Below are 51,247 nucleotides of genomic sequence, written 5' to 3' on the forward strand. Positions count from 1 at the left end.
AGGGTGCGCAGCATGGCCGGGCCCCGCCGGCCGCATGCCCCCCGCACGATCGTGAATAAAGGCCGAGTCCCTTCCGTCCGTCGTTTTGTTTCTGGTCTTGGCCTCAGTGTGGTTATTGAAACGGGGATAACAGGAGTTCTGTCGAGTGGGAAAGGCAGCAGTGTTGGAACTGGCCTGAATAGTTTCAGTACTTGCTGCTGGTATTAGTAAATGTAGGCAAGTAGAAATGAAGAATGAAAACCTAGCACGTGGTCACAGAGAATGTTTTTCCCTTTCAAGTACTAGGTGCTTCATTTTGGTTGGTAAGAGGAAACCGACAGCCTCGCTTATAAGATGCGTGATGGTCTCCCGTGTACAAAGGCATTACCTTTCAGGCCCTTCAGCAGAGTGTATCATGTTGGAACTCAAATAATACCTTTACTTAAAAGCTTTTATGACTTCTGAATTTAGATTTTATTGTTTTTAGTATGGTAACACTTGTGTACATCCTTTTAAATTTTCAGACCTTTTAAAGGATTGACTGTGAAATAGTACTATTGAAATGGAACTGGTAATCTTCACTTTTGCAGAGATGAGATCTAATACTCAAGCTTAGTTATTTTCTTGAGGATAGATCTGAGTCTAGTCAATGAATAGGAAAAATATTAGAATTCCAGAGAAGATACAACAGGGGTTACATATGTCCACATGGTAGGTTGCAGAGATAAATTTTTAGCAGGAAGAAAACCAAACCAATTGTCAGTTCAGATGCAAGCTGCCTTTCATCTGAAGACCACATTAATTACATGAGTGAGGTGCTGAGTCTGAGTAAACACACACTGCTTTTCAGCGGATGCCATAATAAAATAATTTCCTTTGCCTCTGGCTTGCTTCTGGCTGTGACAGGGTAAACTTGCATCATCCTGAAATTAGTTGTGTAGATAGTTGGAGGAACTCTCTTCCCTTTTATGTGTCAACACTGACCAACTCCCAGGTAGGGCCTTTTTGCATTGTAAAAACTAGTTTAAATGTTAGACCTGCTCAGCTTTCTCTAAAAGCTAGCTTGGCCTTTAGAAGAGGTGATATCACTAGTTCCGTTGAATCAGAGGGAAGGTAAGAAATTGTCAAAATATTTTGTTTTGGCAGTTTTGTGCTTATGGAGCTTGGAAGCTAAACCTGAAGTGATAGGTAGGCTTTCTGGTTTTAGAATTAAGAGGAGTGCACACTGGTCTTTTTCACCCCTTTGTTTTCTTCTTGTTCCTTTCTGCAGCTGCACTGTGTATTTGAAATATATCAGTGTGTTTCTCTTCCCAGTAACCTATCTAACCTGAGTTTGTTGTATCTTTCCTAGTAGCTAATATCTTCTACATTGCTGGTCACTTGTTATTCGCCAGTGCATCCTTCTAAACTGGTATGTATCTTTCTAGAGACAAGGTGCGTAACAAACGCAACAGTACTCTAATGCAGTCTTTTAATATTGACTGGTGGAAGGACAACATGGTATATTTTAAGGCCTTGCTCTTGTCTTTGAATATTGTCCTAGTTTCAGCTGGGATAGAGTTAGTTTTCTTCCTAGTAGCTGGTATAGTGCTGTTTTTTGAATTTAGGATGAGAACAATGTTGATAACACACTGATTGTTTCAGAGCAGTGCTTACACTAAGTCAAGGACTTTCCAGATTCTCATGCTGCCCTGCCAGAGAATAGGCTGGGGGTGCACAAGAAGCTGGGAGGGGACACAGCCAGGACAGATGACCCAAACTGGCCAAAGGGATATTGCATACCATCTGATATCATATATAAACTGGGGAGAGTTGGCCAGGAGGCTGCAATTGCTGCTTAGGACTGGCAGGGTGTTGGTTGGCAGGTGATGAGCAGTTGCACTGTGCATCACTTGTTTTGTATATTCTTTTATAATTATTATTATTTCTTTGCTGTCCTATTAAACTGTCTTTATCTCAACTCGCAAGTTTTCTCACTTCTGTTCTTCCCATTCTCCTCCCCATCCCACCAGGGAGGGGGGAGTATGAGAGCAGCTGGGTGGTCCTTCATTGCTGGGTGGGGTTAAACCACAACACGTGCATTCAAATATTTCTAAAACATGGACAGAAACATTTATATCTCTATCAACCACTCCTTTCTTTGAAACTGCTGAACTGAGTTGCTTAGTGAGTCTGTGTTTGGAAACTGGATTCTGATTAATTTATTCAAGAAATGTGAAGGCATTGTTCTTAGCTGCTGCTCTAAGGGGGAATGATTTGTCCTGTCCTTGAAAGATGAAGGAAGAGTCAAGGGGATCTCTGAAAGTCCTCTCTAACATTTCTTTCAAGAAATCTATTATTTGTGGTGAGTTGACCCTGGCCAGCAGCCAAACACCCACCTAGACTCTCACTCACTTCCTCCTATTGTGAGACGAGGAGAAAATAGGAGATGTGTAACAGTTGCTTGGGAAGACATACACCAGAAGTACAGATGCCCTCCCCCCCGGCCCTTGCTTCTCCTTTCCCTGAGTTTTCATTGCTAAGCATGACATCATATGGTATAGAGCTCTGTTACCTCTGAAGCATGAATATAAATAAAATGCTTGATTAAGTAGTTTATCTGCTGTGCTAAATACTTGTGATACTTATTCAATGGCTTTTAATTGTTAAGTAGGAGAATATTGACTAACGTGCATATTTCGTAGCTTACAGTACAATTTATCCAAAACACATTTTAAGAAATTTTTACAAACGTTCTAAGACAACATGACTACATTTCTAGAAGTGCAACCATTTAAAAATTCCACAACTGGAAAAAATCCTGCTTTAACTTCCTCATATTACTAGAGATATAATGGAGTTATTTTCCTTTTCATTATATCAGCCAAGAATAGTAACATTATGCCTTAGTTATTGTTCTCCTCCCTATTTTCTCATGGAATAAGCACACGTTTCTGATGTTTACAAGCTTGGTGAAAAGATGGTTAGGGGTCTTCTTGCTGTAGGAAACCATAGAGCTGTCTCTCTCAAAGTGTCTTGCCAACAGATATCGCCAACACTGTAGGCAGGCAGCCCAGGAAGGGTGGGCAGCAGCTGTTAAGTCTTGATTCTAGTTTGCACGTATTGTAATATTACAGGAATACATCTCTACTTTGTTTTCTTAGTTCTACTTGTAAACTGTAATAATAATAAATTATCAATTAGGAAGCTGCCATTTGCTGGTGGTCAAATACCTGATGTGCTGTTTGAAGTGCCTGTGTGGCATGTGAGTTCTGAAGAGAGCTCACAAGGGACTCTTGTATCTAATAATACTACTTGATGGGAGTATGTGTCTATTCAATGGTTGAGTGTTGTTTAAATGTGTTTTTAATTATTTTTTTTTCTTCTTGGTAGAAGGGACTACCTGGAAAGGAAATATGCATGTTTTCAGGCTACATGGGTGTATTTAAAAAGGTGCTCCTTGCATTTTTTCATAAGTTTTTAAGCTAAGATTTTGGCTATTTTTTTTGTTCCCTACATCATTCCAATGTTAAAGAACAGATTAGAACCCTTTATATTTAAGCCAAATCGAAAGTGGACAGTTGTCTGCCTTGGGACAGCTTCTGGCATTTCTGTTACAAGCTTGTGTTTCTTTACGACTGTTTGCTGGGGAGGACATAGTGTTGCCTCTGGGCAGCAGGAGGAAGGTCTGAAGAGGGGGGCACCCTAGGAGGCTGGGGTGGTTTGGACTGTGATTTCAACTCCTCCTTGGCTGGAAAAGCTTGTCATGATAGGTTGATTTCTGGGCATCTGTGTGCATCTTCCCTGCACTTCACTGTTTGACCACCTTATGAGCTCCATCCTGAATGCAGCTCTGTTTGCTTTTCTGAAAGGCAAGACAAACTTTCACTTTTTTAACCCCCGAGCTGGACTGAAGCTTCAGTGTACCGTGACAGGTATCTTGTAAGAGAGGACTGCTAGACCGAGAGAGATTTGTTCGTGTGGACACACCTTTGGAAAATTATTTAAATAAGTGGATGGAGACTTTTTGGAGGAATGTTTGAAAGACTGAGAGTTAGCACAGTGCTAACAAATAAATAATGGAAGATATTGGTCGAATACCTGCTGTGAACAGTATGACTTAGGTGTCTCTAGTTGTAGTAACTGGATACACAGGTTGCTATTTTGTACTTTCAGGTATGCACCTGTAAAATAAATGTCTCATTTTGGTCCTACTCATTTTATGCTGCTGAAACAGCCGAAGGTGAAGTATAATTGCTTTCCTCCTGCTAGTCCCTCTTCCCTTGAAGAGTCCTTTGGTGTTTTCTTCTGTCTACCAAACATAAGAAACATTTCTCAAAAGCAAAAAAAAAGCAGAACCCGATCTTAGTTGTATACCGATCTCATGAGGCAAGTGTAATTTATCTTGTCTCTTGAAAGCTAATTATTCAGTTAACTTTACTTGCTTCCTGAGCTTTGGATATCCCAACAGTAAGCTTCTATTATATGCATTGGTATTTCAGTTAATTAAAGATATTTTGTATTATCCAAAAGTGACTTTCTTATTAGGGCTTTATTATTAAAAAAAGTTAATAAAAATAAGTAAAGTAATATTTTTGCCCTACCAAAGCAGAGGTCCAGTTTATTAACTTCAGTGGTATTAATCTGAGTCATTATCTCTTCTGCTTACAGGATGTTACTAATTCCAAAAAGGTGTTTGGATTTTTACCATATGTCATAGTTTCTATGTCCAGGCCTAGCTGTATGTTTTCCGTGAGAGAGGTACCTAACTGCACACTGAAGCTGATATTATTCTTGATAATTCCTCATATTAAACTGTCTTGGTTGCATAACGGTGCTTGCACAGGTTTTTGGAGGTACTATTTAACAAATATTTCTGGAAGAGCTATAATGTGATGATTTTTACCTCTTGCACAATTATGTTACACTTAAATGCTTCTTGTAGAATGCCATTAGCTATATCTTTGCAAGAACATTTTCCAATATGATTGTTTTCCAATATGATTATTTTCTGGTTCTTGCTTTTCTTTTTGGGTTGCTGAAGGATTTTGACATGTGGATGCATCCATTCTTTCATGTAGTGTAAGGTCAGTTCACCCTCCCAGATCAATTTCACTAATATTTTGAAGTGAAGTGTTATGGGAGACCAACCCAAAGGTTTGACTTGATCTGTGCAGAATGTTATTTTTAAAGCAGACTACACACAGCAGAGAAATACAGATTCTTCTTATTCTTGCCTTCCCATTAGAGCTCAGAAGAAAGACAAAAGCTTTTATTCATAGAATCATAGAATGGTTTGGGTTGGAAAGGACCTTAAATATAATATAGTTCCAACCCCCCTGCCATGGGCAGGGACACCTCCCACTAGACCAAGGCTGCTCAAAGCCTCATCCAGCCTGGCCTTGAACACCTCCAGGGATGAGGCATCCACAGCTTCCCTGGGCAACCTGTTCCAGTGTCTCACCACCCTCACTGTGAAATATTTCTTCCTAATATCTAATCTAAATCTACCCTCTTTCAGCTTATACCCGTTACCCCTTGTCCTCTCACTACACTCCCTGATAAAGAGTGCCTCCCCATCTCTCCTGTAGCCCCCTTCAGGTACTGGAAGGCTGCTCTAAGGTCTCCCTGGACCCTTCTTTTCTCCAGGCTGAACACCCCCTACTCTCTCAGCCTGTCCTCATAGGGGAGGTGCTACAGCCCTCTGACTATCTTTGTGGCCCTCCTCTGGACCTGTTTCAACAGGTCCATGTCCTTCCTGTGCTGAGGACTCCAGAGCTGGATGCAGTACTGAAGGTGGGATCTCACGAGAGCAGAGTAGAGGGGGAGAATCACCTCCATCGACACACTGGTCACACTTGTTTTGATGTAGCCCAGGACACAGTTGGCTTTCTAGGCTACAAGCGCAAATTGCAGGGTCATGTTGAGCTTCTCACCAGCCAATGCCTCTAATTCCTTCTCAGGGCTGCACTCAAGCCATTCTCCTCCCAGCCTGTATTTGTGCTTAGGATTGCCCTGACCCACATGCAGGACCTTGCATTTTTCCTTTTTTTTTTTTTTTTGGTTTTCTGCTACAGTAAGCCTATTACGCTTGCTGATTATTACTTGTACAAATTTTCATTCTCAGGTAGTTGCCTGGTTGTACCTCTGTGCAGTAACCTCAAGTTGTTTGTTCCATTAAAATTTTATTGTGTCTCTTTAGCAACTCTTGTAAGCAATCCTTTTACCTCCTGAAGCCAACCTGCAAAGAACCTAGCAGTGCCATCTCTGTGGCCAATAGTTAACATTGGAGGCTTTATCCTTGTATGTTCTTGTACATTAAAACTTGGTCTGCTGTTCACTACAGGAACGTGTTATGGAGCCTTTCATACTACCATCTGAGCATGTGCTCTATCATGGTCTTATCATAGCAGTTATGCAATTATGCATTATTACAGCATTTATTTTTGCTGGAGTGCATCCCGCAGCCTCTCAGCCATCCTGGATGAGATGTAGCATGTTACTTAGCTGTCATCCTTAGCTCAAAGGTTTTTTCTTTCTCTCACTTATCTGATGTTTTTCATCCTTACTTTTCTTCCTTTGGACACATCTATATTTACCTTCCCTAAAAATTCTTTAGTGGCAAACTTTTCTGGAATGAAGATGAACTGCCTGGGGTTGTTTTCAACTTTTGCTGATGGCAGGTGTGAAAGAGAGAGACATAGGGAGCCCCTTGTTAAGGGGGCTCTCAACAACAACACCTGCATCTTGTATTAGTGGCTCATGCATAGTGTGTAAATGGACATATGTGTTATGTGTATTGAAGTTGGAGATTTGATTATAGTTTGCCTCTTGCTGCAGGGAATCAAAAAGTTAAGGTGATTGGGTGTAAAAAAGCAGATATTTCTGTTACCCAACAGTTGAACTTCCTATATTCTTGGAAAAGAAAGATGATTTATTCTGAAAAGGTTTTTTTTTTTTTTGGTTTGGTGTTTTTTTTTTGGGGGGGGGGGGGGGGTTTTTTTTGTTTTTTTTTTTGTCTCCTAAACCACCATTTTATTACACCTAGGCTTGGTAATGATCCCAAAGCACATCTAAAATGGACACATTATTGGGCCAAGCCACATGTTTGGCATCACACCAAAACAGTACTGGGCGTAATCGCAGGAAACGCCTCTCCAGCTGACACTGGCAGGAGCAGTGTTAGGCAGCTGGTGTTTAATCCCATGTGCATGGCTAAGATTGTGGAGAGATAATTTGGAAAGGGTTAATATTCTATTGAATGCGTGGCTTGCAATTCCATTATTTGTTTTTTAGGGTCTTTTTGGTTTAGTCATTTATATAATTCAGATCCTGAAATTGTCTCTTACATCAATGATGGCGCACACAGGCACTGTTATTCCTCCTCATTATACTGAAGCATTTGTTTGAATTCTGGTACTCACTGAGATGAATACCATGTATCAAGCAGCCACTATTTCTTCCTGAGTACATATTCCTTAGTCTTGACATCTCCCTTTCAGAGATTGACCTGGTCTTGACTGGAGATCAGCAATATTCGACCCAGACAACCTGAGAGAATTTCAGTGTAATGTCTGAGCCTTTTGCAGAAAATTAGGTGTCTGAAAGCATACAGTTGTTACTACATCATATAGCACTGCTTATAAAGGTGCAAAATGTGAAGCTGGAAAATATTAATATTGTAGTAACTTGCTTTGGCCTGCTGTTTTTGATTAATGTCCCAGACATTATTAAACCACTGTTATCCCTGACTGTCAGCTTTGATGCGAGGTGCTGTATTTGTACGTGCTTGGATAAGTTGTTTAAGTTAATCTAATACAAATATCCCTATTGTTGTAAAATGGCTTTTTCATCTAATGCTTTTATTTATTTCTTTAAAATGACAGTGAGAAATAAACACCAAATAGAATGTGGGGGGTTTTAAGTATTGAGACCAAGTTGTAAATAAAATGTTAAGTTTACCATTGTGTTAATGAAGCTGATGAGGTTCATTGTAGCAATTATGTGTTAATGTCACTAAAATTTAATGCTTCAGGATTTATTTATTTTTATTCCTCTTGCATAGTAGTATAAAGAGGTAAAATATTCTGTGTGGATATATTTAAAATATCTTAATGTGTCCTCATGTCTCGCTGCTTTTGTGTTTGATTGAGATAATCCTGTGCTAACATTTGTTTTAATGTCTTTTAAATGTCTTTAAAGTGCAAAAAATGTTACTGCATTGGCCTATTTTTTTTTTTGTATTATATTGTCTTATGGCTGGGATGTAGTTTGCCTTTTTGGTTTCCTTTTCTTTTGAAATGATTCCACCTTGAAAAGTGAAAGTACAAATGCTATTTGACCCAGGTACTATGTGGTCAGTAGCAACCTCCTATTAACTGCCAATGTCTAAAGCCTTTTTTTTTTAATAACATTCACTCGTTAGATTAGTAATCAACAATAACTTCAGGTTTTATTAGTGAGAAGTTTGCACAGTCAGTTTAAAGTGTTAGAGGCAAAACCTGGCTTACATGGCTTAATGTTTCTTAAATAGTTTGAAGAAAATGACTGCTGTGAGGTTTTAACTACAAGCCAAATACTAGAGGCTACAGAAACTGGTACTTTGGCGCAACTGCAGATTTTCCGTGGAATTCTGTTAATGCTACGTTATTCCCTCAAGGTACCACCTTTGAGCTATCCCCTTCTCTTAGCCCTACTAGGCAGCTGGCTTGTTTTGTTAAAGAGTATAGGGACAAAAATAAACAAAATTAAAACAAAACAACAACCAAAAAAGAAAAAACCCTCTTTGACCAGTATCTCTGTAACATTTCAGTGGAGAACAGAAAGAAATGGTTCTGTTATATGGGTATAGAGAGGCCAGGAGTGGTAGTAAAACTTCAGTACTTGGTGAAAATATAAAGTGGAAAACTTCTCCAGTGATGTTAGTTACCTTTGTAATATTGACAGCAATTTTTTAGATTTAATATTTTGATAGGAAAAAAAAAAAAAGACCTGCTGAGGTTATGATCCATGTTTACTGTTAGGTTTACTTTCAAATTATAAAATTTGAATGGGTTCATACCTGAATTCTGAGTATAATCGGCTTTTATGCTTTACTTTTCTCTCATAAAAAAGTTTCAACATGAAAATCACACTTGTTTTTAAAAGAAGTAAAATAGGCTTTTAAGGATATTGCCTGTCATCTTCACAAAGCTTTAGAAAGGTGGCTATTGCTCTTCTTGCTTTACAAACAGTTTAGTGGAAGGGTAAGGTTTTTTTTTGAAAGAGGCAAGAAATCTCAGATAGTGCTAGGAATCTTCAAGCTTCAGTTCACTTTCCTAAAAAACTAGCAGAATGCACCCCAATTGTGCTTATTTCATTGGTGAAGAAGAAAAAAAACCATATATTTTTACTGTGCAAAGTTTTACTGATCTGAAGGTTAAATTCCCATACCACTTGTCCCTCTACAAACATGAAATAACCCAATGGTACCTATGCTCACACATTTTTCTCGAGGGGGATTGGGTAGAAGAATGGCAAATGTTCGTCTTGCATCTCTCTATATGGAATATCATAAATAGTATTTAATTGCTGCTGCTGTTACCTGAAATAGAAAATAACTCCCGAAACACACAGTATGTTTAGACAAGGGACATTACTTTATTCTGCGCAGGGTGCAATGTGGAAAATTTCCACAAATCAAGCACGCTAAGTTACAAAGAAGTTTGCTTTTTATACATTATCTTGTCAGTACCGTCTAGCCCATGGGACAGTCCCATCTAGCTGATTTATGTTTTGCTTAAAACATACATTTTTAGTCAAAAACTAATTGTACAAAATTAAAGATAAGTTAGGATACATTGATACATATGACTTACATAGTTGTCCAGGATGTCCTAAATCTTTCAGGAACTTCGAGATGTTCTAAATCTTCAAGGACCCCTGTGCTTTGATTAGAAATTCATCAACTAATAATTTTCAACACTTGTGAGAAAGTATTCTCAAGGTTAGCTATCTGTCTGAATACACATGAAATGGTTGAATGCAAGTCCCTGTGTCTAAAGTTCAGCTAACAGGCCTACTTAGCTTCAGTGCTAACAAGGCTGGCTAAGATTTTAACTATAAGACGACAGAAAACTAGCCTACATTTTAACTGTAAGACAACACTGCCTTTTAGGTCCTTGTTCCAAACCCAGCAGACTTTAGCAGGATCTTTTGGTAGTACAGATGCTTCAGATCAAGCTGTGGACAAACAGGAGTATCTCTGTCAAATCAGAAGGAACTGGTTACCCTTCTGGTGGCTGTGGGAAGAAAAGCAGTAGCTGGTCCACTCTGAAGGCAGTGTGATGCAGGCAGGTATCTACATCAGCAGGCTTTATGGGAAAGCAGGTAATTTTTTTTTTAAACAAATATAAGTTTATGCTGCATCTTCTAGGGCCACAACATTTTTGACCTGGCATTTACAGCTGGCTCTAGTATGTTGTAGAGTAATAGTATAAGTTCCTCATCTTTACTTTGGTTTTCACGTTAACACTAGAGTAAATGCACGTGTCCCCTGCCTTGTAATTGATGGCTCTTTCTGTTTTCTTGTGGTGCCCCAGTGAGGACAGACATCATGGACCAGAAGTGGAGCAGCATTTATTAATATGTGCTTAATTGTAGGTCTTTGAGGCTGGATTTGGCTCTTTGGCCAAGCCTGCTGTCACGGAGGTGTGTCCTTACTTGTCCTTTGGGGTTCCAGGTTTTTTGTTTCAGAAAGTTTGAATAACTGGATTAATAAAGGAGGAAACACGCCTTTAAAACTAAACTTCCTAATAAATGGGCGTGCTGGAGGTGCTTTAAAATCTCCTAAAAGTGTGTGTGAAAAGTGAACTTCTTAAAAGTGGGTTTGAACTCTAATAGATTACTGTGCAAGTTATTTCAGGAAGGACAATTGAGATAATATTACAATTATGTTGTTATATGTTATTGTAAAGTACCATAATTGTATAGGAAAAGGTACTCAAGTGTAGGTATAATATAAATAGGCAATATTGAGTGATCTTTAACAACTAATGGCAGCGCTGTCATTGGAGCAGTATGAGAGTGGTTTACCTTTTTTTTGTTGGATTCAAACAGAAAAGGTCAAGTTAGATTCCCTCAAATTTTGGATATGTTACTTCTCTTCTGTGATGGTGGCTATAATGATCACAGTTGGTTTTCACTGGGAGCTACACTGGTATGAATTACGTGTTATATGTCAACTGAACATCTCAAAAGCTGCAGTGTTACTTGGCTCTGTCTGCTTCTAGGCTTGAATTTGAACACGTCCTCTCTATCCCCTTCACAGTTAAACATTTTTTTATTTCCACATTTGGTAGCTTCATCATTATAATATTTGTCTCCAAAATACCAACTGTAGTGATAGCTTTTATCAAAAAGCATCTTAATGCAAGGTAGGAAAACAAACAGACCTGAGAAGTCAGTGACATTTCTCTGTCTGTGACTGGAACGCTGCATCTGGGTTTGCTTTTGTGCTTCACTGAAAAGTTGATAGCTAAAATACAAATGTGGTCATTAAATGAAGAAAAATGTTAAGGATAATTGGATTAAAACAGGGACTTCTGTATGGTGTATGAATATGGGGGTAAAAAAAAGTCATTTTATTAACTCTGTTTTAAGTTATTTAAATTCTGGATTGTCGATGGTCTTCAGGCATGCTAAGAATGACACAGATCATTAGGTTTGTAATGGCATCATTAATTGTTTCAAAAATAATCTAAATCTGTATCTATCTGCTGCCATCAGAAATTGTAACTGTACATTAAAGTTCATTAAACAGTTGAGCTGTGGGCACCCTTTGAAATTAAAGAACTTTGAGAATAGTTTCAGTAAAAGGCTTGGAACAAGTACAAGTTCAAATGGAGAACAGCTGTGTTTGCTGTATAGATATGAGCCTGTTTCACAGAAGAAATAAGAACACACAGAACTAAACTGTAGTCCTGGAGAGAGCCCTGCACGGGGCGGGTGTGTATATGCTTTTATTCAGTTTTCTGGTAGCCCTTTTATTCATAAAATCATAGAATCATAGAATGATTTGGGTTGGAAAGGACCTTAAATACCCTCTGGTTCCAACCCCCCTGCCATGGGCAGGGACACCCTCCACTAGCCCAGGTTGCTCAAAGCCTCATCCAGCCTGGCCTTGAACACCTCCAGGGATGGGGCATCCACAGCTTCCCTGGGCAACCTGTTCCAGTGTCTCACCACCCTCACAGTGAAAAATTTCTTCCTAATGTCTAGTCTAAATCTGCCCTCTTTCAGCTTATACCCGTTACCCCTTGTCCTATCACTACACTCCCTGATAAAGAGTGCCTCCCCATCTCTCCTGTAGGCCCCCTTCAGGTACTGGAAGGCTGCTATTATGTCTCCTCGGAGCCTTCTTTTCTCCAGGCTGAACAACCCCAACTCTTTCAGCCTGTCCTCATAGGGGAGGTGCTCCAGCCCTCTGACCAGTTTTGTGGCTCTCTTTCCTTTTATTCTTATAATAGTTTAGCGCTACGTGTTTATTATTATCTTTTTCTCCTGTCATAATTTTCTTTGCTGTTTTGCTGGTTAAAAATGGCTAAGGAGCTGTCAAGAAGGATACCCCTGCATCAGTGCCGAAGGCTGCAATGACCTGAAAGCTCCTCGTGTGGGCTGCTTCAGAGAAAACCTTCTCATAGGTTGTAATCACTTACTGCTGCTGGGAGCTAAAGTTCAGTTACATAGATTTCACTATAATACACTTGTGCTAGTGGTGTTAAAGGAATAATTGCCACTTTGCTTCATTGCTGGTAACTTTTCTTCAGGGAGGAGAGATAAGAAGAACCTGCTGAATGACCTCTGCTTGTTACCATGTCTTGCCTACTGTCTGTGCCTTTAACCTCCTTTTTGTTGAATCCTGATATTCAGCAGTTTGAGAGGGATTTTTTTTAACTTGTTGAATTGAAGCACCAGCCAAGTTCTGCTTTCTCAAAAAGGTCTTTCAAGTTTGTGATGCAAATTTGTATTTATAGCATTAACAAAGCCATGTTATTTGTTTTGTTGTCATCTAGGTGCTTGAACTGGGATTTAATTTCTCATCCTATGGATCACTGATTGAGTAACAGATGGCCTTGCCTCGTCTTACAGGTGCTTTACGCTCCTTTTCAAATGTCACTAAACATGAGGATTACAGTGAAGAATTAGCTGACTTAACGGTAAAGATTTTTTCTTTTCCAAAGCATAATTGTAAAGTTTTAGTGTGTATATAGTAAGAACTGTTTGCTTTCTTAATTTGCATTGCTCTTTTATAACAGTAGGCAAGCAAGACTGGGCAGAGTGTGTGTAGTTTCTTGTGCATTCCTTCATAGTGTCCTCACTCAATGTCAAATTTACTGTAGGTTTGTGATTTATGCTAAGCGCTTACATTCATGATGTGCTGTATGGATAGGGTCGCTCAGCTGTGTTAGTACAGCCCTGTTATTTCATCTTTCAGGAAGTTATTTAAGTTGGACTGGGCTAGTATGTTTTTAGTTCCAAGCTTATGCAGAACTAGAGAGCTGAGCGTTTCCCTTTGAGTACTGAGTTCACCTCAGACTCTTGTTGGGGGATGTTTAGAATAAATCTAGTGATACTGAATTTAAGTACTTTTTTCCCCCCCAAGAAATAATGCATTAAAAATGCATTGTGGGAACCTATAATGTGAAATGACTTTGGAATCTTGGGAGTGAAGCAGTGTAAAGTAGTGAGTGAGTGTGTGTGTGTGTATCCTCCTTCTTCCTTACACACAGGAAAGAGAAAAGTAATAAGGAAACTGCTTACCATTGTTACTACATGCTGACTGAATGCAACTGGAAAGTGATATTTTTTTTTTTTTTAGTATGGAAGGAAACTCCATATATTAATTTGAAAAACCCAAATATTTTGCATTTTCAGACTAAAAGATCAAAACTGCATGAACAGCTGCTGAAGTCTGATCTTACTTGGAAGAAGATAATAAAGTTTGTTGATGACAATTTGGACAAAAAAGAACACCAAACTGTAAATGGTGATTTAAAAACTATATTACAAGCTGCAAAACAAATAGGTATGTTTTCATTCTCTAGTAGTCTCATAATAGACTGTTTTGTTGGGGTTTTTTTTTTTCGAGCTGCTTTCTGCCTGCCTGCTTTGCATACTGATACAATTTTAGTTCTACCTTGACTTCAGGGTTGCCCTGAAATGTCTTTGAAACTCCAGTTAATCTGATATGTGTATGCACAATTTGATCTCCTGTTTTATTTTAAAATATGCCTCTATTGTTATGTGGATATTCTTGCTTTTTGATAGTATGGTTGTGCAGTATGTGGTATGGTTTGCGGTGAACCTTTAGCAAGCAAAACCATCACCTTCTTTTAGAATGGCAGTACCCTGAGAAAAGAACAGTCTTTGCATTGTCGGCTTTAATTCCGTATGATTGGTATAATGAAAAATTCGATAGGCAGATAAAAATGTAAAGAAATGTTTTCTGCTTAAAGTGTTGGGAGAGAAATAAATAATACATTTCACTCATATGGAATTAGGCTTGTAAAATTGAATCTAGATTATGGCATAGAAGGTCTGAAAACTTACTTTCCATCTTTAGATATAAAACCAGGTTTCCAATCAAAACTAATTCAGCTTGTGCTGATGAATTGAACTTCATCAGCTCATAAACAAAGCACATGGCTCAAGCTCTTGCTGTCACATATTTAAGAATTTTTAATTTCAGTCTAATAGGTATATTTTTTCCTTTTCAAGTTGTGTTTCAAAGATCTTGGACAGAACCCTATGTAAAAAGACTGAGATAATTAATATTAAATAAACATATTTGCTTTTTTTTTTTGGCATTATAGACCAGAGTGTGTTTTATCAGAACCTGAGTGTTAACCTGTGTTTCTGTTTCTCAACAGTTCTTTTGGAAATGACTAGCAAATTTAAAAAGAAATGAACATCTAAACACAGACTTTCAAAAAAAAAAAGCTAGACAAGTTATTCATGTCCAGCATGTAGCAATTGGTCGTGCTGTACAATCCCAGAGAAGATGTCTGTTAAAGCTCTGAATGGTTGTAGTGTTTATTGCTTTAGTGAGTCATTGGAAGAAAAATGTCAAGTATTTCTCAAATCACTGACAAAAATATTTTAAATTAATCTGAAGATACTCATGTTCTACACTGTGCTATGTGTTTTTTTTCTTTCCATGTTTGTGACCTAACTCTGTTATTTTTACAAATTCGATCCTAATTGGTTTTAATCCTATTTTTCTAATACAAGGACTAGAGCTTGTGCTGTTAGTAGACTTGAATCTCTTCAGGCCAGAAGTTAAGCATGTGGCTGCCTGTCTTTCTGAGACAGAGGCACCTCTAGGAAGTGCCACCTCTTTGCCCCAACTCGGGTACCTCTGTTTCAGTGCACGGATTTCAGCTGGTAGTTCTGATACGCAAGGTTTGGGGGAAAGTCATGAGGTGCAGAGTGAGTTTGCATCAACAGTCAATGCCTAAAGTTAATACAGAAAAGGTGCAGTCTGTATTGATAACTGATCAAAGAAATAAATGTTGTCTTTTTAACCTTTTGTTTGAGATTGCCCACACAATTTGTACTCTCTTATTATTTCTTTAGAGATGTTTATTGCTGTGCTGCAATAGTAAAGGCAGCTTTCAGACACAGCTGTGATGGGAAAGGGTATGCTAATGGTATTGATATAGTTAGTTAAAAAAAAATAGTTTAAAAAAAATCCTGTTTGGTACGCATGGACTAGAAATGTCTGTATGAACAACACATTCAGGAATATAGAAAGGCTAGTGACGTTTCCTGCAGCACTCCATTTTAATAACATACTATGATCAGAACAACAGGTTGGTTTATTCTCCTGCTGCAGCTTGTGTTGATCAAGTGCATGGCTGCCTGACAATTAACCCTGGACTGTCCAAATGACAACATTTGCTTAGTTTATATTCCCCTTTTCTCATTTCTTGGCACTCCTTCTTGCTGCCGTTTTGCCTCTCAAATAAACAATCCATCTGTAATTACTTGTTTCCCTGGCTGCTTCCCAGTTTTGCTACATATTTACCCATCTGTTTTGCCAATTGACAGGGTTAGCACAAAGGACACAGGCACCAAATTAAAGAAGTTAGCTTATTTTTACTTATGTTTAAAGTGAGAAAATAATAAGGGAAATAATACAGTGAAAATAAATTAAAGCAAGATAAGGTAAAGCAGCATAATAATGAGCAAACTACTACAGCAAGCATAAAATAAGGTAATGCACCTAATCATTACTACACAGAGTTAGCAATAGTGATTAAGAAGATACATCACCAGATGCCCTATTAATACACTACCATCATCCAGATCCGCAGTCGCTGTTGCAGCGAGGATTTGGAGAACCCTTCCTTGCAATTGGGAAATCTCTGTACAGTGCATCCACGGTATAGATGAGGCTTCCAAATTTCCCTGCAAACATTTCCCACTTTTATACAGTTAAATAAACAACTTTATGTGTCCAACTGTGAGAAACATCTGGTTTGGTTTTCCCCTTGTCATCTTTCATCTCGAGTCTGGCCAAGACCTCGAGAGGGAAGTGAAAAAAAAAAAAAAGGGTAAACATATCTGGTAATCCTGATTATGTGTTTCCCAACAAAGCCTGTCATGGGCCTCCACATGCTTTTAGCACACATCCTTTTACTTCTGTGCTTCGGGAGTCGTATCTGTCTTTTGGTTGCAACAGGCATGTCTATTTTTGACAAATGAGGCTACTGTTACACATTAGCATTTACCTGCTGACTTACACAGCAATTGTTACAGCAATGCTCTGTAAGTGTTACAACAAAGCTTTTATAAATTGGCATATATTCATAAGATAATATATTGCGTGTATGATCAATATTGTACATATTAGAAATATTGTAAGGTTCATCTAGAGGTCAACTTTGGTTCAGGGCCCCATGGCTCAGGCCCTAGTATTTCACGATCCTAACAGCATCCTCACAAGTTGAAAGGGAAGACTTTTTTGATGACGGCCAAAAATAAGACCTTTTCCAATGATAAAAAAATAATTTTAGTATAAATTTTCACAGAAATGCATAAAAGCCTTTAAGACCATTGTTGGAATTACTAATTATGAAAAATGCTATATTTTTGTGAATCTGAACTTAAAAGTTCATTTCCTTTCAGGTGGTTCAGACAGCTCTGCTGTAGTGGCTTTTGTTTCTCAGCCAGTAGAATACATGGTTACTTCCCATAGTCGTACTCCTTTTCCATATTATAGTAATTTTTTGTAAGCAATGTAAGCAAAAAACTCAGTATGTGTTTTTGAGGACAAACTGCTCATGTAGAAATCACTGCAAGCTATATTTTGTACCTAAGCATCAGACTCACCTGGGAGAGGAAAACTGATTTTTAAATAAGGACCCGTTTCAAGTACCAGTCAGGCACAGCGAACTATGTAAATTAGAGCTGCAGAGAACTATGGCAGCGTCATTTTCCTTTAATCTGAATATTTATGTCCATAACAAGCAGCTTGGAATAAGTGGAGAAGATCTACATAGTTGTTTTAAATATCCACTGGGTATAGTTTAATCATAATAGGTGCTGGAGTAAAACGTTGACTAAGTTAGGGTTGACAAATATACGATGACTGTGAAGTTTGCAAAATAAAAGATAAGACTGTATGTAATATAGCAAGTAGGACAAAATGTCTGATACTGGAAAAAAAGGTTATAAGAAAAATAAATATTTGCCATTCCTAGCTGCAAATTTTTTCTGGGAAAATAATTTGGCAGATTTGTTGTTTTGGTATTAATGACAGAAACTAGTCTTAGCTATGTAATTTTTAAATTATTGTTATTGTTTCCACCTTTTGCCAAAGATGGCTGCAAAAAACATTTTTTGTTTTCTTTTTTTTTACCCCCAAAAGCAGGCCCAGTGTAGTGGGTAGGCAGAGCAAAGTGAAAACCTGAAAGTAATAGTGATAAATTTTTGTTTGATGTAGTGAAGAGGACAAAACAAATGAAAACAAATACATGATTGCTTAGTTAGAACAAGTTAGAAAGAAACCATCAGCTTTGATGATTCTGAATAAAGATGTGTAATGTTATGAAGACACAGACCAGTACGGATGACAGTGAGGCACAAACTGAACTGACAGTTCCAACCATCATCATCAGAAATGTAGAGTAGGGAAATATGCCTTTTTAGCTTAATTTCAAGGAAATGGAATCTCAGCCTAGACATCAAATGCTGTAATATTGATTTACTTGACAGGGAAAATGTCACCTACTGAAATGATCTGATTGGCTTAAAAACAAAAAGGAAGGAGTAGCTTCAAGTAGTGGATCTCTTGCCATCTTGGCTGGCTCATTATATTCAGAGAGGAGGGGTAGTATTTTTTTCAAGAGATGTTTCCATGAACAGGGGTTGTTGATAATAAAGGAGAACTAGCACATAGTAAACCTAAGAGACTTTTCTCAAATTCTTCAGTACAATTGCTCTTTTAGTTTCATAACATGTACTTGTTCTGACACAAGCGACCGTAAGTAATTATGTTTATTTGTATGTTAGGAATGTAAGAATGAGGTTCATGCAGTCAAACATAGGCCTATGAGTTTTCAGATGTTGAGGTTTTTTTGCTGTGATTTCTATATAGCTAATGCTGAGAGGGAGGCTGAACCACCTTTTTTCTTTGAGATATATTTACATATATGTTGTATATGTGTGTATCTTTATGCCGTGTATATTCCCTATATCTAATTATCCTGTAAATATCACGTCTCGTTCCCTTCAGGAACTTTTCAGCTTTTCAAAGTGTGCCATAAGGAAATTCAAGAGAAATATTGAATTTTTAGGCACTTCCATTTACGTTATATTTCTAGTTACTCAGCCTTGTTCCATCTGCTTATGCTGGATTTCTTTTGCTCTTGTTTTGGAGAAAGAAACCCTTACTTTTGCTGGGGTTGAACTTAACCTAAGTTGAATTAAGCCACAAGTAGCAATGTCGGAGTAATTATAAAATCTTCCCACTGATTTCAGTGAGGTTTTTAACAGGTAGAAAATGGGTACAGAGTTGATACATAGGCCCATAACTGAATAGTAGAGGTATACAGAGGCAAGCACAAGACAGTTTTGATTTCTGAAAAGAGGATAGTCACTTTTGCTATGTCAGAACTGCCTTTTTGGTGTTTTAATAAATCAATAATATTGTTCCTTCTAAGATACATAGTTTAATAGTTCTTTTGAATTAGCCATGATGGGGGTTAATCACCAGTGTTATCACTTAAATCATACGGTTCTCTTCTGGAGCTATGCTCGTCAGTCCTGATATAACTAAAGAATTGGCCAGATAAAGACATCTTGATGACAGCAGCTTGTAAATCTTAACAATAAGCTTTGAAGAAGTTTTAAAAATTATGCAATCTTGCTAGGAATGCTGATTCTACTAAAAATATTGGAGTAACATACCCAACCTTTTAGAACACATTTTTGAAACTTAAAGAAAAATAAATCTGCATGTTATCCTCATATACAGCAAACAAAAACCCCCAGTCTGTTGGCTGGTTTTGTTTATTTTACGCTTGATGGATTCAAAATCTTGCTTAGTAGTGACATTTTGGTTCATCTCATGGTGGTTTTGTTTGTTTTCCTTGACTACCTTTGCAGATATTTGTGTAAGAGGTAAATTCACGTTTCTCTCTAATAATATATTTTTAATTTGCATAATATGGTGTTTTGTAGATATAGAATCATAGAATGGTTTGCATTGGAAAGGACCTTAAAGACCCACTAGCCCAGGTTGCTCAAAGCCTCATCCAGCCTGGCCTTGAACACCTCCAGGGATGGGGCATCCACAGCTTCTCTGGGCAACCTGTTCCAGTGTCTCCCCACCCTCACAGTGAAAATTTTCTTTCTAATGTCTAGTCGAAATCTACCCTGTTTTAGCTTATACCTGTTACCCCTTGTCCTGTCACTACCCCCCCCGATAGAGAGTACCTCCCCATCTCTCCTGTAGCCCCCTTCAGGTACTGGAAGGCTGCTATAAAGTCTCCTTGGAGCCTTCTCTTCTCCAGGCTGAACAACCCCAACTCTTTCAACCTGTCCTCATAGGGGAGGTGCTCCAGCCCTCTAATTAATTTCGTGGTTCTCCTCTGGACTCTCTTCAACAGGTCCATGTCTTTTTTTATGTTGGGGGCCCCACATCTCAACACAGTACTCCAGGTGGGGTCTTACGAGAGCAGAGTAGAGGGGGAGAATCTCTTCCTTCGACCTGCTGCTAATGCTTCTTTTGATGCAGCCCAGGACACGGTTCGCTTTCTGGGCTGCAAGCGCACACTGCCGTATATAAACCTAAATTCATGCATTTATTTGCTTTAATTTATTTGGGCAAATTTTCTAACACACATTCTGTAGTAATTCTACTGGGAGTTACTACAAGAATGTAGTAATTCCCATCTGAGGTTTGTACATGTAGTCTGTTATGAAAATTCAGATTAGGCAGTGAATAAACAGTGATACAAAGTAGAAATTTGTTACATTTTAAAAGCATTTAAATATACTGTTGTCAGTATAAGACCTCAGACAAGTTTTTCCTCTTGTTTGGAAAAATAAGAAAGCATTGGTAATCCTTAATATGAATTTCTAGTAAGTAGAAGGATAATGAAGACAGATGTTTTGTTATCCTATACCTTTTATATGATAGTTTTCATTTCATATCTCTGTTGATGAGACTTGCAGCAAGAAATTGAATGAAGTCATGTTACAGGCAATGAAAGAGAATTAGTTTGAAGTGTATAAAGTTACATTTGTTTTTGGTTTTGTTAACAGTTGGAGCTGAAAATGGACAAGAAGCAATTGAAAGCGGAGCTGTTTTTCTCTTTAAGACATTTCACAGGAAAGAATGTGTTGGCCATGATGAGACAAAGGCGATCAAGCAGATGTTTGGGCCATTTCCATCATCATCTGCTACTGCAGCTTGTAATGCCACACGTCAGATTGCATCTCACTTCACTGGAGAACAGCTTACAGCCCTCTTACAGATGGCTGAAGAGCAGAATGGTGATAACAGAGTGTTCTTCGGTAAAAATATAGTGTTTTCATTTGACATGCATGATTTGGATCATTCTGAGGAGCTGCCTGTGAATGGTGAGGCTGATGCGCAGAAAATTATAAGCTTAGATTATAACAAATTTCTGAATAATCAGCTGAATCACTTACAGAATTACTGTGATGAGAAATCTGATCTCAAGTCTTTGGAAAAAGTAGATGATTCTTTTTTATGGTGTGAAGTTGGAAAGTATCTGAATGAATCTCAAGGGGGTACCCCTGGAGGGCCAACGACAGAAGACCTCTGCTGTACTTTGTACGAGATGCTTGCTTCTACCAAAAGCGGTGATGAACTTCAAAATGAGGTACAGTAGCATAATAACCATACAGCATGTATTCAAATGCTGCACAAATATCAAATTATTTCATATTGAATTATGCTAACATACTTTATCAAAGTGTTGTCTATGCTTTTTGTTTTGTCTTGAGAAAAATTACATGGCAGCATCTTAATTTACCAGGCAGAAGATGGATGCAGCATTAATTTTATATGAATAGTCTCCTTCCCCCGTAACAGACAGGCTATTATTTTTTTTGGCCATTTGCTCAGCATCTCCATACTTTCTTTTTAAGCAGTAAGCAATTTAAGCTACCATATAACAGTGTGAGAATTTGCAAAGCCAAAAAAAAGTTAACTTTCTTGGACAGGTTCCTTCTCCAGTTTCAGAGCCTTCCTGTTGCTGGAAGGAAAATTGGAGGACTGTGCAGGGGGTGCTACTTTAAAACTTTGTCGTATCACTTCTATTTCTTTCAACAAGAGGGAGGGTTTATCACAAGAAGGGCAGAGAAAGCTTGAGGGAGAGGAAACAGTTGCTGAGAGACTGGAGTTGAAGGCTGAGCATACTGGTAGAAAGGGGAAGAGCATTCAAGATGTGCAGGAGAGATGATTGGATTAATCTAGGGAAAAGTTACCTGTTTCTGAATGGGGTTGGGAAAGAATTTCTGCAATTTGCCAATTGCTTCTTCCTGTACATTTTTCTGTTTTGGTTACTTTATTTTTTTTCTAACTTGCCCTGCTATCCTCTGCTGAAAACATCCAGTACTTAAATTCTCATTGAAAATTTGCTACAGAAACACAACTGTTGGTAGCAATAGACAATCCTGTGAAAGACAGTAGAATGAAAATTTGCTGGAATTTTGCCACTACAGCTGCAGATTTTATTCTTCTTAACAAAAACATCAAGTGATAGAGAAGAGGACCTGAATATTTAATTTTTTATTTAGTTAACTGTGTATTGATGTCTATTGCATAATGTCTGTTGCTGAAGTCATATTCTTCTTTTGCTTGGTAGTCAGTAGGACACATTTACCCTTTGGGCTATACTGTGTATGAATATTTTTTGATAAACTTTCTCTAATTTGAGAAACTAAATATCCATATAAAGGGAATCTGATTTAATTTCTAGTGTGTTAAAATGTATTTGAAAAATAACACTTTTATGCATGTCTGCAAAGAGTTTCATATTTGGGTGGTTGTATTAGGGAAGACAGGAAAATAGGAGACTGAACAGGTCTTGGAGAATGAGACTGGATAAAGAAATTTGTGTGTCAAATGAAACATAAAAAAAGAGTACCTTCATTTGCTGTAGGGACCTGAAGTTTATTAATTTTACAGAGATAAAGATTTCAAAACTTTTTTTCTACATTAGTGAGACTTTTCAGATATAGTCACAAAGTATGCACAAATAATTCCATACTTCTGCATAATGCCTACTTAATGCCTAAGTTTCATTTGTAAACTGTTAAAAGAAATGCTTGAGGCCTTTCACTTGAAGCAAGAAGAAATAACTTCATTTTTATTTTGCAACTTTATGATCATAATGGACTGCTAAATCAATTGCCAGAAAGTGCAAGCTATCAGTTTTTATGTAGGTCGACAATACATACTTCCTTTCCTAGGCTTTCTGGAAAAAATTCTGTTTTGATGGCTTTACGGGAGTTTGATTTGGTAATATGAAAAAATTGTTTCCTCTGGCAATCTACACATACCTTTCTGAAGATTATTTATCAAGAGTAAATCATTTTGTTACTAGAGAGAAAAAGGATTCTTTCCTTTGAATGTCTGAAACCTGTATGTTATTTTGGATTTTTAAGAACTCTTAATAATAAAATATAAGTTTTCTCCCCATTCTCCTTATTTCAGCCCCCATGTTGCCTTTCCCTGCAACAGTCTTATTAATTCATTATTCACCACACAGTGTGGAGGCCAGGGAAGGGGGTAAGACTAATTTGAACCTGATCACCTTTTGTTAAAAGCTAGCTGGTGTTTGTATTGAGTAGTCATGACTGGAAAATTTCTTCTGGGCTTTGGATTTTGTGATCATTTAGGGATTATTTTTTTTTATTACAGTAATTTTGCTGGTGGCATCATTAAGAGCAGGTGGTGCTTTTAAACCTGAAGATAACCTATTTCTAGAACTAGGTCTTACATTTGTTATATAAGATGGTATAAAAACTATGTGATTGATCATGCATACTGAAAATCTTACATTAATTGGCATGATGCATACATGCTAAAGTCTCTTTGGTCTACAAAATTATTTTTTTTAATAAACTAAGAAAAAAAGAACTATTGGTATGAAAGGATAATTCTTTAAAATAAAATCCAGATCTCTAAAATACATGCTCATATTTTAAAGCAGTGGCTGTGTCCGTTCTTCTATTTAGGAAGATACTACCATCTATTATTAAACAAGGAAAGAACATACTGGTGGTGAGGATATTGGCAAGTGGACTTCTCTAAGACAATTTCATTTGATCCTTAAGCAAAGTTTATTAAGAGTCCAGATCATATAAGAATATGAGCATTTTATCATTTCAGGAGTGACATCCTGCTTTTTGTAGTGTATGTATAGGCACACACATATTTGCTGTTTAGGTTTTTATTTAAATAACTCTACAATAAATTGAAATGAGCTGCTTTCTCCAGCACTGTATAGCTTATGTTTGATGAGGCTGGAGAGGTAGAAGAAGTATAATGTTCTTTCTTTTCACTTTTTAAGAACATTCTGCACTTCCTTTGGGATCGTTTGTCTGGCACATTGCTGGTGACTCTTAATTAGAGAGAAATTGATTCCCATATCACTCCAAGCATAAGAATTATAACTTATTTTCGACATGTTTAGGACACGTGCTTTTCACTGGGGACAAAAGTCTAGTAACGCTAAATGACAACTGCTGGAGCATGATTTTCACTGTGTGTCAGATTTTGTTGATGAGTATGAAATGGCAATGATGCAATAACAAGACTTTTTTTAAAAAAAGGAGGAAAAGCTGATGACAAACTACAGAGTTTTGCCCAATAACCACCATGCTTTTGTATTATTATTTTTAATTAAAACTTAGTAGGCAGTGAATTCCTCAATTAGAGTACTCAGTTTCTAGTATATGACACTTGCAGAATGAAGACTTGAGGCATCTGAGAGCATTTTAGCAACTTTGCCACCTAACCTCTCCCAGAATAACTAGGAAAAAGTTGGAGGAGTTTAGTCCCTTTTTAGTTACACCGTGCTGTTCTCAGAGGGTGTGTCTCTCTGCTGTGAACTCTTGTCATAGTATATGTGCATAATTTTTCTGAATTTTATTTTGGAGACACCTATCTCTATTTTTACACTGATGCAGAGGTGTATTATTCCTTTATAATAAGAAAACAGGAAGACATTTCCTGTAGTGATAAAATAACTAGAGGAAAAAAAGGAAATACAATCAGAATTGTGTTAAGATCTCATTTATACTGCATAGACTATGAAAAATTGTGTGATTTATTCATCTCTGGACAAGGAAACAACTTTTCCCAAATAAAATTAAGAAATATTAATGTAATTTAGCATATTAGATTAGATGGTGCCTAAAGACACAAGAAGTTCACTGCTTAGGCTTCTTTTGTCTGCTTTAGAGTTATGACTATCTCCAGCTCCCTGCATTAAAAGGTAACGTGTAGATGTACTTGAGCTATAGCATCAGTTAAATACAGTCCAGCTGTGTTGTAAAATGTCATGGTGGGAAACAAACATTCCTTTTAATTTTATTTTTGAAGAATTAATGTATTATTCATCATTCTTACTGAAAAAGTAAGATATGGCTTCTTCCTTGTTGTTATAAGCACCTGAGAACCTTCAGGTGATAAAAACTACAGTAAGAGACCAAAGGATAGTAACATGGAGTTTGAAGGTGCGGAATCCTTCCTTCAAGGGTCAAAAACTTTCCCTTCAAATCAAAGGAGACCTGAAATCAGAAAAGTATATATGGCAGGGGAAAAAAAAGAGGTTAAGACTTGGGCAGCACCTCTTCCTTAATAGATCCGTCCAGTAATACATTCATCATTAGAGCCAGAAGATTACAGCTTTGTTCCTGAAAGTCAGTTCTTTTCATGCTTCTTTCAGAATGGAAGTTAAGAGATTATTTTGTTGTTTCATTAAGTAGGATTTTTTTTCAGTGTGGTGTTTGTGTGTCTCTGAATGCTTGATGTAGCAACATCGAGGCTTTTAGATAGTTTTCCCTGGGCTGTGCTCTGTGGAGCTCTGTTGTCTCTTGGGCCTCCGCCTGTAACTTCTCTTCAGATGCATTTGTCACTGGTGGCAATATAATGATCTTTTTTTCCCCCGCTTGAGTTCATCTACATTGTTTCTGTTGTGCTGTCCTAATCCCACCGCAAATGTCTGCCAATATGCTTTGTTGGTCAAACCTGTAAATGCTCTTGGGATCAAGAACAATGGGAATTTAACTGCTTTGTCACAATTTAGCAAACTGGCAGGAAGCTCCTCTGTGTCTGCCACCTGTCTTTCTGCAGAAGTACAGAAGAGTAAAGGAAAGCAAAATCTATTTAAACTTTCACAGAATCTGGAAGGGACCTTTTCTGTCAGTGGTGCAATATCTTAAACGAAGGAAGACTCATTAATAAAAGAATGTGGGAAAGTTTGTCCCAACTTCTCCCCTGAAGACTGCTCCAGAGTCTTGTTGCCTGGGTGGTTAAAATGAACCCTTGTTATCTGCTTTCTAGCTTTATTAAGGGCTGGTTTTATGATCACTTTTCCTGTGCTACAGTCCTCTTTTTTTAAAAAAAAACCAATTTAAAAAATGAGCATCAAAGAACTGTCTTTGTAACTTTTTTCCAGACGATGCTGCACCTTTTCCACACTGCCTTTCCTTTCATTTACCCTTCAGGCAGTTCCTTGCCAACTTTTAGTTCTTCCATTAATGCTTATCCCCATGAATTTAACAAGTCCTCATGTGGAAAATTGCAGTGTTTAAATGAAATCCAGATGTGAGACAACTGCTAATTATTAATTTTCTAGATTAATGAAGTGTTAGACCAAGTGATGTATCATTAGTAAGTCCATGCTACATTTATGCCTTTTTCCAGTTACCTACATATCTTTTTGATTTTTTACAAAATATATCCTTTTACTCTTCTCCAATCATATTTATATTTTTCTTCTGCACAGTATTATTGCACTTGTGGATGTGTGCTCTTTGACCTGCAATTTTGTGTGTCAGTTTTTGAAGATTTATGAAAGATTGTCTTGCACTCAAGATGCGAGAACAGTGAGGTCTCTGAATTTTGTTCCTAGCTTCAATGTTGCCATTTTTATATCCATACTCCTTTTTCTTTAACCACCTTATCCTTATATCCAAAATCAAATATAATTTTTTAACCAGAGACAAATTTTCATTTAAATTTTAAAATTGAAATTAGTTAATGTAACAAGTCAGTAATTAACACTCTTAATAATTAAGAATCAAAATTTTTCTTTCAAAAAGGGAATTTGTGATAGAGTAAGGGATCTAGAGAGCAAAGTCAGCTGGTCTGTGGAGCTCAGAATGGAAAATGGGCCTGAATACTTTCAAACCAGAAGACACTAAAATGATTCCCTGACATAGGGATGTGAGCCAGTAAAGAAAAGAAACACATAGTAGGAGATGAGGTTTGTTTGGTTCGGTTTAGTTTTTTTTCCTCTGTATTCATCTTTTAGGAAGTCTTTCCAATCTACCCAGTCAAATCCAGTATAGCACCACTACCATCTGGAAATGTATGCGGTTCCTTATAAGAAGGAAATTTACATATAAAACTCTTATTAAATCATGATTGCAGTTAAATAAGGAAGAGATATTTACAGACTATAAAGTCTTTTCCTGAGTTAGACAAACTTGGATTTCAGTGTGTTTTCTTGATACTTGAAAACCAACTTGTATTTCATCATGTCCAAACCAAAACATAACGGACAGATTTGGCAACAGAAGTAGCAGCCTCACACTGCAGCTTGCAAGTCACAAGGCACATCATTCATGGTAAAACAGGACTGGTCAGTGTTGTTAATTCTGATCAGAATGGAAACTATAGAGCTCAGCAGTCAACAGATAGTACAGTACTTTTTTGTTTTTCCTAGAACTTTAGTTACAGTTGATTTATTTTTTTTACACTTTTATTTATTTCTAGAAAACTTTTTATCATGTATCATCATGTATCTTGTGGATACTATAGAAAGGTGCATATTTTTCTAGAACATAGAAGGCCTCTGTGTTTTTTTCTTTCTTAATATTGGCTGCAGAATTAGTTTCTGATATCCATATGAATATTGAGTGGTATGTTACTCTATAAACTGATGGGTTGATAAAGGAGGTAAGACCCCTTAAATTCTTTTGTGGTGTTTGGGTTTTTTGAGGGGAAGACTCCACTTGGTGTTTTACAGTGCTGCAAGGAAAGAGTATTTTGTGAGGCTGGGTAAATACCACCTTCATCTATTATTATTATCTTTCAAACAGCCAGTTCTTGGATTACCATCATTTTACTGCATCTGATGATGTCCCCTCATATATGAGCAAAGCTTCCTCCCCTACACCCCTACCCCTAAAGTTGAAAAAGTCGTAATTAAAAAATGGTGATACTGCATTTCACGTGATAGTCTGATCATGACGAAAGGTGTGTCTAAAATGACTTTGATCAGTACTTGCCTCTTATTCTGGAGAATACATGTCATCAACTAAATTTCTTTTAACTCTGTTGCTAATACTATTTTATTGATAGGTATACTTGTGTCATTTTGCTTATAAAATGGAGAAGCCAGCAAGCAGCACAGAGCAAATGCTATTAAAACTCTCTGTAGTTCTTATTTGATTGTTAGGCTTTCTTAATTAACATCACACTCTTATGCATTTTATTGCCCTGCTCTGAGCAGCAAGATGAACAGATAAAATCTGAAAGCTGTAGGGTGATGTCCAGTATGGGTATACTGGACTGAGTCCAGCTAAGGGCCACAGAGATGGTGAAGGAACTGGAGTGTCCGACATAGAAGAGACTGAGAGAGTTGCGGTTGTTCAGCCTGGAGAAGGGAAGGCTCAGGGGAGTCTGATCTGATCAGACCTGATGGTGATAGCCAACAGCAGGATGAGAGGCAACGAGTGTGTAAACTGTAAAACAGGATGTTCCATGTAAACATAAAAAAAAATCTGTTACTGTGAGGATGGTCAGACACAGGAGGAGTTTGCTCAAGAGGATGTGGAGTCCCCAACCCTGGAGACCCTTAACTGTTCTATGATCCTGTCATTTCAATTAAATAAATAGAATTGCAGAAAATTCTTCTGTTATATTTACTCTTAATTCTGTATTAACTTAAGTTTTCGCTTTTCCTGATGGATTTCTTGCATTAAAATCAAGTGTAAACTATCCTTTACCCTAATATTTATTTTTTTAAGTTAAGAAACTTCTTTTTTTTTTTTTTTTTGTAACAAGTTCCTTGTTAGTAGAATCTCATAATAAATGAGTGGGCCTTTTAAGTACATATATTTTAACCTTATATGTAAATTAATGAATTATGGTATACGTTAAATAAATAGTCCTTGCATTGCAAGTAATCTCAATTAGGTTTTAAAGTGACCTTTATTTCAGATTGTTAAATTGGTCTCCTAAATTAAGTATCTATAAATAATGGACATTTGTTTTTCAGAGGAATCATTAATTTAGTTTCCTGCATTAAACAGGAATCTGTAGTGGTCATTTTTCTCTTAGGAGAAGACACAGTCAATTTACATGACCAAATTTTTAATACCCTTTAAAAGCCTAACACTATTGATGTGAACATTTAAACTTTTTTCAAGTTTAAGGTAAGACAAATGTAACATTCTGAAATTACATTGAAATACAGTTCAATGGGAAGGGGCATATTTTAGAGCTTATAATGCAGACCAGCTATAAAAAGATTTTTGAATTCCTGCAGGTTGCACACACTTGCTCACTAATTCGGGTAAGTGAATGGAAGAGCACTGTAAGCATTACACAAAACCACATTACTTCAGAATAAGGCCAAGCAAGTGTGTGTAGATTTTGTTTCCTGCTGGTGACTTAGTGTGCTGTTTCAATAGCACACGCTGCAGGCACTGTATTTACTTACTTCTTGGTCATTGCTTTCAAAAGTAGTCAGAACTTTAGTGTTACATTTTACAAATAAAACCTATATGGTCTAGCTATTAGTATCCAAAAATCTGATGACCTGAGAAACATTTAACTCTGATTTCTAAACCTGAATTCAGTTTAATAATTCTCAAGTCTATATGGAGAATGATTCCCTGAGTGGTCTGAATATGTAATCTATATTAAGAGCTCTGAACTCTTCACAGTTCACATTATACTGACTGTGAAAAGTGCTTTGACATGTCATTTTTTCCAGACTTGTGTTGTGCTCAAGTGCTAGTTTTGAGATCATTCTTGTAACATACTAGACGAGCAAGCTGCATTATCTGGGCGTGGTGCAGTTGGCTCTGGCTCAATATTTGAGTAATAGTTTTGCTTGACTGAGAGGGCAAAGTGGAACTTGTTTTCATGCCCTGTGTAGCCATTCCCCTAGTTACAAGCTGACCTTGTCCATCAGAAAAATGCCGTGTGCAGGTGTGAAAGAGGATGTGTACTTTCCTTTCCTTAAGCAGAATATGACTTGAAGCGTTAGCTTTTTGCTGCTTTGTAGAATGCCAGATATAGGACTTTGCAAATACTTAGCTCCTCCAAATATCAAACATGAATGTTCTTCTATTGGAAACTCAGTTTTACTTGTCACTAGCTCGGCACATCAGTCTAATTGCATGTGCTTCAGTGCTCCCAGAAGGTTCTCTGTTCCATGTCAAAGCCAAAACTTGGCTTTTCTGTATAAGCCGCTGCTCTTCTCTTCAGGCTTAGGATTCCCATCTGCACATTTTCTAACTCATCTGAAGCAGAACCAAAGGTGCTCGAAGAGCCCCAGCACAAAGCTGCTGTTTTCTCTGCACAGTTTTCATCAAGCCATTATTAGGTGGAGAAAAACAACTTTGGTATCAAAATGCTATTTGGCAGAACTTGAGGCCAACAGAAGTAGTTTTAGTATATAATCTTTAGAAAATGTAGTTGAAAACACTTTTTGAAATATAATAAATAGCATAATATACTGAGGCATAAGTAAACAGTACAGCTTGTTAGTGAACGAGAAAATTAAATTGGCCAGAAACTGAAGTCAGTGGTGAAATGCCTGATGTGATTGTCCAAAGTGAAAGATATAGGAAAATTGAATATATTTTGAAATAATAATTAAACATGTGTAAAGTACAATGACAGAACCTCTAGGATAAAATACTAGCATCACTAAAATAAGAAGTTGTAGATTTGTCTTTGATTTCAAAAGGGTTATGTTTTTACTAGTTGTCTTAGTCTGTGCTTATGTTTTTAACGTATTTTACAGAGGTGATTTCAGAACTGTTTATATGTATAGCTGATACTTTACATGCACAGACAGCAAAATAGCAGCATTACAAAATAGGGTTGCACTACTATGTATTTCTACATGGTGTGGGAAATTTTTGCCACTTAAAAGAGCTTCAGTGTTATGATGCTGGTGCATTTTTGTGAGATTTTCTCACAGAGGAACTGGGTATCTGGTTACACACTCATTAGCTACACGTTACTAATTTTAACTAGTTTAGGCTGCTAATAAAATAGTCTTGAACAACTGATATAAGCAAATGTACTAATAACTATGTAGAACATTTAGCAAAAACTGAATGCTCGTGTGAGCAGAGGGTAGTCATGCTGCAACTTTTTGTTCAAAATGGAAAATAGGGTTAGATTACATTATGTTTTTCTGTCACAAAAACACTTTGTTTTAGAGCATGAGCTATTTTTTATGAGCTACCATATTTATTATTTAGTTATATATTGTAAGAGACAAAAGATGCTGTGAAATGTCTTTCAAAAATGCATTAATACAGGGAAAATCTTGGATATTTGATGCCAAAACTGAGTCTCAGGAGTGTATTTCTGTCATGCTGCAGAAGTTGTCCAGGCCTCTAAACTTAGCACGTTAAAGCCATGCTGAAGCTAGGCATAGACTCTGCAGAAAAGCAGCAAAAGCATTCTGTGTTTCAGAATCTTGGATTACTTTTATGTTATATATAGTACATATATAGTATATTATATAGATAGTTACATATTACTATCTTGTGTTACTCAGCAATGTTTATTGAAGCCCTATGTTTGTGACGATCAGGTTTGCGAAGGGTACATGTAAGAATAGCAAAAAATCATGGCACTTTCTTTTGTTATGTAGAAGTCATTATTAAACCTTTCTTTATTAATGTTAAGTTTATTAAGGAACAAAACTGTGTAAGTTAGTTGAGTGAAGGGATTTGTGAGTGGAATTTTGGAATAAGGAGTCTACTTGCTTTCCTCACTTAAAGTAATCAAATTAAAGGCTAAATGTCATGACATGCTAGTTAAATTGGCATTATTTAAGAAAATGCAGATGTTGAAAATGTAAAAATATGTATCAAGGTATGTAGATATTTAAATAAAAACTAAAAAAGCCCCAAACAGAAAATGTTGTTTTGAGTGAACATATTTCAAAAACATCAACATCTGTATGTTTATATCCCATTGTAAAGACCTTAAAGACCTTCATTGTAAGCACTGACAGATACGCTCAGTGTTCCAACTATATTTCGTAGTCGATCTTAAGTGGAGAATGTGTTAACGTAGACTGACTGTTGATAGGGAAAGCAGTTTCAGAAGATGACTTCATCATTACTGTATATAGGAGCTGCTAAAATATAACTGGAAAAGGGTTCACAGGAGGTCCATCGTATAGAAGGTAGCGTGTTAAATACAGCATGTAAAACAGAGGAAATGAAATACGAAAAAATAACTGCTAGTCTGGGTTGATACAAAGAAGTAGCAATAGTACAAACATATTTAGTGTGGGAGTAATCCATCAACGGACTGCGGCTTGCAGGAAAAGGTACTCTCTTGAAGGAGAGAGGGAGGGGATAGCGATAGACTGGCAGCATAAAACAAACCTTTTGTAAATATTGTCTGTTTTTCTTAGTGAGGAAAAAATCTCACCAAGAGTTTCAGTTAACTTTCAGATTCTAAACAAGTTTGTCTCCAGTGCTAGCACAGCTTTTGCAGTAACTGAGCAATTTTCACTGTTAAAAAAAATGTGCATGAGCATCAACTCTCACAACTGTTACACACATAGCAGTTGTCTGCTCCTTCTGAGATGTTCTTCAGGATGCTGTAAGTTATCTAATTGCTCCGTTTGGACATGGAAATTCAGTTGCCTGTAAGGGCTTTAAGCAGACACTGAGAATCAGGAGTAGATTATTATTATTATTATTATTATTTCAATAAATATTAAATATCCATTTTTATGTAGGGTATAGCTAGACTACCAGTGCTCTTTAGTAATGAGAATTGTCATAGATTGTATTGGTTTGTCCCTGTACCTGTTAAATACTTTCTGCTATTGGTACTGGTTTTTCATTATTACTGAACTACCATTCATTTGGTACTTTTTCTTGCAGTATTGAACAAAGTCTGAAGTGGAAGTTAAAATGTTATCTAAAAGCCATGTAAGGCTCTTCAAAAGGTATAAATGGCTTATTTTTGGTGACAAAAGGAAACTGAAGTACTTACCTGACTTCCAGAATTATTCATTGTTTGGTCCTGGAGAACTCTTCAGTCAGCCCTACTCGTGATTGTTACTGATCTAGTAGCAATTGTAAAGTTAGCTGTAAGTTTAGGAAACGTGTCTAGGATCCTTGCCTGAATGTTTACAAATGGTTATGAATCCCAAGCTTCAGTATCATGGTTTAGAGATTCGTTATAAATCATGGAAGAGCAATATCTAGTAGTTTTTCCAAGTATCTGGGACAGAATAAAGAACAGGAACTGCTCATAGCCAGAGTAATTTTTTAATAGTTCACATTCCTCCTACTTTCTGTTTTGTCGTTATTTGCTTATGTCCTCCCTGAAGTTACTCCAAAATTTCATCTCCAAACCTCTCTGAATTCAGGATGGCTCCTCATTGCATTTGCACAATTTAGAAGACTTTTGCCAGGGAAATTCCCTGAGGACAGACCGAATTTCTGTTGCCATTGTGTTACTTTCATGCAACTGTTTACTAACAGTTAATTTATTCGGTTTGCCTCTTACTAACTGTCACATACAAGTTTACTATAGTAAGTTGTTTGTATAGTAGAAAATAAACAAAATTCAAGCTGTCCTTAGAAATTATTTTTTGGTTAAAATCAATAAAGAAGTGGGATAGCTCTTCTTCTGAGGCTCCTTTGAGAGGACAGATCAAAAAGCTACTGTTTAACTTCAATTTTGATGTAAAACCAGCTAATTTAAACGTTCATCGTTATGTATATGCAACACCACATGAGAACTTTGGATATAACACACTGATGTAATTTAATCTGCATTTTTCTTAATGTATCGTGAAATTGTAATCTTGGCTTTTAGTTTTGTGTGTGTGTGTACCCTTGCATCACAGATATTTTCATGTCGAAGCAACTTGTCACTTAAAACATGTTTGGTTTTAAGCGTCAAAGTGGCTCTTCCTTTCGTTCAGTAAAAGGTCTTTCTAGCTGTAACAAATTAACATATCACAAGCCTTATTCCTCATTACCTAGTTCATAAAAGCAGTACCCATTATGGAAAAGTACAGGCATATGTGGATCACCCCTGTGGTGTTTTATCTTTTTCTTATCATCAAAGCTTCTAACTTTGCATGAGACTGGTTTTTCAAGCTCATATTCTTCTCTTTGTAATTTTATTAAAATTACTAAGAACTTTATATTCATACAATACAAAGCTTGGGTCTCACTATTCCTGACCATGGAGCTTATCTGCTCCCCTTTCATATAGAGAAAATAATACAGTTATTTTTGATACAGTTTTCTCCTTTTTTAGTTGTGGCCTTCTTTTTTTAAAATCAGAAGTATACAGTTCTGCGGATGTCCAAGGACTGTTGAAACCCCAAGGATGATAGGAAAGTTTGTCTTTTTGTGAAAACAGAGCCATGCTGTCTCCTTTCATAAGAAACTAAATTGAATGGTGTTTGAGGGCTGGTTTTTGAGGATAGAACTTAAGAAATGATGAAAGAGCCACAGTGAGAGCAAGAGATGCTAGGCTTCATCCTGGTGCTAAGAGCTGGTCCCTCTCCTTCCTGTCAGTAACTTTCTGTCTTTCCTGTCGACTCCTTTACTTCAATTTGGTACTGAGAGGAAGCTTGCTATATCTTTGAGGTGGTATGAGGCTTGATCTATTCATGATAACTTTTGCATCAGCTTAAATATATCATTAAACTTAATGAGATCTTTTTCTAGGGTGAGCCAGTCTGTAGCTGAGAGAGCTTTCCCTTTTTTATTTTCTTTGATGCTGAGATGTCCTTTTTACATCCACACAGAGACATAAGGAACTACAAATTCTGCAAGAAATGCAGTCAGATAGCACCCAAAAAATTCAAGCTCGCTCATTAACTAGACACAAAATCCCTTTCCTCCAAATCATTTTATGGAAGGTAGGAAGGGGGGAAACACTACAAAAAGTACCCAAACCCACAGCTGCTTAAGCTGCAGAAGTCACAGGGCTGGGTTTCCTGCAGCCTTCGGCATTGTGTGGTTTCCAATACCCCATGTTCTGTCGGCTGAAGAAGAGTTTGTGCTGAAGCTTTACTGGTGGGCTCATGGACGTGTGCCGCTGCCGCTGTGCTTGTGCTGCAGCCGCGCAGGGAATACGAGCAGGAGGCACAAAGAACAGTCATTCAGATCAGTCTCCTCTACTGGCCCCCTTCGTATCTCTGAACATTTCCGTCTCTCTCTTAAATTTGGAAGTTACTGAAGAGGCTTAAAACTTGTTTGTTAGTTCATGCTCTGGTAAATGCACAGAGTGATTTGGTAGGCCTTGTTTCCTTGGAAAGCTAGGCTAAAATTTCATTTTTCTGTAGCCAAAACCCTTTTTCTAGGCACACCTAAAATAATGCAGAAAGCTATTTTTGGGGATAAACCATGTTTCCTTCTCACCCACTTGGGCGTATGGCAGCCCAGGGTGCTGGAGCGTGTGGCCTGGGGCTGGTCAGCATGACCGAAGGCAGGAGGGAGGCCTCTCGGCCCATTTCCTTGGGGAAGCCTGCTGGGCCTGGCTGCCTTTCACGTTGTTCTTAAATCACTATCCTAATGGCGATAAAACTAGCTTTGCATATTAGAGGCTCTTGCTACTCTTCGTCATCCACCTCAGTTAAGCAACATGAGCTAACTGGTTGACTTTCTGGCATTTTCTTGTATGGTGTTGCTACGCTTTAGGGTAGCAGAAGTGTGGGACTGGAGGCGGACGGCCCTGTGCTCGACCAAGTCCCTCTTCTGAAACAGTCAGGTTTAGGAACTGCTGTCCTTTAGGAATATCTGCAGGTGTTGTCTTGCAGAAAAGAATTCTTTGCCAACAACCACCATATTATAAGTAGCTGAAATAATCAGCCCTAAAAAAAATTGGTTTTGGTGTTTGATTCTGATACAGAAACTTCCTCTATAAAAGTATGTTTCCTTCTGGCTAAAGTCAGAATTTCATATCCCGGTATCTACTTTGCTGTTTGCTCTCACTACAGAATGAAATGGACATCTGCTGTCTCCTGTTCAAGTTAAGCTATCTTAGATTTTTTAATTATTTTTTTTTCATCAGAATTTGGATTTGTATTATTGCCATAGTGATGCAGGCACCTTTACAAATACTCATTTAGTAATTCCAAATTTATCTCCTCCCTATGCTTAAAAAGGTGGCAAATGCAGCAGTTAGCTAGTTTTAGGATTTTTTTTTCCTTCAAAATTCGTAAATAGCTGATCCCAGAATACTTCTGAAGATAAATACTAGTTTAAGAAATCATGTAACAGTAAGTTTTTCTATGCGTGAATTGGTCTTCAGGGCTTCCTTTCCAAAAGGCATGTTAGTCGTCTGCTCTTTGTAGCTGGGTTTGACATTATTTCTAATTACCAAAGTCTTTAGGCTAAATTAGCTGGTGGAAGTCACCTTGTAACTATATGTTTGAAATTTTCAAAATTAGTCCATCTGTTAGTCAGTGTTAAAACATTGATGATGGTGGTGATCTCTCTGGTCTACTTAGTTTAACTATAAAATACTAAGAAAATTTACTAAGATGCTTTGTGGTTTTGTGCTTGTCTCTTTGTCAAGTACGATGATCAGTTTTAGTACAGATTTGCACAAGTTGCTGGAGAAAGCTTTCCAGCAAATATTTTAGAATTATGCTGTGACAGATTATGCTAATTTGTTTATATAAGAAAAATACTGAAGAGATATCTGTAATCAAAACTGATAGGAAATTAAGTAGATAAGACAACTGTTTTGGGCCTATTAAGCAATATTTGCATATGCTGTCAATCTGATAGTCTGGTTTTTGAATCTTGCTATAAAAAAATTTTTTTTTTCCTATAACTGATCAATTTTTGTGTTTTAACTTTAGATTTCAGTCTGATTTAGAAGAAGGCTTGACTGGTACCTGTAGGCTGAGTCTTCTAAGAGATTAGTTTTCACGTTTTAATACTCATTTTGGAATTTTTCTTGCTGTGATTCTTTTATTTCTACTAGTGTGTAGTTGAAGTAAAATTGCATAGTGACCTGTCGATACAGGAATAGAGTGTATGCTGATGTGCTGAGGAGAGACGGTATTGAAAAGAATAATTGTCTGTGTCTTTACTGGCAGATGAAACTTTTACACCTGGACTAAAAATGTGTCCTGGGCTGAAGACCAGATTTCCAGCATTTCTTGTTGCACTACAAATGTAGTAATGAGAAAAGCAACCAAAACTTCAAAGTTGAGTCAGATTTTGTCGTGAATGTGTTATCTTTACGCAAATATCTTTCCCAAACTCAATGTCATATGAAAACTTTTATATCAGTTTCCTTACTCTGCCTTCTTCTATAAGTAAAATTGAAAGGCTTTGTTGGGGAAATGCCTAGAATTTTGCTGCTTTTCTTTAATCTGCCTGTTTCTAACTCTGTGTTTAGTTCAGTATTTTCTTCTGATTGCTGACTGGAAAGTAAAATCCAAAATTTCAAAGCTAACTGATTTCACGGACAGACCCTTAAGACCTTTCTGATGACAAGTAGTGACTTTTCATTTATCTGGTGCCAGTCAAGAAGCTGGCACTTGATTCCGCTGGAGACTGCCTGAGCCTTAGGTGCTCCTTGTCCCATTAAAATGCCTTCCCATGGGCACGTTGTTCTGTCCTATCTGGTCACAGTGGTTGCTGAGGTTGCAATATGAGAATCCTCCAGCCCCTGTGCTGAGGAATAGCAATCAGAAATGTGTTTTGCTTACACCCAGTTAATCAGCAACTGTCCTTCAAAGTGCTTAAAAGTGGCTGGCCACTGTGAGGTAGTGCAGTGAAGCTGAGCTTTCTAGGACTGTATGCAAGTCTTCTAGGTGGAAGTGGTTCCTAGGCCTGGAAGATTATTTCTGTATAAATGGACTTAATGTGCTGGACTGCATATTCAAAAATGCCAGACTTGAAAAGCAGATCTGAGAGATGAATGACTTTCTTATACACTTAATTTCTGTTTTTAATAACAATGGTGTCGTGGTTTAGGAAGGCCACAATAATGTTAGTCATTACTTTTCAGCAGCACAGTAGTAAATAGCTGTCAGTGTATGTATAACATCCATGAAGTTTGTGTTGAATTTTCTTGTGAGAAAAAAAATAAAACAGTCCTCTGTCCTCAATATCTTTCTTTTTTTTTGTTGTTACTGAAATTTTTAAGCAGTAGATAATATGAATTTTTTTGTGTCTGGTACTCACTGGGTAGTATATCCAGACAGCTTTTGCAATAAGCCTGTAGCCCCAGAAAAAATGTAGTGTTTTCCCTATAATTTTTGAAATGAAGTAGTTGTTTCAGTTACTTAAGAGCTAGTGGAACAGAAGAAACTTGAGATTGTGCTATGGAGATGTTTCTTTCATGGCTGTTTGAAAACTGTGCCTTGTAAAGCAAAATCATCTGCAAACAAGCCACTAAGTGTAGGCATAGCCATTAGCTGTGCAGGTGGTACTCTGTAACCTAGACCAACTTTTAGGAGAAATACAGAGGACAAACCACAGTTGACTGAATTTGAGTTTCTGTTTCATTTATGGCTGCAGAGCAGTACTTGGTACTAAGACTCAAGCAAGGTACAAGAACTGTACCTAGTCTGTTTTTGTTTGCATTGGAAAACCAAAATATTTTCTGAGATTTATAGGATCCCTTCCCACCTCACAGAAGATGCAGAAATCAAGAAAATGTCCTCGTGGTATCAAAGTAATGCTCAAAGTTCTGTACCCCATATTTGAGGTCACACTAAGGACCTCCAAGGCTCCTTGTAAATTGTGCCTTATAGAATTAAGAAGTGAACATTAGCTATTTAACATACAGAGTAAAATATTGTTTAAGTCTTGAACTGTGAGTTCAAAAATAAAGATGTACTTTAATGGCTGAGCCTTACTTGAAAAAATTTACATTGTCATGCATCTCATTGGGGTTCAGCTTCTTGCTTGTTAGCTGCTCTGGCAGATAGACTGCTGTCTGACTGTAAGACAGCCATCTGCATCTTCTTGCTTTCTCTGTATAACTAGTATACATTCAATAGGAATCATTAGCATGGGCACCTCGCCTCACCTTTCTAATGCAATATGACACATCTTGTCCTTTCATTCCTAGATTGATTACTCATTGCGCTTCCTTCCAGATATTAAGGATATGCACATAAAATGAAATGTAAAAATTATTCAAACAAATATGAGTGACCATATATCACACTCAGCTATGCCTTTATGGTCACTGAGTAGTAGCTGAAGGCATCTGGGACCTTTGTTAGTGAAGTCAGTCTGGGTTCCTTTTGGGCACAAGCTGTTACTGACTAAAAGGAACATAATAGTTTGGCAGGTATTCAGGAAACCACTGATCAACACACAGCCTCTCCAACTGCTGCCCGCTGTCTAGTTTATCTGATTATAACTTAATAAAAAGGCAGCTTATAAACATTCACCAGATTGCTTTGCCTTTTCTCAGGGTCTTGGACGTTGACTTTTCAGGCCAGAATATATAATAAAGTATCAAATCTGAAATGCTAGCACCTACACTGAATACAGAATTATGCACCTGTGCCACTTTCTGTGTCAGAACCCTCACAGATTTTTGCAAACAAGATTGCACAGATTTTTTTTTCTACCAGGTGGTCCTGCAAGGATCATGAACTGCATAACCATTGGTCTGAGAACTGTTGGGGTTTTTTTTGTTTTGATTTTTTTTTTTTACATGCAGTATTACGCATTGTGTAATATTTTTCCATCAGCCACGTGAAGTCATTAACAGCATTCAAGTTACAGGCTTAAGTGCCAGTAACACGTCTGCCCTTCAAACCTGCACATCCTTATTTTAAGCATAAATTTCCTTGTTGTCCCCTTATTGCACTGAGCGCTTGAGACGAGTGGCGGAAGCTCAATATGTTAGAAATAAATATGATGCTAGGAAAGTGTTAAAAATATTTCCAAGAACTTTCTGCTACTCTGATAGTTTCTTAATTAAAAGCTACCATTAGGCTGTCATCAACATGGTCCCCAGCCTTACTGTCCTAAGATTCATTGCTTCTAGTTGGCATTTGAATGCTAGAAATTTAATCCTGCAGACTGTTGAATTGGATATGACCCTGCTAACTCCTGGGTTTGATTAATGGAAACATAATAATTAGACTCTTAAACTATGTAAGTTGCTAGGCATGCATCACAGTTTTTCAATTTGCCTTTTCTTCTCTAGAAGAGAAAGCAAAATATTTAGAAGCAAGATGTTGTATCCAAAAGTCTTTTCTCAACAGCTTAAAACCTCTGAAGTTCTCCTTTTCCATAGTGAATATTAGAAATGTCTGTACAACTTACACTAGGTATTTGTCCAAAGGAGCAATGCAGCTCATTGGGGGTTAGTGCTTAATTACTTGGAGATACTTAAGAGTAGACAGGATTGACAACTTGCCTCATAATTTTATGAAGCTTTCCATTTTACGTAAATCGTGACTTTGTTTTTCTTTCACTATTGTTTGTGAAGTTTGTTTCTTTATGGACATATTCTGCAGAGTAGTAAGGCAATCACCTTGAACACCATCTTGAGGAAGCCTATTCTGTGTGTTAGGAAATCACACAGCCTCCTTTGACAAGTAATACATTTGTATTTTGTAAATAAACGTGCAAAGCAACTTTGGCAAGCAGTCACTTCAGCATTCTGCCTCCAGCTGAACACTCAGGCATGAGACTGAACTGGGGCAGGCAGGACTGCATCAGTGTTTAGTAGATACTGAAAAGTGTTGTGGATTTTGCTCTCTTACACGTGGTTTAGCCACTCCAGCCTATGTTGATAGCTTCAATTTATACCATAAAAAAATAAATCTGTAGGAAAGATACGTCCTGGCAAAACAAGGCTGCTTTATGCCTTGGTCAGATGTTTTCTGTGCCTTGGGGCTTCATTTCTCCTAGTAGGCATAAGGCAGTTCAACACAGCTCCTCATTTTCTCTTTCCTGCTCTTTGATTTATACAGTCAACCTGTCACTATAGAGTGTAAGTGCTTTCCAGTGTAAGATTGATAGCAGTAGTGAGGTGGTTACTTTATGCAGACTTTGGCACCTCTTTCTCTTCTGAATAAGATAAACTATATGGGGTTTTGTTTTGTTCTAACTCATGTTTACTGTCTAAATTTTGATCAGGTTTATTTGGGTAATGTGATTATTAATATTAAAATGTAATTCTTACAGTGGAAAGGGATTTTTTTAAGAAAGCAAATTTTGTTCTGTTTCTGAAGCTGTTCAGACTTAGCATTCACTTTATTGAAGTTGGAACCCAACAAGTGGTGATTTCTCTCCAACTCATACTGGTTTTCATGAGTTACCATAGGGTGCAGTTGCTGCTTAGATCTTTAATGTTGTCTATCATGATAGAAGTTCAGATTGTTGTTTAATTTGTTGATTACTTTGAAAATTAGGCTTAAAAACTCCAAAGAATGTAAAAGTTTTTCTCAAATGGTAGAAAACCTTGTGAATGGACCCTGACATGTTTTTGGAAGTCCAAACAAATGAGAAGATAAAGAATTGCGTTTTGAAACAGCAGCATTCTGTGGTGGTTCTTAATACCTTAATTAGGAAGCAGTGGCTAACTGCTATAATATGAACAAATCTGATGATTAATAACATATTGGTCTTACAAGTCCTCAAGTTTAGTTATTTTTCCTTTTTTGCAAACTTTTTCTACCATTGTCACCATTTCTACCATCAGTGGCAAGTGGTGACAGATCTTGCTCTTTAACTTCTTATCCATCACTCAGCACTTCTGTCTTGGTTTAGGTCTCAATGGCTGTGTTCCACCTGTGATCTCTGTCAGGCTTCTAGTAGGCGTGGGAGACATCTCATCAATAAGAAGAGGTCATTGCTTCTGGTCTTCTGTATTCTTTAGCTTTTTCACCTCTGTCTTGAACAATGAGCTCAGTCTGTCTTAGCTGTTTAAAATGTTTTTAAAGCCTAGTTCCTTTTCAGACAGCAGCAAGATTATTTAGGTGGTATAGACAGTTCTCAGACTGCTGGTATCAAATGAGTACCACACTGTCCACCGATCAAGAAGGCAAAATGGAATGACTTTTACCACCTTCGGGGGGTGATGGGGTGGTGGTGTATGTTTGGTTTGGTTTTGGGGGCAACGTGGTAAGTCTGAACTGTGTGTGCTGCTTTGATGAGTGTTTAAGCCCAGATGTGGTTGAACTGAAAGTATTTCATTTCCCTGTGTTGCTGGTATTCCACAGTTTATGTGACGTTAGCAAAGTTGAGGCAAGCCTGTATTCAGTTCTTTATACAATTAAGCCGCTTCAGATACCCTTTTTTTCTTGTTGCTTTTGTCATTATTTTTCCCTCCCTGCCTTATAAGCATTGACCCTTGGAAAATACCTGCTCCTCAAATTTCCGAGTACTAATTTTCTGCTTTCTTTTGAAATATAAAAACAAGGTCATCTTATATCTTTAGCTAATATTAGCTAAAATGTGGTGGTAAAATGACAGTGAATAGCTATGCGAAAGACGAGAATTAATGATCATTGTTAGTGAGTGAAGACTGGATAAAAAGAAATCCATCTAGCTTGAGATCCGTGACAGCAGAATTGACGTCTAGCCAGCAGTTCCCTGTCCTGTATTTTTGTAGTTTGTTCCTTCTATCAGAGTATACAATTTTCTATTTGTCCAAATTCATTGCTGCTTTTGTTCTTTTTTTTTTTTTTTTTGCAGCCTGCATGTCTGATTAATTAATTGCCACTGTTAATTACTCTTATGAAAGAAATACAAGACTGTACATTTCAGAGCTGTTATTTCATGGTCTCTGCAATCTCCGCCATCAATGTACTAATTTGCACAAACATTTTTCATAGAAACTCTGAGGGCCATGAATAACACTTTTTCCCCGTTTTAAAGTTTATTTTTAAATGGCAGCCTGTATATTCTGAAGTACAGATTGGCCTGAAGAACGAGGTCATTGATCTGATGCCCTTAGCAGTGTTAAAACTTTTGCAAATATATGAAGAGGCAGTATAAAGTTATTTCGTGATGTTCCTAGAGGGCAGGAGTCAGACAGCCACAGAAAAACTCTCTGTTAAGGAGTTGGCAAATTATATCGAGGACAGTAAGATAATTTTGTAGTTAGAACAGAAATCGTACTATGCTCAAGTCTTACTCTTTCATGGAACATCACATCAAAGTACATCATAACTTTCATTCTTACCTGATACATGAAGTTATGTGAATGTGTCATATTAGCAGTAAACTTAAAGAGCACTAAGGACAAACTGCCCTGTTATCCTTTTTGGAAATTGAAAAAAAAAAAAAAAAAAGGAGAAAAATTGTTTTAAGCAGGATTAAAAATCAACAATGGGTTCTGACGAACATACTGCTCTACTGTAATGGTTTGATTTTTGATAAAGTAATTACAAAGAAGATGGACAGGTAACTTTTTAATGGTTTTGGGAGGGTTTTTTTCCATTAAAAACAGTATTGTGTGGAAAAGGGAACTTTAAATAGGGAACTGTGTTTATCTAACCTGCTACAAGTTAATAACTTAAGAGAATCACTGGGCCAAAATAGTCCGTATTGGCATGGAATTCTGTTCTGGTGTGCATCACTTACATCATGTGTTTGAATTGTACATGCTCACAGACACAGCATTCTATGTGCAAGTAGTATAGACTGATGTTGATACTAGTGTTGTCTTAATTATTTCTTCAAATTCCTGCGTTTCTCCACATCTGTGATTTTTTTTTTTTTTTTTGGGTAGGATGTGACTGTGCAAATGCAGTAGGTTATATCTCTTGTTCACTGGAATGAGAATAACTTGCTATTTATCTGATGTTTATGAGAAAGCGTTGGTTCTGTTGATTTATCTGCTTAGATTGTGGAGAATAAATTTGTGGCATAGTTTATGTAAATAACCATAAAGAAAGACACATGAAGTTTCATCTTGAGAAGACACAAGTTTTATACAAGAATCTCTAAGAGAAATTGAGTTTTACTTAATAGACAAAATTCACAGATTTTAAATATTTCAAGCTGAAAGCTTTCTGTAATTTTCCCTTTTTGTAATCAAGAATGTGGCTGAATACTAGCAATGATACCTTTTGTGTTGAATTACTTGAAGTTGAGGTTCATTACTTTGTTTAAATATTGCAGTCCTACTTATAAATTTACATTAATTTGGACAATGACTTATGACTTCTTTTGTTTATAGTTATTTGAACTGCTGGGCCCAGAAGGTTTTGAACTCATAGAGAAACTGCTACAGAACAGATCTCTGATTCTGGAAAAATCTTTGACTTGTCCAAATGATAACAGGTTTCAGACTCTGCAAGGTAAGAGACCACCAAATTTTTATTCCAAACTGGATAAAAAGTAGTTTTCTAACTGTTCAGTTATATTTCAAGCAAGAGTACTGTCTATGTGTATTTAAAAAGCAAGACAGAAAAAAAAAAAAAAAAAAAGGAGGGGTGAGGTATCTTTATATGGGCTTAAACAAAAAAATCACGGTCTGGTTATACAGAGTAAACAAATACATATTGCATATATTTATTTACTTTTCAACTGCCTATGGGCGTGTGTAATTTTTAAATGTATTAACTGTTGCACTGTATCCATTTTAATGGATTACTCTGCAAATAAGTTAATATTAGTTATTCCTCATCTGCCTTCTTGCTTACTCTCTATTTTTGTACTATCATCAAATGTAGGTCTTGGGGAGAAAAAGCATAGTAACAACCACTTCTGAAAAAAAATAAAGTGAAGCTTAAGGTTCGATAAATGACAGGAAAAAAAAACGGGTTCAGGTTTTATACTGTGATTTTTGGTTTTGTAAGATAAATTTCCTGCACAGAGTAATTATTTTAAAATCTGTTTTATAAATTGCTGTTTAAAAATGAGTCATCTCACTCTCTCCTCTGACAAAGATAAATCTGATGGTGAATAGGTTGTGACTTGGGATAAATCTTACATGGACATAGATAGGACCATGCAGCATGTTCACAGCACATGGAGTTAGAAAAATGCGAATAACGGCAGTAGTGGTGGACTTTTATATCCTCACACTAATTTTAAAAATGCAAATAAACCCTATTTAGTATGTTTATATTAAGTGAAATGTTATATAGGGAAGTGTTTAGAAGTTCACCTCTTATTGTGCTGATGGTTAGTCTAGACTCATCAGAACAACCATTATTTTTATCAGTTCATGATTTGTGTCTTGGTGGTTTTTTCCCTTCTGAAATAATCAAATAATGAGAAATTTAAAATACATTCAGTAGAAACTGAACTATTCCAGTTTTTCTCCTATGTGCAGATTTTAGTTACACAAATATTTTCTTCTCGCTTATCAGAAGTAGTATTTTTTTAAGCTTTTATGAATTTATTCTTCATTATGCCATCAGTAAAATCTATCACACTAATTTCTGCTAGAATGTGGAGAAAGAATATTTTCAATGTTCTTTTGAGACAAGAGGAAAACGTTTCTGGTTGTATACTTTTTTTCACTGATGAGAGAGCCCTTTCACTGTGGTAAAGAAGTCAATGATGTTTGAGTATCTGCTCTGAGATTCAAGATGCTCTGCCCAAAGTTCAGTTTATTAATTTTAATAAGGCTTTTTTCTTTTAAGTTGATCAAAATGATATTTTTAATGGAGATTGAAGTTTTATTGTTCCAGAATTGCATTTGGGGAAGGGAATCATTTGTGTCTGCAGAAATTTAGTCAACTTCTAGTAATTTGTGTCTTGAGAAAATAAGCACGAATCAAGGAAATGTTCACATACTGCATTTTAGTAGTTTGCTGTATTATTTGACTATTTCTTATGTAATTTACTTCCACAGCAGTAAAGTTGATTGTTGTGCTTATCAGACAAATCAAATAACAGTTCTTAGCCCTTGTGTGTTCAGTGTGAATTAAATCTAGTCAGGAAATTGCATCCATTTTTGCATTTTTGTCCCCTTTTAATACAAGAGAGAGAGAGTTAAAGCTACAGACGTGATGGTTTTAATGTGGACATGTTGTCAGTTTATTAACATTTTTTCAATGCTATTGAACAAGTTATAGTCACTTTATCCAGTATTCATACTGTGAGTTGTCAGAGTTTCACTGTTACTGAAGGTGAAAGCCAAGCGGCACAAATAGTTCAGAACATCAGTCAAGTGGGTTTATTTGATGAAAAAAAGATTTCAAGTTTTTGGCTTCAGAGTTTGACTGCAAAAGTATCTATGAAACGTAATTGAATTAAGTATATAATATTCAGTCAAACCTACATAAACTAATAATCTCTTTGCAGAATTTTGAAAACAGAAGTTTAAAATCACTGATATAGTTAAAAACAAAACAAATCTCTTCACCTCATTGAGTATTTGGTTGTGTCTTTGGTTTTGGCCAGTAATGGCCTCGGAAGGGTGAATGTGACTGGGCTTTTTTGGGTTCCCTGCTCCCCTAGATTTATTGTTTACTGTAATTGTTCTGTGGTTCTGATTCTTTTTGATTCAATCCTGCTGCTTATTCACATAGAGGAAGGGAGTCCTTGTGGTTGTATAGAACAGGACTTCTCTTCTCACTTGTTTAGGGAAATCACATTGTAAGTATGCTTTCCATACAAATCATATGACTAATTGTTATGTGAAGAGGCTGTTTAAAAATCCCAGCCTGTTTAATCTGTTTTCACACCATTCTACTCATCAGTGTATACAGGTAAGAGGAGAGGTAAGTGGCATTTCCACTGTTGATTAAGTTGTAAGTACAGAAAAGAAAAAAAAGCCCTTCCTTTTGCTGCTAGCCTATCCTCTTGCTTTGAGATGAAGAATTTTTGTTTGCTTAACAATGGTAGCTTTAATCATCCTACATTTGGGACATGAACTGGTACTACTTTTAGATTTCTTGAGGTCAACTGCTGCACAGTCATCTAAAGAAAGCTAAATTGTCTTTAAACACACGGGCTCCCCCTCCCTGCCCCAAAGAAAACCCCAACCACCAAACCTCAGAAGAGAAACCTTTAGAGGAAAACTGGGGAAAACAGAGATGGAATCCAGTACTTATGGAGATGCATACCTGTTATCGTATTGCAGAACAGTGCAAGAAGTTTATAGGAGAAAATCCTAAGCCCAATTATGGTTGTCAAGTTACAATTCAGTCTGAACAAGAAAGACTGTTAATGAAACAATATCGTCGGGAAGAAAAGCGAAACGCTAGAAAAGAAAAACAAGCTGGGGAAGATGGAGAAGTTTCTGGAGAAGGAGTAATTTGCTTCGATCCCAAAGAGCTGCGGATGCAAAGGTAATAAATGCCAAAATTGAGAAATGCTTCTGTTGTAATTGCTACTTCAAAATTTCATAATAGTTTGTTTTCTTTTAGTGTGCTTTGGTGAGTAGGTGATTCTGACTTCAAGTCACATTTTATTACAAATGTAGAAATTTTTTTTAATGTGAAGACCTAATTTTCAGGGAAAGAAAACGGTGATCTGCTTAAAGAGAATCTTCTTGATCTCAGCTTTTTGGGCTGGAGATGCAGATTCGAGGGGGAGGCTATCTTTCTTAATTCCTGGACACACACTACTTGCTTAAGATTTATGAAGTCTGTACTAAATCTATCAAAACTATCTTTTTTTCTTCTCAAGATTAATAGGTACTATTTTCCATGTTGTCAGCTGGAGGTAGTGGGAGGAGTAGGGGAGGGAGAGGATAAGGAGCAAATAAGCTGTTGTATTTCATATTGAGAAAGATATAGTGGAGCTGGTATTTAACTGTGAATACATGTTGCTGTTTTGCTTAAAAAAGAGGCAAAACTGCATTTAGGATAAGCCTTGTACTTATAGGATTGCACTTTTGATTTTATCTAAACAATGTATTATAACAACTTGGTTTAACTGATGTCAGAGAATAACACTGTAAAATTCCTTTATTAATTATTTTATGTGATTATTTTTCCCTTAAACTCCCACAACTCTTGCTCTGATGTTAATATACCACATGCAGTTTTTGTGATGGCTACCTAAAGTGGACAGAATTATTGCAGTTATTTTTCTGCTCACAGAGAACTAGCACTTTTGAATGCTCGAAGTATGCCAGTCCTAGGTAGACAGAGAGAGATGGACTTTGAAAAAATTCATTATCCACATGTTTATGATTCCCGAGCTGAAGCTATGAAAACATCAGCATTCATTGGCGGTGCAAAGGTACGTGTTTGGTGCATGACCCTTCTTGAACAGCCCATCTTTCCCAGTGAACACTGTGCAGCAGGGTTCCCTTTGTTCCCTTAGAGATTCTCCTCCTTATCAGAGTCCAATGAATGAAGCAGTGCATCTTTGCAGGGGGTTTTAAACACTTTCATATATTCTGGTTTTGACTCTAGAAATAATCTAGTTCTCAACTAATGTATTTTTTTTACTTCTGGGGTCACTTAAATCATTAAAACGGTATTTTTCTCTTTCTGTCTTTTGGAAAACATTGAATTAACTTTAACAAAATGGTTTATGAGATTCTAGACTTAATGTTTTTCAAAATTTAATAAAATGGAGGGTTTTTTTTGTCGTTTGGGGACCATTTTCTGAATAGTAAAACTGATTGTTTTCCACTTTGGAGGTTCAGTGCTATCTGTAAAATGAATCAGTGACAATTGCTTTTATTTTGGATTAGTTTTTTGAAGGAAAGTGAGAAACGATTGTTTAAAGTGGGTTATATGTAATGACACTTTTTGTTTTCATACTTTGAATAATTTTCTTGTAATACTCTTTTAGGTGTTCTTACCAGAGTCAGTTCAGAGAGAAAACAATAAAATGTACGAAGAGGTGAAGATCCCCCATAGCGAGCCAATGCCTATTGGTATTGAAGAGAAAATTGTTTATATTAAAGACTTAGATGAGGTAAGCCATTTCAAAGAAATTAGTTTTTACTTTTGTATTACAAAAATTTCACTGAAAAATATTATCAATTAGTACTGTGATTTGTGATGTGTAAATGCAGCCAGTTAGATTTTTGCTACCAATGTTGAAAATATTTGTTGGAGGTTGTAGTTCAGTGACATAATCCCTTTCATGATGACAGAGATTCAAGAAATTCCTGCCCTAAACTGCTTGTTCACGAGTTGCAATTCTCAATTTCTTTGGCATTGCACATTCAGCTATTTATGGTTTTGAGCTGTGATCTGGATCAGTAACATGAAAAGAAAAGAGCATGGTGATTCTGTTCTCTTTCTGAACCCCACGGAGAAGTGAGTGTGGACTTCTGTATCTTGACTTTTACAGGTTGGTGTGTGACTGCACAGCGCTATTTTGCAGTCCATGAGGCTAGTCCTATAGTACGATGCAGTTGTGAGAGTATTGAGTTACTGCGTTCTAGACTGTATGGGGTACAGAACCTTCTGGAATAGTGCTTCCTTAAGCAGAAGAAAGCAAATCATTACTGGCAAAACTTTAATGGTAGAAAATAGAGGGCAGAGAGGAAAAATGCAAGTAAACCAAACATTAACCTTTTAGCTTTTACTGATATAAAATGGTGAAAAAGCCAAGGTAAGGGAACTAAATTTCTTGGCAGTATTTACAGTCTAGAACTTGCAGTACTCCATCACATGTGCCTACTCACTCCTCATTGTGTCAAATCTGATGAATGGAAGATTTGCTATTGATTTCAACAGGGACATAAAGAGCGAGCTATACATATGAAGGAGGTTTTGTGTTTCTTAGTTCTTCAGCAACATACAACTGGAAAAATGTTTCCCACTTTTTTCCCTGTGGGAAAAGAGGAAAAGAGAATATAAATCTAATACGGTTACCCAGAGCACTTTATTGGGGTTCTCAGTAAAGACTGTAGAATCACAGAATCGTAGAATGATGTCTTATGTAAACATTTAAGCCTTTTAAAAGAGAAGACAGCTGAATTTTAGAATCTGAATCAGTTCATTTCTGCTTGGGTGATGGTACCTAATGTCATGTTTATGAAGTGACTGATGGCCTACCTAGATAGAAAAGTTGAGCCACTGCAGCTGTAAAATATGACATTTTATATGGCAATTTTCAGCATGAGAGCTTTTTGCAATTAAATGTCTTTTTCCTAGGCTAAATACTACCTACTAATCTGTAAACTTTTTGCAAGAAGTACCAATATTTCAGGAGACAATAACTTGTTTCAGGAAAAATACAGTTCAGTCAGAAAAATAAACATCTAGAAGAAATGGTTTACAGATTTTTACACAGATAATGTTTAAAATAAATGTTACAAAACGCATCAGTTATACAAATTTCACCAATAATTCATCTCCTTTGTAGGTTGTGTATCATCAAGAGGTATACTTTTCATTTTTACAGTGAAATTCTGAAATAGAAACAATTCTCTTCAGAATTTTACTCTTCCATATGTTTCCTATTACAGGACATCAAATAGGAGTTTCAACAGCAAATACATTTTTGAATGTTTCAATATTTATGTATTTAATTCTCACCCCCAACTTTGATATCAGTTTGCAAGAAAAAAAAAGACAAATTTATTAATAGTTTGTGCAACTGCAGGACTTGTCAGATTCCCATTTCCAAGTGAGACTCATATTTGAATCTTGTTGAATAGCACCTTTTTCTCAATGAGGGAAGGAGGCTGAAATTGCCAATGTGGGTATTGTTTAAGATATACTTGGTCAACATGTAAGTATCTTGGCTGGGGCAGTTGGGTTTTTTTTGCTTTCTCTATATGGCTGTTGGATCTCTAAGCTTGTAAAATTTTGGTTGGTGCTTAAAATTTCAGCGAAAAAACTCAAGTCAATTTGGAGGGCAAGAAGTTTTTCTGTCAATATGGTTTGTTCCTTTTGGTGAACTAGTGTAAGCGAAAGCAGCAAAATAAAGTTTTTTAGCTTTATCCCTAGCATATATAGGTGCTTACAGAATAGCTCTTTTCCATCTCTGTATAGTTATGTTTGCAAAATTATCGAAAATATGAACAGATGGGCAAGGAGGAGAGGTGACAGTAAATGTAACTGTACATAGTTCATGGGGGTATCTAAAAGCATCATGAGGAAGTTGAGAGTTTTGCTGCTATTGACTATTACAAGATGCCACTAGTAGTAGGGTTTTGGTGTAAGACGTTGAGTTCGTCTAAACATATAGATTAAGGTTCTCATTCTGTTTGAGTCAATATACATGCAGGCCATAATAATAAAGGTCCCCTGGAGAAAAAAGCACACAGCAGCCAAACTGTCTTTTGTCACTGTTACAAGGATGTTTGTCATACACCTGTCTAAGTGCTTGGAGAGGTGTGTGAAATCCGGATGGTTTTAAAAAAAGATAAATAGTCTTTTTCCTTTGAGTTTATTAATTTAGAATCATAGAATGGTTAGGGCTGGAA

At 36.8% G+C, this 51,247-nt stretch overlaps 1 protein-coding gene across 1 annotated transcript; it reads left to right on the forward strand.

Annotated features, from left to right (window-relative positions):
- Window positions 1–13,010: 13,010 nt before the first annotated feature.
- Window positions 13,011–48,780, forward strand: LOC104469813 (activating signal cointegrator 1 complex subunit 3-like; the record flags this gene model as incomplete). The annotated part of the gene is made up of 7 exons (XM_010084884.1): window positions 13,011–13,154; window positions 13,873–14,023; window positions 20,770–21,353; window positions 44,129–44,249; window positions 46,988–47,195; window positions 47,952–48,093; window positions 48,655–48,780. Coding segments are annotated over exons 1-7 (1,422 nt in total), but the record flags the coding sequence as incomplete, so codon positions are not given.
- Window positions 48,781–51,247: the final 2,467 nt, after the last annotated feature.

This window comes from Pterocles gutturalis, unplaced genomic scaffold (assembly GCF_000699245.1).
Source record: "Pterocles gutturalis isolate BGI_N339 unplaced genomic scaffold, ASM69924v1 scaffold511, whole genome shotgun sequence".
NCBI classification, from domain to species: Eukaryota; Metazoa; Chordata; class Aves; order Pterocliformes; family Pteroclidae; genus Pterocles; species Pterocles gutturalis.